This window comes from Nesoenas mayeri (genome assembly GCF_963082525.1).
Source record: "Nesoenas mayeri genome assembly, chromosome: 9".
Classification (NCBI taxonomy): Eukaryota; Metazoa; Chordata; class Aves; order Columbiformes; family Columbidae; genus Nesoenas; species Nesoenas mayeri.
The window spans coordinates 6970643-7026719 of NC_137557.1; the positions used below are offsets into that span (position 1 = coordinate 6970643).

At 45.3% G+C, this 56077-nt stretch overlaps 3 protein-coding genes across 3 annotated transcripts in view; 1 reads left to right on the plus strand and 2 right to left on the minus strand.

Moving 5' to 3' along the window:
• CLDN1 (claudin 1) overlaps positions 1 to 4811 on the minus strand; it is a gene marked incomplete at both ends in the record, with an annotated part of 9795 nt that extends 4984 nt beyond the window's left edge. Inside the window, one exon of the mRNA XM_080349702.1 lies at positions 4589 to 4811. Within this exon, the coding sequence (XP_080205828.1) occupies positions 4589 to 4811 (223 nt within the window). The remainder of the gene's footprint in view (positions 1 to 4588) is intronic.
• A 14298-nt stretch (positions 4812 to 19109) lies between these two features.
• Positions 19110 to 26088, plus strand: CLDN16 (claudin 16; the record flags this gene model as incomplete). Its single annotated transcript, XM_080349743.1, has 5 exons — positions 19110 to 19223; positions 23907 to 24009; positions 24271 to 24435; positions 25435 to 25626; positions 25949 to 26088. The coding sequence occupies 5 exons, from the start codon at positions 19110 to 19112 to the stop codon at positions 26086 to 26088; spliced, it is 714 nt and encodes a 237-aa protein (XP_080205869.1).
• A 7919-nt stretch (positions 26089 to 34007) lies between these two features.
• Positions 34008 to 38162, minus strand: TMEM207 (transmembrane protein 207; the record flags this gene model as incomplete). The annotated part of the gene is made up of 5 exons (XM_080349911.1): positions 37977 to 38162; positions 36135 to 36172; positions 35695 to 35739; positions 35106 to 35248; positions 34008 to 34156 (listed from the first exon to the last, which is right to left on the minus strand). Exons 1-5 carry the CDS (start codon positions 38049 to 38051, stop codon positions 34008 to 34010), a joined length of 450 nt encoding a protein of 149 aa, XP_080206037.1. The 5' UTR covers positions 38052 to 38162.
• Positions 38163 to 56077: the final 17915 nt, after the last annotated feature.

Genomic DNA, 56077 nt, shown 5'->3' on the forward strand with positions numbered 1-56077 from the left:
CATTATAGAAGAGCTGTTGGGAAAGTGCCACGGGATTTTTATAATGCCTGTTTGTAATGCAAAATTGCTGTAATGGCTCTGTGTGCAGATTATTTTCTGATAGGGGTGGATGCTCACTCTGATAGGGATACTCACTGACTGCCTTGTTTGTATTTTAACTATGGACTTTTCCTTCCCTTCCCATGGGCATTCATGCAGCCAAGTGGTGAAAGAATACAGGTGGAAGATGCTGTGCACCTCCCTTTAAGGTCTGCAAGGGAAGTTGCCCAGGAGTTAAAACACACCGCTGTAGTGTAAGAAGCATGTTACACCCTCTAAAGCCTTCCCGTCATGGTTTCCATGAAAGCTGAATCTACCTCCTCGAAGGAATAGGATTCGAGATGCTGCTGTTCTGCCCTGCCTGCACGTGAAAGTCACTTTTGTGCAGCAGGCAAGGTAATAAAGATGTGAGCAAGCACTAACACCACCACAGACAGTCAGCAAACTTTTCTCACACTTTGCAGTCATTCTGGCTGACCCCAAAAGCCTGCTAATGGCTTGGAGGCTTTCAGCCCCGCTACCATCCTCTGCAAGGACCCTGCACACCCATCACCATCAGATGTTTCAGTTTGGACTCCTTCAAAGCACCTCCCCACAACTCTGGAAGACTGTATAGAGGAATCCAGGCAGGACACAGACTCAAACAGTGTCACAGTTTTTGCCAGAACAGGAAGGCTGGGAAGTCTTCACTGCATGTCCAGTGCAAAAGAGACAAGTTCAGTAGGTGACAGTGGCCTTGTACTCTGCCTACCCCAAAGCAAATAAGCTTCAGTTCCCTCCTGCAGTTACTCAAGCAGCAGAGAAAGCTTGCTGGTAAGACAGGCAACACACATGACCACCATTTTCCAGATTCCTGATCAGAAGAGACCTGGGCAGCTTGTTCTCCCACAAAGCCTCGAAATTCCCTTACCAAGAGATTTAGTAACACATAGTAACACTAGCTACTAAAGCTACTTAGAAGCTGCCTGTAGAGCAATAAAGCCAGTGTGTTGCAATACACTCCCATCCCCTCTTGCAGACACAACAGGGCACCAGCACACAGGAACAGCCTCAGCGGCATTCCAAGTAACCCTCTACCTTCTGTAAGAGCAGAACAAGCAAGACTGTTTTATCACTTGATCATGATTTTTCATGAGGAAGGACCAGGGATTGAGAAACATGGGAGTAAATTAACCCTTAACCCACATGAAAGTACAGATACTAGCAGGTTCTACCTGCTTACTCCAGATCTAAAGATGAAGAGACAACAAAATATTTGGACACATTTGTCCCTCATGCCATAGCTTTGTCCTTCCCTGGGCCACCCTCCCAACTCACCCACCATCACAACAGAGCAGCAGTAACTTGAGCATGAACGTTTCCTTCTCCCCACCCATCCTCTTCCCCAGCTCCTCAAGTCAGGGTGGTAAAGTTGTAGGAGAAGATCTCACATTTCAGTGATGCTGTTTGAACCAGAGGGCATCCAAACCCTTGTTTATTTTCTAGGCTAGAGCACAAAGGCTCATTGTGCATGTACTAGGTTTGGTAATGAGGTGGTAGATGAGTCTCAGCTTGTCTCAAGCACAGAACCTCTCCCACCAAAACCAAACAAGGCATTGAGTATGTTTAGCTAACAGTCTAGACAGTACCCAGAACAACCTCTGCTCTGAACAGGAGAATGTGGTTAGATGAGGTTGAAAGCTTCCAGAGACAGGTACCAAGAACCCTTCTTCCTCCTGTCTAAGACCATCCCCCTGAGACCCTGGAGGAGCACAAAGCTCAGCTGAGCTCCATGGACGATGCTGGAGGGCTACAAGAACAATGCTGAGGCCGTGCAACAAAGCCTTGTTGCAAGGGTGGCTTTTGTTGCCTCTATGTCTGCATGTGGCCACGCACTGCTTTTCACGTAAGCTGGCAAAAGGCAGCCTTTCTGTTGCCTGAATGGGAGCACTGACATAAGCCCTCAGCTGAACACAGCTGCGGGAGAAGTGCCAGCACTCCAGCAGCGCGGCCACACGGAAAGCTGGAGGCCCCTCAGTTGGCTAACGGTGGTCATCAGCTTGTGCCAACCCCATCTCTGACATGCAGCATCAGTTCAAGCAGCCAAACACTGACACATCTAGAGGAATGGCACCAGCTACGCAAAAGCTTCCTGGCTAAGCTGTCTAGCATTCCCATGACCATGAATTACTGCAGGTGTGAGGAAGTTCAGTCCTTTCCATGGGGACAAAGCCATCCCATCAGTGCACGAGGCTCTGACGTGTGGCTCAGAGCATTCAGGTCATGTGAAACTGGCAGGAAAAGTGTAGCCAGGCAAGAGAAGTTTTTCTGCCCACAGAGCTGCACCGCCTCCATCATGACATCAATGAATGCGGTGAGGGAGCTCTTAGCGCACTAACTGCACCTGTCCCAGGGTGCGGCCATTGAATTGGGTATAAATGGTTTTTTATCACACCTCCACCCAAAACAGCACTGCTGGTCCTTGCCCAAGCCTATGTGGCTGTAAGACCTTGAAGGGAGATCAGGCAGGGAAAACAGCAGATAAGATGTATATCCCTAGGCATGATCTGCTTTCAAGTGGGAAAGGTGCAACCTAAGCAAGCCGGGGTACAAAAGAACAAGGACTCCCTTTAGCCAGCCCTCACTGACTTCCTCAACGAGGCAAAAAAAGCCCCTGCGATTTCCATATTTCATGAGCTTCCTGGGAATTTTCAGGAGAGCATGCCCTGCAGGGCCAGGGGCTCAGTAAGAGGACAAAAGGCCACTAATAGCTCAGCCTCGGTCCCTGGCACCTCACACCTCCCTCCCCCGTAGCTCTGGAAGAGAAGAGCCTTTATTGTTTGCAGGACAAAGGTGAGGGGAGCAGCTGGTTTTCAGCACTCAGCCATGAATGAGACAGGTCTGGAGGTCCTCGGGCAGGTTTTTTGGAGTCTGTTTAAGCCAGGGTCCGCATCTGATTCTGCAGATCTTATTTACAGCACAATGGGCCGCAACCACGCAGCCCCCGAGGCAAGTTTACCTTTCGCAACCCATCCAGGGGGTGGCTGGAGATTCCTCAGCCCTGCTGGCATCTTCGCCCCCCACCCCTAGTGCGAGATAAGCTCGAAGCAGAGTTTACACATAATTACTACGCAAACCACCCGGACTGTGTGCTTAACCCAGCCCCGATTATCCACAGCCCTGCACCCTCTTAGTGCTAATTGCGTGCACCGCACTCCTGAAGGGAGCTGCAGGGCCCACTGGTGTTCGGGACAAGAGAGCAGGAGTGATTGATAGAAACGAAGGTGGGGCCGCGGTGTCCGGCTTCACTGCGCGACACGCAGGAAGGGTTGGCGGCAATCGAACTTGAGGATACTCCCGATGGTCCCTAGTACCTGCCTGTTTCTTTGGGAACGAGAAGGTGACCAAGGTGGTAATTATCTTATTAATTAGAGAGGGAGAGGGATGAAGATGTTCCAGGACACTACTGGACTCTGTATGAGGAGAGGAAGGACTTTTTTTAATCTATCCCTTTGGGTGTCAGCCTAAGTTTTATGCTCCAGCACCCTAGAAACAGCCCTTACTGGGCTCCAGCTCAGCATGACCGCTCCGACTGACACCCCAGCAAGCCAGGCTGCAGTTTCTGCATGCGAGAGGTGGCTTTGCCGCCCCAAGACAACATAATAGACCTAGAGATTACCTTGATGTACTGGTCTGCCTAAAAACTACAGGCAGTGCTACTTTGGCTGGAGTCCAGCTCACCTGCCAGCCCTTTGCTGAAAACCCCCACGGGAGCTGCACCCGCTTTCCCAAAGAACAAAAGACCAAAACAGTCAAACCGAAAATGAAAAGTGCTCGAAAAGACCACTTCAGCACCGCTGATCAACTTTGCTTCCTGCTGAGCCAGACCCAAAAGCTCTTGCTCGCAATCACGGCGTTTTCCCGAACACACGTGGAGGGTCTGACTCTTCCCCTCCCGGGACGTGTTTTTGAAGACAACAGGCAGCCGGCATGCGGGCAGGGGGCTGGGGGACGGCTCTGGCTCCCTCCCCCGGGTACTGTTCCGCCGAGCACCCCCCCGCCCGGGGAGGCAGCACCGCCGCGGAATGCGCTTCAGCAGGCTCCGCAGAGACCCGGTTACCCCAAAAGACAGTCATGAATGGAGTGACCCTCAGCCGCGGCAGGGAGAGCCATGGGGGGAACCCCCGAGAGACACCCATTCGAGCCCCGACGGGATAAGGCGCCACGAAAAAGTAGGGTGACCCCGAGCCCTGCACCTTCAACCCCGAATGGACAGGCGGCGTAGCTCCAACGGGACGGAGATCTCGACACCCGACAGCACCGGCACCCCCAGCGGGACGGGGCACTGGGTGGGGGTGGGCGACAGGACTGACAGCCCTAGTTCCAGCACTTCAGCCAGAGCCCCGACACGACCGGCACAGCCGTGGGGGGTGGTAACGCTACGGAACCGGTACCCTCAGCCCCGACTGGAGAAGCACTGGGACAGAGAGGATAGCCCCGACGGGACTGACACCCCCAGCCCCAACAGGACGGAAACCCCAAAAGCCGCACTCCCCCACTCTCGACTTACTCTCCAGCTTGAGCAGCGAGTCGTACACCTTGCACTGGATCTGCCCCGTGCTCTGCATGGCGCACGACATCCACAGCCCCTCGTAGAGCGCCTGGGCCGTGACGATGTTGTCCCCCGCGTAGGATGCCATCTTCCACTGGGGCAAGGCGGTGCTGATGATGATGCCGATCCAGCCCAGGAAGGCCAGCACGAAGCCCAAGAGCTGTAGTCCCCCGCTGGCCATGTCTGCGCGGAGTCGGGGCGGGGGGAGCGCGGGGGGAAGGGCTGCTCCGCGCGGGCGGAGGGTCGCTGCGAGAAGAGCGAGCGATCTCAACCTGCTCCGCGCACCCCACTGCGGGCCGCGCGCCGCCCCGCGCAGCTTTTAAAGCCGCGCAAAGGGCGCCCCCTGGCGGCCCCGCCCCGCGGGGTTTTCCGCGGTGGGACGCGGCGCCCCCGCCCCGCCTTCCTCCGCAGTGAAACCGGGGGAGCCGGCCTGGCTGCTGCCGCTTCTCGCCCCCATCCACCCGCTCCTCACTGGGGCGCAGAGTCGTGGGGGGACGTCGATACCCCCGGGGTGAGGGAGGAAGCAAAATGCCGCCCCGCGGGGATGGCCCCCTCCTTCAGGGTTTCGCCCCGACCCAAAGCCCCTGGGGCCCACCCTCCCCCTTCTTACTGTCTCTGGAGAAACGGCTGGTGGGACTGTCCTTTCTGTACCCCCAAAGGGCGTGCCAGGGGATGCTTTGGCACCTCGGAGGTTTTGGCACCTCCAAAGCGTGCTCTATTTGTGCTTGTGGGTCTCCCCGTTTCTAGAGCTGGGGGCCCTGAGAGCATGAACCCACACTCACCTTCCTTGGATTTTGCTGCCTGTTACTGTCCTTTACCAGCCGGAGTTATAAATGTCCCTTTTCGATGGAGACAACCTCCCCGAGCCAGCGCATGGGACGGGAAAGGTGGAGATGGGGCCTTGCCGGTCCCACCTGTCCTGCTGGTGCCTGTGTGACCCACCTTCCCCAGCCCACCCTAGTGCCACCACTGCAAGGCAGGGACAGGGGGACATTTCCCACCTGGCGGAATCACTGCTGGGTTCCCCGGGCATGCAGCGCACACGGGAATAAACTGCTGCAGAGAACGCAATAGAGAAGTCATAAAAATGATCGGTATTATGATTTCAAAAGGCTTTCAAAGAGGCAGCTGAGCAAATACTTGTCATCCATGTACAAATGCTGCCAGGACCCTAAATCCAAACTTTCAAATCTACTATTTTAATAAGGATGATGTGCTGTACATTTTCGCATTGCTGGGAGAAAGGAGAAATTTCTAAAAATAAATTACTAAAAGGTAAATTTCTATTTTTGAATGCTTCAGTGATTTACTAAGGCTTATTGAACAAGGGGATTACAGACCAGGAAGGAGCGTCCTATTTCTTGGGCGTGTATTTGTTCAGTTAGTACAGTTTCCCTTTCTCCTATGTGTATATTTGAATATTAACAGATCCGGACTCAGAATAGGCGGAGTGAGGAAATACTGTCTCCTTCAGAGGGCCTGGGGAGCACAGGGCATGATCTGGGTGGTGCCACCTGCCTTCCCCATGGGCTGCATGGAGAGGGCGTTCAGCCTGGACCTGCTGTAATCCCAGGCTCTGGGATAAACAGGTGATAATTACTGATAAACGTCCTGCTGGAGGTAGGGATAGGATTGTATTGTTTTGACACTGTGGTTTGCTGCATTCTGATGATTTAGGAGATTTTGCTGGAGCTGCTTCCTGAGATTTGCAAACAGATAAACAAACAGGCTCGTGATTACCTGATCCATCCTGTGCAATGACAGGGAGGGGGGTCAAAGGGGAGAAAAGCAACTGCAATCTCGCCACACTGGGTAGAGACAAAGCAAGGCTGGTTTGCTCTGAAAACACTTGTGGCTGCTGGTCCCCAATGTCCTGGCAGCAGCACTGGTCTGACGAAATCCATCCTAGTTACCTGGCAGCAAACTTTTCCAATCGTGTCCTTTTTCACTTGCAAAGGAACTAGGGATCTGTCAATCTGAGAGATGAAGAAATGGTGTTTTTCTGGATCTCTGTGGGCCCCGGTTTTACAGATTTAGGAATGAAGAAGAGGAAAGCAGCGAAGTTTTCTTTGGCAATGCAGAGACAACGAAGTAGATGCATCTCTCTGCATGTTTATCAAGAACTCTGCTAGAGGGAATAGAGAAATAAGCGTGGTGCTGGCTATTTGAGCTGGTCCCTGGCAGGCACAATTCCTTGCCTGATAAAAGAGGCAGGACAGAAACCCACGTAAACCTGAAGAGAGCAGGGTTAGGAGTGTCTGGATTTGATCACTGATGTCTGGCTAGTCATATCAGTCTGATAATGTACATCTGCAAAGGAATGTGCAGTGTTCTCAGGTGCTTCAGTGTGCTGAACTGACTCACCCCTCTCCTGACCCTCCTGCCACCCCCAGACAAAGCAGGCAGCTCCTTGCTGACTCCTGCAGCTGAGGTCACCTCTGGACAGGGGTACAAGTTCCAAAGACACTTTAGCAGGTTTAGATCTTTTGGCTAAAGGCTCTGAGCAGCCAGGACAGGGAAAAGAGATGTTTTGTGTGGAAAGGCCTGGGCTTTCTACTGAATCTTCTAGGAAAGTACAGGGAGGAGTCCTGGGTGGCAATGATCTGACTGCACTTGCACTGGGAGGGACATCAAGTGTGGTCTTGAGGAGATGCATGTATCAGACATGTGCTGTGTGATGTAGCGCTCTGACCATGCTGCTGGCTCTTGGAAGGACTGCAATCCATGCCCAGCCTGTACTTGGGAAAAGCTGAGCTTATCGTGTGTCCTGGTGGCACCTGTGGTCCAGTTTGTGCCAAATCTGTCCATAGTGTGAATGTGACTGCAGTAGGACATACAGTTGGACATCCAGTAGGACACTCTGTGTCCTCAGTTTATCCCCCTTCCAGAAGGCCATGTAGCTTAGACTAAATACAGTCTTACTCTGTGAGGGAGCTGTGGGATCACAGTCTCCAGGTGCCTGGAGAGGGGTGCTGTGTTCCTCAGGGGCTGTACAGCCATCCCAGTGCTCCTCTGACCCTGCTGGGTGCTGTACTGGGCAGTGTTACTGGATGAATGCATGACAGAGTGGCCTTGGGTCAAACAAAGCTGATGAAAGGCAATACTGAACTACACCCATGTGCTCTTTGACCTTCCATAGTCCACGTAGGCTGCAGCACAGGATCTTCCCTGTGCCTTTCTGCACACTTTCTAGGCACAAGTTCTGTGCCTGCATCTTGCTTTGTGGAAGTGAGAGCTTGAAGATGAATTGCTCGTGTCTCCCTGACCATTGAACCACCCTCACAACCCATGTGAACACCTTGTGTGCAGAGTCCCAGCTTCATGAACACCTAATTTACATTTGGCTTTCCAGGGTCAATTTGAAGTTGATACTTATTACTCACGTTTCACGAAATATTTCAAAACCTAGCAACTCTCTCTGTGGACATCACGAGGAATTTACAGAGCAAGATAAACACTGAAACTCTGCTTTTCCCCTTCATCACTCACCAGCGTTCTCAGCCCCCTGGAATTTACTGAGAATTTTACACCATCCCTGAGAGCATCAAATCTCCTCTTCTGGACTTCCTTCCTGTTGTTGAGATGTGAAGTATCTTCTTTCTTTTCTTTAAATGATTTTCTGCACTGCTTCAATGGGCAAAATAAATCCTTTTTCTACTCAGTAATCACTGGTTTTCCTCCTCTGCCCAAGATACTTTTTTCACTGGAAGTCCCAAAGAGTTTTCACTCTATTTTCACCTTTCTTTCTATGTGACTTTTGGGGAAATACCACTCCTTCAGATCCTTAAACTCAGCTGAAAGACCTGGGTCTATCCAAGGTGTCGCAATCTCCTCTGTATTCTCCAGGCTAAAGGTACTCCAGTACTGACAGTCCTTAGTGACTCAATAAATATGTGAGTCTTCATTTTTTGCCATTTACAAAAGCAAGATCATATGAGAAGAGACATGTCTGTAGACAGTTACTGAAATCAAACTGGGATTGTTTTAGTCTGCAGGTACACAGACTCCTCTAATTGTGCATAGAGATTGTCCTCATATGCAACAGTCCTTCCTGCACTGAGCAAATGCTTAACACCTTGGTCATATCACTCCTTTGAATGTTGTTAGTCAGCAAGCAGCCTCAGCTCCATACTCAGCAGAGATTTGTGCTCTGTGGGTAGTAAACGATACGTTTCCTTTTCTGGCAAAAACAAGCTTTAATGCTTGTCAGGACTTGCAAGTGAGCAGCCTGGTTTCTTCACCTCTCAGGTGTTTCTCACAGGTCTCACTGTGCAATGCTTGCATTCGGAGTGTATGAGGTCGTGTGTGATCTTCTGTCCTGGCGTTCCCTAAAGCTGGCCCCCAGCCTGCCCTGAATTAATCCTTGACCTAAAACTGATGTATTGGGAGAAACATCTCATACCCTTAATAAGTATTGACAGGTGCACAGCTGCATGATTCTGGTTTCAGGGCAAAAACACAAGCTCCACACCTGGACCAGAAAATGAGGATGGCCAGACACCACCAGCTGAGCCCACTGGTGGCAGGCAGTTGCAGAGCCAGAGAATAAAACAAGACCATAGTGACACTACCCCAAAATGTGTTACATCCCACTCTGATCCATGTCTGAATATATCCTGAACCAGTGCCTGTACTTTTAACTTTTATTTTGTTCACTTGGTTTTTCCTCTATAAATTAGGCAGTTTGTTTTTTGAAACTTCTGGCACCTGCAGCATCCTTCAGCAATGAGTTTTGCAGGTTTACTCTGTTTTCTTTTGAACCCTATGGCTTGCTGCTTCATTTGATGTCCCCAAGGTTCTGGGAAAAAGGGAAGACCAGTGGGACCATGCATTTAGCTCTGGCTTACATTGTCTAGAAAAACCTAAGAATTATTTTGTTGTTTATCTGCAGGCCGCGTTTTCTTCTCTCTCTTCCCTCATCCATCCATGAGAAACACCCTTGCTGAACCTTAGCTCCAAGCACTGCTGTGCAGGCAGCTCCCAGATGTCTTTCCTAGATGTCAGGAGGATCTGAGATGGCTGCAAATCTTTCCTGGGATTAGTCAGAATTATGTGCAACCCAGTCTGCAGTAAGGGGTGGATGTTGTGTTTGACCATGGTAACAGCTGAAGCAGGCAAAGATCTCAGTTTGCAGGGCTGCAGAGAACAACAGCCGCACAGGAAGCTTAACCCTTCATCACCTGCTCACTGTTGCAAGACTCCCATTCACCACAAAGTTTTAAAAAAGGTTGTTGGAAAAGGCGGCCTCCAAATGCCTCTTATTGCCTAAAAGGTAACAGGATAGTGAATAGCACCAAAATCAGAGCTTTTCCCTGCATACCCAAACTGGAATTTCCATTTCCAGGAGGGAAGCTCAGATTTCCTCTTTGGAATCGGAATTTGTGATTAATAGAGGCAGCATCACTTAGAGGGACTGACTTGACTTATTTGATACTGACTACACACAGGGAATATATTGTGAAAATTCGATTTAAAATGGGCTGTATGAATCATTCATTTTCAGATGTTGGGGGTCAGAAACACCACAAACCTCTCTGTGTTTGGTCAGCAGACTTGACCTGGAATTTCTAATCTATTGGAGATAAACCAAGCTAATAATCAACCCTTTTCTTGTAGTCATTCAAACATCTATGTTTCCTCACTGGTTGTAATAAAGCTACAGTTTTGGGAGTAGTTTCACTCTACACTTCACACGTTGGATTTCATATGGCTGTAGTTAAAATGTGCTTGTATGTAGCACAGTGAAGTTGCATGAGGCTGGAGGATGGCCAAACTCCTGGCTTCTCCTCCAAACCATCCTCTGATGAGACCTCTTGAAGGGATCCTGTCTCCTCCGTGGCTTCTCGGTTTTCACCTGTTGCCTTTGTTTTTCCTCTCCTCCTGAATCAGCAACCCACAAATGACCACAAGGCCTGAAACTGTCTCACAGAATGCCCCAAAACACTGAAATAAATTTCCGTCTGTAAACAAGTGGTTTTGGCAGGTATAAAGCTGCACCGTGTGTGTCATTACCCACAGCTCTCAGATTGCAGGGCTTGCCTATGCAAGACAGCAAACTGCTGAGAAATAAAGGTTGTCCTGCATTTGGCTGCTCATGTGTTGTTTTCTAAAGTGATACTGGAAGCTCGGATAGAGATTTCATGGCACAAAACCCATCCCATGAGGGCCAAGAGTTTTGACCCATGTGATAGGATTTATTTTGTTTCTGATTTTTCTATTTTGGGATTGTTCCTTCACTGGACATTCTGTACTAGAGGCCAGATAGAAAACAGAATTCATACACAATCAAATTAATGGAAACAATGGGTTTCACAGTACTAGAGAGGTAATGATGGGAAAAGCAGGGAGTTATTACACTTGCCTCTGCGTGCTGTTGATAGAAGGTAGCTGTATGTCATATCATCAACAAATGTTTATCTCAACAGGTATGAAATGAGTTGTGGTGTCATGGGACAGGTGTGGTGGGGCATGTAGGGAAGAAGCTCAATGGTGAAGTCACAGGTAGAGAGTGTGCCTTGTTGGAAGGGTCAATCACAAAGTGTGGACACTTTCCCCATCATGTACCACTAGGGCCAGGTGGAGCACAGCAGCTTCTGCTGTTGGAGTCCCAGGGCAGGAGAGAAGCAATGACAATAAATGAGACCCAGGATTGACTGAGAGGGCCAGGAAGGCAGATCAATGTGTGTGTGTGTGGTACTCAGTGCATGAGTCATGAGGGATGTACACCAAGGTCCTGATGAGATAAAATTCATCCCTGTTACCATCCACGGAAGAGTTTCCAAAGTGCAGTTAGGAAAACATATCTCAAATCCTTTGGGAAATAGGCTCTGTGAACCCCTAATCTTTGGCATCCAGCCACCCTGTTTGCTCTCACGATGTTCCTAATGCCTTCGAGGTCTTGGTCCCCATCCTCCACTGACCAGTTATAGCAGAGATCACATTTCTACTGATGTCTTACCCAGTCTCTGCAAAGGACACAGTGACGGGTAAGGTCTGTGCTCATGTGTGAACTGGATGGCCTAGTTCTGGAATCAATTTCCTGAGACTGGTAAGAATCCAATGACCTTCGGGATCACCACAGAAAAATTTTCCTCTTTGGGAGAATGTCAGGTTGTTCTTCCTGAAATCAGATGAAGGAAGGTGGGGGCACTGCAATGATATAACCAACAGGTAGAAGGAAGAAGAAGAGAAGATGCCTCATGACTGAGGTCCTCCACAGAAACTGCTGTTAAGCCGATGCTGAAGACAGTTACCTCCAAGAAGCCAGAGTTACCACCATTTATGTTGCTCACTCATTGAGGATCTAAGCTATCAATCTCAATTACCCATGAGTGTGGTTTTAGGGCAACCTTTATGTCAAGGAAGAGCCCAAGCTGTATTCAGCATTTCAGAGATTACTCAGAGATTCCCGTCCCAGGGTATGGTGATGTCTCACATTTTTGTGCCTGGACCACAACCTCCATCAATTTCCTCAGCCCTTCTGACTTGTCAGATAATCAGTACTGGGAAGATAAAGAGACCTAGGATCCTTACTAGAAAGGCTCTGCCATAAACTGCTATAAGATATGTAGATCAGACTGTTCAGGGGCAATGCAAAGGATAGGAGGTTAAGTTTCAGGTCTTTTTGGGGGTTGCTGAACTTAGTCCTTTTTATATATTACTAGGAATTCCTCTGGGGATCCATAAGACCTAACCTATTTAGGATGTACTTGAATATTGGAACAATTCAGGATACACAGATTACTGTGCTGCAGGAAATCTTATGACAGGCCAGAACCAGTAAACAATTTCTCAGCCTCCTCACAGATATTCTGATGCCGTACAACCATCTTTCAACAAGTAGTTGTCTCTAGAAAGTCAGAGGAGCAGTAGGATGTGATTTCTAAGTATTGATAGCCAATGTGCATCAGTCCCCTTTAAGACAGTGAAATCAGAGCCAAGTATTTCTGAAGCACTCTGTAGTTGCTGCTGTGACACACATGGCTGGATTTTCCAGTGGGAAGCAGGGTCAAACATTTAAAGAAGTCTTTAAATGTGACCAGTTATTCTAGGGCCTACATGAGAATGAAGCTCTTGAAAACCCTTTCCTAAGTGCAGAGCTTGTGCATGCATGTGCAAGGCAGAGGAGGAGGGAAGGAACTTCTCCCCTGGACTTGCTAACACACCCCTTATCGTTGGGACTAGGAGAACACATTGGCAACCCAAGGTCATATTTCAATGACTACAGGGAGTTTAAACTGCAGTTATCTGGCTGGAGGCCAGAGGTTGGAGGTGTTTCTCTCACAGCCATGTCTCTGCTCATGAAAACTCTTCTTTGAGCCTGATGTACACAGAGGCTTTGCTGATGGGTGATGCGGGAGCACTTGGGTGAGCCCACACCCTGTGCTGTCGACAAAGAAAGCGTAAACAAAGCCTAAGCCAGAAGCAGGGGTTGGTCTCCTTTGGGAGATCTCAGATGAGGAACAGCACATCTCCGTAAAGAACAGTAAGGGAAACCAAGCCCTACATGAACCACAGCTGCCAGGGCAGAACAGGAATACAATATGAGAAAAAGGGAAAAGTCATGCTGTGCTGTCCTCTCCTAGTGAACAGAAAGACTCTGATGTGGGGGAAAGGACAGGGCAGGAGAGAGAAGAGGAGAGGAAGCCTCTGAAACCACGCCCTATATTTTGCCTTGGGTGAGATAAGCACTGGAGGCTGGAGTCCCCCATGGTTGTCTTCTGTCCCAGGACTGGGACTGCAACTCTGTCCATGTCTCCCTGTTCCTCAGGGAGCTGTCCTTCTCCTTCCTCCCTCCTCTTCCTCCATGATTTTGCCCTCCAACCTACAGCACAGCTTGGCTGCAAGGTGAAGGCAGAGGGTGACAGGGTGTATGTGAGCCATGAGGGGCTCTGCTCAGACTCATTTGCTCAATGGCAGGGACAGATGCATCTCTGCTCTGTCCCTATCCATGCTGGGAGGTGGATGGAGCGAGGAGGTGGCCTTGTGGGAGTCTTTGGGATGTTTGAAGTTGGCTTCTACCCTTTGCCAGAGCCTGGCTGTGCACAGAAGGTCCAGTGCCTTTGGGGGAACAGACTTGAGGGTCACTACGCATCCACTCTGGGCAGTGTTTAATGCACTGGATGCTGGGTACTAAACAGGAGATAGTGAGTGTGTGGTGATGGGCAGGTAGGCAGACAATGATTTTAAGGATCACAGCCCCAGAGCTCTGCAGGGAAACTCCTTGCAGATCCTGTACCCACACCTGACCCACACACGCCTAAGCAGGTCCCAAAACTGTCCCGTGCTCATGGGTTGTGAATCACAGCAGCAACTGTTTTCTCTGAGCCTCAAGTCTTGCCCTCTTTGCCTTTTCATATCAGATAAAACATCCTTTTACTAAACCGTGCATTTCTAATGCAGTAGTTACCTCAGTCCCCCCTTAATGATTCTCCTAGAGGGTCCTTTCATCACTCTCTTACAAGAAGGTTGGTGAAAAGGAGCAAGGGGCACAGAAGCCTGAAGCGGATGTTTCTTGTGAAGTGAGTCACAAGAGGGGCTGGATTTCAGCCAGGAGAGGCTGCAGGGTGAAGCGCACGTACAACGCTTGGGCTCAGGTGAGCTGAGTTTCTGAGAAGCAGCCACTGGAGCAGGGACACAATGCAAACCCCTTCCACCATGAGACCTTTCTTCCTTTGCTTTTCTCTGGTACTGTGGAAAGAGTTAAATATTCATCCTGCCTCCCAGCACGATGGTTGTTAGTGGCACAGATCTTGTGCTTCTCTCGCGTTTTTATCACCTTTGCATCAGGGCACAGGAAAGTCCAGGCTCACGCTGGGAAACGCACGCTTGGATGAGGATGACTCCGCCGGGACGTGGCAGGGCATCAACAGCCCTCGGGGTGCTTGGGGACGAGGACTATTCACTGGGACTAGTGACATGCCGAGAAAAGGTGTGTCTAATCCACTGCCCAGCTCCTCTGCCTGTACACGCCTGCATGAAGCTGGTATGCAGCCACGGCACTGTGTGTTCTCCATGGCTGCTTTCAGGAAACCCAAGTGGTCACACATGTTTTCGCTGATAAGAATCTTACCACACCCACGCAGAGATTGCTTTGCTACCCCCGTGCTAGAGGGGAGTGGGGCTGTGACTCCTTACTCTCGATCTAAGACATTTAGTCAGTGCCTCAATTTCCCCAGCTCTAAAATGGGGTTAGTAATACATCATTGAGATCGTGTGTTTCTCAGGTGTGGGATTTCATAGGCAGTTATAAAACAAAATTTATTGTACTAAAGAGAGGTTGCAGGGTACTTTGAGAGCCTGAAAAAGCTGTATAGAAAAGCTTATTTTATTACCTATAATGTTGGAGTGATTGTGAAAACTGTTTTAAAGGAGTGTATGCAAGCATCATACTTGTGTGTATAGTATCCATATAAACATACAGAAACACACGCACACAATTTTTACTTACCAATCCTTTAAGCTCACCCCTAATAGCAAATGCCTTTGCTTTCCTGTTTTCTTTTAATCCTGTATATTGCCTGCTGGAAAAGTCACAAGTTGTGTGGAAGGAAGTCTTACTGTTCTCCTTGGGATTTCCAAGCTAACTCCTAGGGTTTTGTGACCATATGAGCACAACTGGAGGGGTACGTTACAGCTGAAACTACTCTGAAGATAAGGACACTCAGAGGCTATGGACAGTGGTGTATAAAGCAGGAAAATTGAGGGGGTACAGCCAGGAGGAAGGAGTGGGAAAAGTTGGTCAGACAAGCCTGTGGAGTCTCCCATGGCAGCAGAAGAACTCTTAGAGAAATCTCTCCTGAAGCTCTCCATCACATCTGGCTCTTGAGCCCTGCTTGTTGGACAAGCCCCTGTCCCCGAACATGACGGTCACCTCACTGACTACTTGCCTGCTTGCTGTTGTGTCCATATGTCATGCATTAATGCGCAGCATCACCACTTCCTTCTTGCTCAAGGCTCTCTGTTACACCATATATTAGACACTGTGGAAGTAAAGGGAGGACACAACTGTTCCCTGCTCAATGGACTGTGACTTCATGGGGGCGTTGCTACAAGAATGGTTTTGTAGACATATGAAAACCAGCTATGAGTTTCTATCACTCTCTGCAATAAAATGGCTTGCCTTTAATGTAGAACACAGAGCACCTTGTGTTAATAAGTAATAAAAGCAATCGATCTGTAGTACATTCGTCTCCTAGCTGGGAGTGTATGTAGTCAAGGTGATAAGGCGAACGTTAGTGAACTTATGCTGCATTGATCTCATACAGTTTAAGAGCCCTACATGGCTGAGCTCTGACGATTAAGTATTAGGATACCCTAATGCTTTTGTTAGTGTCAAAGTACTGGAAGTGTTAAGTTAGCCAAGAGAATAAGATGCAGTTAGCATATGTAGTATGGCTTACAGATCCATTTGAAAGCTACGCTAAGTCACATCAGCCAGGTTTTAGGCTATACAAGAACACATTGGCAGATTATTTTGGGAGAACTGTTTTTTGAAGCTGAGTGGACATCTGTGGTGCTAAGCCGGGAAAGCAGAGTATGATGAGAAATGGCTACAGACTTCGCTTCACAAAGATGCTGACTTCTTTTAAGTGAAAAGTATTAAATATGTACCTCACCACTTTCCACTGAATAAGAATATTGGATTCTTTCTAATAACTCCTGCAGTTTCCATGGAACTGTTTGGACACATGGACCAAAACAAGGATCACATATTGGATTGGCCTCTCTGTCAGGTGAAAATCATGTAACATCTTCATCGTGTTGCATGCTCTGGAGCAGTCTTACACCAAGGAAAACTGGAGGATCCTGACCTGCTTTCCTGTCGAGGCCAGGATACTCCTGAGCCCTGAGTTAGATGGAAATGGCTGGTGTGAAGCCACTTCCCATCTCCCAGTGACTCACGGCCAGGGAAGTGCCGGCATCCTGCTCTAGGAAGGATCACTCACCTGCCCTGCCCTGCAGGGAGGGTGAACACAGGGACGTGGATGGAGCTGGGACAGCAACATCAACTGCTGGGCACGCTAAAATAAACAAGATTGTTCCAGGACAGCAGTGACAACTATGGAGAGATGGAGCAAAGTGCAGGCAGTACTGGGACCAGGATGTGCTGCCATCATCCGTTAGTGGAGTTTTCTCCTTGGGCTGACATGCATGAACATATGATGTGCTAAGCTGGAAGAAGAGAGTATGATATGCCCATCAGAAAAGCTTGGAAGCACCACCCTGGCTATTGCTATAGGTCTGTTGTTACTCTGGGAGCTCTTCACTTTCCACCTTGGTCATGCTTCTATTGAGCACACATTTACCATGCATCCAATGAGGAAAAATAGCCCCTTTCTCTCCAGCTGGGCTTATTGTCTCTGAAAGAGGCTTGTATTTGGGTGCAGGGCAGAATGAGAAGACAGGGAGATCCATATGGCTATAATACATTTCCTGGCTAATTTTCTGCTATTTTAAAACTCTGCTCTTGCTGTCTCTAATGACTTAATTCTGTTTGTGCAAGACGCTCTCAGATTTTCCAGGCTTTTTCTAAGCTCACCACACCACTTTTTCTGAGTTACTACTAACAACAACTAGCCAAGGTACCTTGCTTTGAAAACTGGTGCAGCCACAGGTTAATTAACATAGTGCAAGACAAGCATAGGAAGATGATGGATATTATCGGTACCTGTCTCATATCAATGCAATCTATATGTGGCTAATGAAAGTCATTACACTTTGTGAGACCTGCGTGGCTGATGCCCTGTCCCTATGGGTCAGAACTGTTGGAAACACAACTCTACGCTTTTCAAAGAATGCCATGGAGTGAGAATCATTGGGGTTTTTGTTTTATATAGACACTTGCATGCCAGAAAACTCATCAGAAAGCATCATACCTGCATAACCATATCAAGACATGAATCTGGCAGAGAAAGAAGTAGGAAAGTTCCTCACTTGTCAGCTTCTAAGGGTGAAATTAGAAAACAGACAGAAGAAAAGCTAAAGCAGCATAGAGCCCTGCAGACCCTGCCTTTTTGTCCTGGGACTTTTGTTCTCTACCCAGTGTGTCCCAAAGCGTGTGCTGAGGACACTTTCTGCAGTGTGACCACCGAGGAACAGAGTGATCAGGGGATCAGAGGGACCAGGGCAGAAGATTGTTAACTCTGACAGTAAAACTGCCTCATGAGGTTATGGTAGGAGTTATGCGGGTTATATATTGTAAGAGCAATAAACTCGTTATTGCCGTTGCACTTGGAAGGAAATCTCGGAGAAGCCAAAGCCAGCGTTGAGCAGTTCTGTAAAAATACCGACTGGCTCCATCTGGAGGTGGCAGCTGAGATGACAGGCACCATCAGTTCGGGAAAGCCGTTTGCAAGCAGAGCTGAAAGCAAAGAATCTGCTCCTCAGCCCTGTGTTGAAGACTTGCCAACTAAAGGCAGGTCTCCAGTCTTTTATGGCTTCTCTTTTCAAAAATAAAGATCATCGAGAATGTGATGCTTTCTGCGCATTTGTACTTTTGGGATGGGAGGAATTTCTAGTCCCGCTCCTCCTTGATTTTCCTGGAAGGTGCTCTGGAGCTCTGCTGGGTTTCTCAGTGCTGTGTGAGAGGAAGTGCTGAGTCCCCAGCAGCCTGTGTGACCCCTGCTCACCCCAGGAGTCCTGCAGGAAAACAGGGATGTTACAATGGTGGTCAGTGAACAGGCAAAATTCAACCAAACAAAATCCCCCAAACTGGCAGTGGCTTGAAAAGTTCAAGATTCCCACGTGAGAGCTGGACTCAGGCCATGAACACATTGAAGTCCAGGGCATGACAACTATCTAGGCTTGGCTTAAATGCAGAATACAGAGTTCCATATCTGAGCTGGGATGGTTGTTGGTGTTGGCTCTGCAGTCCTAGGACTGCTGCCTTTCACTTTCTAGTGACTCTCCTACATTGAATCAGACCAAAGACCAACGGGGTAACCAAAGAACTTGGGATCTACACCAAGACAGTTTAGCTCACTGCTAAAGCATGAACCAATGTAAAGGAATAAACTTTTGTGTGCATGAGATCTCTTCTGTGCGTCCCTTAGCAATGCTCAAAACTTTAGCCCCAAAGAACAAGTTTTGATTCTATTTTTTAAATTCCTACTTTGCCAAAACCTGCAATGATATCTGATTTCCTTGCAAGTCCAGGACTTACCTGCACACCACTTCTGCACAGCCCCATTTCTCTTCAGCCAGGCATGACAAGAACTTTAACTGTGTCGGGCGGATTGGCTGCAGCAGCTCCCGTGGGCGCTCACCCTCCCCCCGTCCCCATCACAGGTGAGCGCTGCCCCTATGACCATCATTAACGGGTGGCATCTGCAGAAGTGAGAAGGTTCCACTGTTCATGGCCACGGGAAGAGGGTGGTGGTGACCTGAGACACTGAGGCTCTGCCTCCAACTCAGCTTTAAGAACAAGGGCTGGGCACTGTTTTTCTCACCCCCCTGGATGTGCTGAGCACCTGCTGGCATGAGGTTTTTCCTCCAGTATGTGGGCTGCTTTTTCGCTTTTCTCTCTACTGGGTTTTTGATAGTATCTACCTGGACAGACTGCTGGATGGTGAACGCTGATGATTCCCTGGAGGTAAGGCTGGGGTGAGGAGAGCCTGATCACCAAAACGAATGTGTGCTAGAGAGAGTTTTGGTTCCCGATATCATTGCTCCACTCTCATGGACTTTTTCCGTGTTGTGCTGGACAAAAGTGGATGAAAATGAAATTAATTCCTCTGGCAAGTGAAGGGAAAAAGTAGTATTTTGTGCGATTCTCTGCCAGACTATTATCCAGACTTTGCTCTCATTTAGTAAGTTCAAGAAAGGTCTACAGGCTCTAGATTTAAATATGCACAAACTTGAGTACTGTTATCCTGCATCTCCATCTTTCGCAAATATTTTGCACGTGTTTCTAATTCTGTAGATCAGACTTCTTGATGGAAAAGTCCCATGTGTACACTTGTGCCTTTCAAGTATTTTTCTTAACAGCCATTGAACTATAGGGCTAGCAGAAAGTTATGGGGAGCATGGGGACTGGCCTCAGATCCAACACTCAAAAATATGTTCTTGAACTTGTGCAGACAATAGCACCCTCATGTTAGAGAAAGGTATTGGCAAAAGTAAATTGGAAACAAGGGAGACAAATGCCCCTTACATGCAGGGTGTGCCCCAGAGATGCCAAACCCCAAACCATCGCTATTTCTCCTGCAAGTTTGTATTTTTTTTTTTTCCCCAGAGCAATAAGTCCATTTAAGGGCTGCAGGTCCATAGTGTAGGAATCTGTTTCCTGGCAAACTGGATACTTTATGCAGTGAAGGTGAAACAGCTTGTAAGACAGAGTTTGTCTGAATATATCATCAGAAAACTTTGTCTGCTATCCAGCATAGGAAACCTGAAGAGCTCTTCTGTACTCAGTGATGGCAATGCAACATTTAGCGGCATCACATCAAGTGATTAATTATATGAGAAAAGAAAGATTAAACTGATTACCAGAAAAATACCTTTTTTCCCTATGCCAAAATAAATCCTGACAATCTGATTGCAAGTCCCACACTGGAAGTTGGTTGGAGATGCCAAGATGGTCATAGATCCAATGTGGTCAGGTTGCTGATGGTCAGTGTGTCTGTTCCGTGAGCCTCTTGGCAGGGAAAAGAGTATGCACCCACTGCTGCTGGCTGGGATGCCACTCTTCGTTTATCAGATTAATGTAGGAGGTATTTCAGATTCATTTCAGGAGGATGTGAATTGTCTGTAGTCAGCTGAAGATATAAATATACTAAGAAAAGCCAAATGGATCCCAGATTGTGGCATCGTTTCCAAGAAAAACAGAAGAGAGGAACCCAAATCCTGAGCAAAGTGAGTCCAGGAGAGATCCAGTTCTTTACCCTGAGGCCATGTAACCTTGTCTTCTTGGCAGAAAGGCACCTGTGCTGGGCTGTCACAGAATGCTCCATTAACACCCAGGCTGGTTATTAGTCACCACTACTCTTACATTCCTGGTCTGAGTGTGAATACTAAATAATGGAGAAAAATGCCCCCAGCCTTAATACCTGACGGACTGATCTCTTTAATGGTCCTAATGACTCACTGCCTCTCTAAATAGGGGAATGCAGGTGAACTATCCATGGCCAGAAAAGTGTGGAGTCCACAATGACTTCTGTTTTCAGCTGGAAAAAGGGTAGTTCAGGCAACTTTGACTTCAGGAGAAAGGAACTCCAATCCTTCAGCATAGAAACCACCCAGCTTTGACCCTGGCCCCCAGCAGCTGGGGAGGATGAAGCGGTCACTGTGGTCTTGATGCAAAGGAGCAGCCCAGGAGAAAGAGGTCAGGGAGTGTCGGGAGCAGCCGCCTCCGGAGGGGCTGCAGGGTCCCAGCCAGCATTCAGAAACAGCAAGGTTACAGCAACACAGAAAGTGATCTAAGCTGGTGCACTCTGTGTGAGCATCAAGATAAGCTTGGGTCAATTTTTGCGGTAGTTTGTGCTGGAAAAAAGCCCATAATCTGCTTCTCATCAAGGACTGTATTGTGTACACAGTCCCTTCCTGTTGCAGGCAGATTAAAAAATTACCACTACTGTTAAACGCTGCCTGTTTTACTCTTGTGCTGGGCTTGTAATCATTTTGTGTTGTCACCTTTATACAGTGCAATAAAACACTGTGACTAACATCTCTCACATGTTTGTCTTCTGTGCTTTCCACAGAAGAGGATGTGTATGCTTGTTCTGTCATTTTTTGTATTAGAATTATTTAAATATTAATTATACATTATGCATAGGATATAATTATGTATATTACAGTCATTACACAGTTTGCGTTTTACATGCATACTTGTGTTAGGGAAAGCAGGTCGTCGCAACGTGTTTCGTAACAAAAATGAGAGATGAGGAGTTTGCTCGTGGCTCTTTAGCTCCTGGGAGGAGTCCTTGGGCCCAGGGAAGCTGGAGCAGACTTGCTATAGGGGGAAAGAGATGATAGGGCGTTAGTGCTACCAACATGGTGCATGGGTCCTGCCATGGGATGGAGAAATCCATGCACCTTCCATGTCCACAAGATGCCTCAGCCCTGACCCCACTCCTGTTTACAGCAGAGAGTTCCTGTGTGCCTGGGGGTCTGTGCTGTCTGCACAAGGGCAGATGTCCAAGTGTAGTTTGGGAGCAGATTAACAACCAGAAGGACAAACAGTGCACAGAGCAGTGGGCAGCAAGGGATGGCCATGAAGGTTAAGAGGCAGATAACAGAATCACTCAGCAGTGGCTCAGGCCAGCCACAGGTTCCCCCTCCGACATCTATTCCCACCCTTTCAGCACCAGGCAGTGATAAATTTATTCCTGAATGAGCACATGCTGCACAGAGATGGGTTGATCCCAGCTCCTGCCTGTGTTCAGTGCTAGCACGAGTAGGTGACAATTGAAACATCCCAAGAAACACAAAACATTTATTAAGTTTTATTCTAGTCTGGGAAGGGAGTTGTTTCATGAGCTAGACTATGATCACAACTGTGGCACCTTAAGACCTCTGTTTTGCTTGTAGGCTAACAAAGCCTGGAATCCTGTTAGTCTCTTTATAAGTAATTTAGATGAAAATGCTGATTGAAAAACAATACTAATGAGAGCAAATGAGAAATTAACTGAGAGTGTTAGCTGAATACAGGGTAGTATGAATAAGCCTACAGTGGCTTGAGAGGAGCATGAAATGATATAAATACAAGAAGAATAAAATGTAATCGAATAAAAACATGCTGATTTTAAGCACAGCCTAAACAGTGGTGAGTTAAGACAGGAGTCGCAGCTGGATTAAGAGGGCCATGGTAAAAACTTTTGTCCAATATAAACATGGTAATTTGTTTCACTTGACATTGTTCTCTTGAAAAACACAGAAACAGTGAAATCAGGTTTTTCCAGCATTGCTTCTAATTTTTTGGTGATATTTTTCATTAAACCTGCCACAAAATTCTGACAAATTATAAGTAGTTTTCATTTTCACAAAACAGAAGATTGTTTTCATTTAAACATAAATAATATAGGTTTTGCCAGTCTAAAGTAGCAAGTCAATTTTACTCACTGTTAATCCACAGTACAGTATCACAGAGAAGCCGTACAGTTTGCCTTAGACATTGTATTGTGGAGGCAATATTGCGGTTGGCTACCGACTTCAATACATCCTGAATGAGACTTTATTAAGAGGCTGAGATATGTTATTATCTGCTTTGTGATTTACACAGTGCAAGAAAAATCAATTTGTTGTGTCATTCAAGCAAGCTCGGTCCCCTTCCCCTGTGTGAAACCCATTCCCCATTAGAGTTTCTCCTTCCATTAGCTGCAGCGGGTGTTGCTGGCAGCAGTGGGGCCGGCTGGAGTCCAAAGCTGCACTGACATTAACTCCACTCCTTGTATGAGCAATTCCAGGAATGTTTTAGAGGTGCTTGTTGCCATATTTGCATCAGTAATGAAAATACCTCCCATATTAAAGTGATTTATGGATGGCTGGGCTGGGAATGGTATCTACACCTTTAGGACAAGGAAGGCAATTAGCCGTGATGCTACTGCAAGGTCTGTCCGAGCCTGGATGTCTCAGCGATGACTGTGGCTCAGGCACGCGTGGTCCCATAGCTGGGAGGACACCGGGAGCCCCAGGGCCAGGATCAGCACCAGCTGCCTCTCATTTTCCAGCCAGTGTTTACAGCTGAGTAATTTGGGGGCAGCTCCCACACGCGTCTGGAGAGGGGCTCACATTCACATCTCTGCTCCGCAGCAAAGGACTCCTCTACCACACCACGGACACCTCCTATGCGGGTGCCTGGCTCCTATGTAATGCCTGCCCCATCAGTCACGCTCCGCTCTGAGCTGCTCCTTCTCAGATGGCGTAAAGGGAGCATGGACATCAAAGTTTCAGGTCATCTGGTCCATGGCCCTGCCCAGCTCAGCCTAGACAAGCATTTGGCAAGGAGTGATCAAACCTGCTCTTTGATCTTTCCCTTAGCCACACCTCAGGTCCTCCCAGAAATTTCCTCCAGAATTTTTATGCTTACCAGTAAGAAGGGATTTTTCCTAATGTCTAGTCTGAATTTCTTTGGCTCTATTTCAAAACTGTTAGAAGGGACACAGGAAACATTGTCCTTTTTCTCCATCTGGCTGCTTTTTTTCTTCTCCAAGCTAATAAGCTCCAGTTTTCCATAGACATAACTGGATCAGGATTTCTGTTGAAGGGTCTAGTTGACCATCCACTATGTTGATGGAAATATTAACTTTCAGTCTTTTTTTCTCTTCTCAACCCACAGGTGAGTACAAAATGCCGTGGACTGTGGTGGGAATGTGTCACAAACGTTTTTGATGGGATCCAAACTTGTGATGAGTACGACTCCATCTACGCCGAGCACCCTGGTATGTAACAATCAAGGATGTTTCTCCAAGTGGTGGGGACACCTGAGCATAGACAAGAAAAGCGTAATTCCTACCCCATGACAGAGAATTTGGTGCACATACATGTTAGAGCCATGTTTCTTTTCTCAGTGAGGTATTACTCCCAGGGGAAGCTGGAGAGAGCTTCATCCCAGAAATAAAATGTTCCCATGGGATCTGACCCCATTACCCACCCACATTTCCATTCCTTGTGCACTAGAGCGATCTGCTTTTGTCCTGCAGTGAAGCTGGTGCTGACCCGAGCCATGATGATCACAGCAGATATCCTGGCAGGATTTGGATTTCTCTTCCTCATCCTGGGGCTGGACTGTGTGAAATTCCTTCCTGATGAGCCGCTCATCAAGCTGCGCATCTGCCTGGTGTCTGGAGTTATGTTGCTCATTGCAGGTATTTCTCTGCTGTGTCCCCACCCTGCAGGACACCCTTCAGCAAATGAGGGAAAGCTTTAAAACTTTCTCTTATTTTGGGGAGAGGAATTGGATTTTCCAGAGGGTAAACATGGGGGAAGGATCTTTACTTGGTTTATTTGTGCAATATGGCTTTCTCTATTTACTGCCTTTCCCTAACAGCACATAGTTGAGTTTATCTGTTTTCATTTCATGTATTGACCAGGTGACTTTACTCTGAGTTGACTGACTTCAATTTACTGCTATTTTACTGTGAAGAAGTCAGTGTTATTGATAAGGCAATGAGACCTAATTGCTGAAGGACTAGAAAGTCCTGGCATTCCAGTTTGATTCCTAGCTCTGCCACAGATTATGTGACCTTAGGCAAGTCACTTAGCCTGAAATCTCTGCAGCTGATCTCTAATAAAAGGGTAATAACACAAATGTACCTCCTAGGTGATAAATAACCAGCTGATCGAGGTGCTTTGCTGTTACAGCCACCGGGAGAATTTTACATACAAGAATAAATAGACTGCTAACTAGGTACTGAGTAATTTCATTTGACTTTATGCCAATATCGAGCATCTACCTCTGCTTCAGCACAAGCAAATTTAACACCCCGGCTACTGAGAGCACATGTAACAGAATTTGAGAGGTTCTTTTAAATATCCTCCATTCGCCACCCAAAGTTTATCTGAAAAACGCTGTCAAAGTTCTGAAAGTCAAATTAAATTATTGAAGTAACTTTGCAATAAATTGATAAATGAGCTGAGAAGCGCAGAGCTTTCTGCCTTTTAATGCAGAAATCCAAGTGCCAAGCCATGGGGCACAGCCTCTGCCCAACAGTGCTCGTATTAGTGAGAGCCAGGGTGGACCCACCAAAGTGACTGGGCTGAGAATGAACAGGGGCAAACCAGCAGTTTATAACTCCAGATTTTATGTTTGTGATCTCCTCGTGACCCATCTGGGAACTCTGTGGAACCTTCCTCCTGCCCTGCAGGTCTCCCGGGCATTACCGGCTCCATGTGGTACGCCATTGACGTCTATATGGAGCGCTCCTCTCTGGTCTTCCACAACGTGTTCCTGGGCATCCAGTACAAGTTTGGCTGGTCTTGCTGGCTCGGCATGGCGGGGTCACTTGGCTGTTTCTTATCTGGGGCCCTGCTCACCTGCTGCATGCGTCTCTTCAGAGGTGAGGAACTGTGGTAGGGTTGAAACACAGTTCAGAGACAGAGCCATTGCTTGGGGTGTGCTTCGGGCACACAGGGTGGGGCAAGTCCTTCAGGGACATCCTTCAGGATGGTTGCACATCCGCAGTAGCAATATCTTTAGTGTTATTTCAGCAGCTCCAAAAAGCACATCAAGGTCTTCAGGTGGGAGCTGAGGTATAAGTGTGACATAAAATGTGTTATGTCATACCTTGGAGTGCTGCTTTCTTTGCATTTCAAGGCTATGCAGCTGTAAATCACCAAGCACTCATTAGTAGATCCTGTTTCTCTCCCTGTGTCTCACAGAGACCAGCTCTGGAAGATTCCACTCTGCCTACTCCTTGAGGAAAGGCTATTCCTCAGCTGAGACAATCGTAACAAATGTACTTTTGCCATCTTCTCAAACAGCTACTGCCAAAATGTATGCAGTGGACACAAGAGTGTGAGAAGGAAGTGAGTGCTCCAGAAATAATTCTGCTTCTATTTGTAGTGGATTGCAGAGACCCAACATCCCGTGGTTGTAGTACAGATGCAAAGTTACATTTCAAGGATGTACATTATGCTACGTTTGTACTACTAGAGGTTTTTTTTAAAAAAAAAAAGAAAAAAAAAGAAGAAAAACTTCCTTCATGAAAGTAATCTCTGAGATCTTGCTTTAGGGATTCCTGCTGTCTTGAGCACTGAGGCTGCTTGTGTAAGCACGGACTGAAATAACCAACATGAACTCTTTCAGCATTTGGTTCAACACTATCAGTATGAGTGAGATAAATCAGCCGCTCCTGGACCAGACCTCAGTGTTCTGCATCAAGATTTGCAAACTGTAAGATGGATTTGTTCTGTGTCTGGCAATGTGTTGACAGAATGTATGAAGCAGAAAATACAGGCAGAGAGAGGGACTGATCATCAGGCCAACACCTGGACCCTGCGCACTCAGCATGGGAGCCTGCTCCTCTTACAGGCTGCTGGAGAATTCAGCAGAAGATAAAGAGCTGTGTTAAATGCCTGGCCCTCTCTTTGGCCCACCAGCCTCTGCACTGAGAAAACACTGCAAATTCAGATGCATTCTTCCCTGCAAAATGCAGTCTTCTCAGTAAGTGGTAAAATGTACATTACAGATATCCTAGACTCACTGATGGCTGGAAATTGCCAGCTTTTTTCTGCTTAGTAAAAATTTTGCCTGGACAAAGTGAGTGAAGATCCAAGGTCTGATCTTTGGCATGACAACATGTCTATGTCAACTAGAAACTAGGAAAAATTATAGTAAAATCTATTGTCCCCTTTCTACCAAAAGATATTTAAATCCAGTTCAGGACTGCTGTCCCCTGCTGTAATCCAGGCTGCCATAGGCTGGATGAGGCTAAAACATCAGCCATGTCTAGAGTGGGTGAAAAAAACAACCAGTGTGGTTTAACATATTCCCTTAGGATGGATGCAAAAGCTCTTCCATGCTCTTAATGGGAAGAGAAGCTGACACACAGTTTTCTGAGGATTGGTAGGAGCTGCCCAAATCCAGTCCTTTCTACCATGAGCACCACATTACGGGCATCAGGAGCTGAGAAAAGGCCCTCAGCACAGAGATATACTTGCTCAGGGACAGTGGAGAAACAACAGTGGAGTCTTGGGAGGCTGTGCACAGCTGTGGGTACTGAGGCACACCAGAGATTGGCTTCCTCCACTGACTGCTTGGTGAGGAGACTGGATGGAGAAACTCTCTTTCTCCTTCCAGGCAACATGAAGTGAAGCCTTCTGTTACGAGGGCAAGAGGGAGGTGGGATGACTGTGAATGGAGTGGGTTGTGTCCCAAAGAGCACTTCTGATAGCCGCTATGATGGAAGACGAGGGCCTAAGTCCTCTAACGGATTATCCTGGAAGCAGCATCTTGTTCTCCAGCACAGAACTGATCAGCAGTGCTAAAACATAACCCAAATCCTGCCATGGCTCCTAATCAAATAACACTCAGGCCCTGGGACAGACGGGACAACAGCGGGTCCATATGGCTTTGCTGCGGGCTCAAGCACCTCCACAAGGCTCAGACCACAACACAACCGTCTCAGCAAGATCCTTCATGGCAGCGCTGCTGCCCAGGAGAGGGAGGTTTCGTGCCTGCAGGCTTCATGCTGCTTTGGTTGACAGGCATTTATGTTAGCCAAACTGAAATCAACTTATTGCCAGCAGATGAGCTATAATGAACAGATGTAAACACAGTAAGAGAAGTGACGGAGGCTTTTTTGCTAAGTCCTGAGAGACAAGGAGTACGAGAGTTACGAGCGATGTGATGAATTCATGGATTATTCCAAGAATGCACAAAGAGATCTGGAGGTGACAGGAATTTCTGCCTGTTACTGCAGGAAGCTGCATCCAGTGGCTTTTGTTGTTGTTTTGTTTGGTTGGTTTTTTGTTTGTTTGTTTTGTCTTCGTGTTTTTTTGTTTGTGGTTTTTTAAAACTTTTTCACAGTCCCCTCAGAAACATGTATTTGCTGTGGGGCTTTGGGGGCAGAAGAGCTGGCACTGGCATGCTGCGCTGGGGCAGAGAAGCTCTGAGGACATTTCAGTTTTGGGTCTGGTTCCTGGGCTGTGCCTCTGCTCCTTCAGGGACATGCTGGGACATGCAGGGACATGAGGGAGGATGAACCCACTGCAGAAGCAGAGCTGTGCTCAGCACCTGCTCTAATGCTCACATTCCTGCTCCTCCTCAGAGAGGCAAATGCTCTCACAACCTCCCCGAGGGAGAAAGGACCCCCAGTGCCGCAGGCTGCCCCAGCCCAATTCACCCAGTTCAGAGACGCTTCTCAGGAGGAGGTACTGAGCAAAGATGTCATCACTTGGACCAAAATCCTGAGTCAAATCCTTCCCAGACTATGCAGGCAATGCATTAACCCTCCCCACTAACACTCAGGAACACCCACCAGCCTCTTGTCGCAGTTTTCTATAGCTTTTTCAGAGCCACGAAGATTATCTTTGGCTGGGAAGATTTATTTCTTGTTTAGCTGAGGAGAAATAGTCTGGGGTTACCTGCTAATGTGGGTGCCATTGCAGATCTCAGATCATTGATTTCTCATTTTTCTGGAGTATGCTGTATTTGAGTAGGCTTCTGGGCCTTTGTCCTCACGGTCTTCAGCTTGTTTTGAGATGGTGGGAGTTGTTTTGTGACTTGCAACTTGTGGATCAAACCAAGCAGCAGCTCAGTGGAGACTTTGGGATTAAACATGTATGCCCTGGTGAGGGGTGAATATAGAGGACTGTTCTCATTAGTCCCTCCAGCCCCATGTTCCCCCTGAGGATACACAAATAAAGCACACACATACCCCAAATACTACCTTAACTCATCATCCTTAAATGTACACATATAGAAAGAATGCTGTACGAAGATTTGAGAGCCTTTCTTTTCTTCAATATCTCTGTAGGATAAGGGTTAATTCTTCAACCATGTTTCTGTTTTAGCCACACTCTACTATAGCTTTTAAGAATCTATCCATTTCCTGCACAAGAGGACTAGGAAAAGGTCACAGCCAGGTTTGCTGGGTTAATGTTTTGTAACGACCAGTCCAATGCTGCATTGCTTCATTATTCAAATCCTGCTGACAGTCTATCTGATGCTTTGATCAGTTGTTAATATTTAATTGTTAAATCACTGTTTGATTTAATTCTGACTTTCATTTCATGACTATAGTATTTACTCCTCATTAACTCATTACCATGTCTCAATGCAAATCGTAGTTTGGTTGTTTATTCATTAGCGAGAAACCTCCCAGAAAGTACACAGGACTTATTTTTTCTTCCAAAATCACCACCAGCCCCTAAGGCTAAAGACATTGTAGGTGAGCTCAGATAATAAGATACTTCCTTAATACCTAACTACATGCCATTCAGCAGCATCTTGCTGGATATGACAGTAGACTGGCTCTGCCTTCCTGATGGCCATTAATGGCTTACCAAGGCTCCTTGCTCAAATGCAATTTCCATCAGAGGCCCAACAATTAATCCTCAGTGCCAACAGCTTTTTAGCCTTCTCCAGACTTCCACCGGCTCACAAGGAATATTTTTGTATGTTTGGGCACCTGAGTCTCATTGTTTCATTTCCCAGGGTACAGGCAGAGTCGGGGACTTACCTGAGACCTTCGACTCCCAGGTTTTCTCCCTGCTGTACCTGTCCCATGGTGTCACCTTGAACTTGGTGACAGCTCGGTGCAGCCTGTCAGGGCTCTGGCTGGTTATAGGTTGTGAAAAATAACAAAGTCTTGTTGGTAAGCTCTTTGCTAAGTTGATTTCATGCCTTACAGATAGGTATTGATTTCCCATTTTGATATGCGCAAGTGAGAAAGAGAATAAAACAAGAACATCTGCAGTGGCTGTCCTTTTCTGTGTGCAATGTTTTGTCCTCTCACTACTTCAGTCAGCCTTGTTCATAAGGACTTGGTAACTTCGGCTCTAATTAGGATGCACTCTTACTGTGACCTTGTGAACTAGATTATCTCCTACTGCAGCTGCATGAATATTTTCCGAAATACGGATTTCCCTCCTTTTCACACGTTGTAATGTGATTTTTGTGTGAATTCAGTAGATCTGAACAATTCTTTTTAATAGATAAGAATGTTACTTCAGAATTCTGTTTTCCTTACATATTGTAACATTTGTGAGATATAATAAATGCAGTTGCCTTTCAGCATCATGTTTCTCTAACCCTCATCCAAGTTTTGCCTACAAAGGTGCTTTGCCAGGTGTCCTGCTCTGACTTCCCTGAAGGGAATCACTGCTCTCCTGGAAGAACACACACCAGCCCTTGCGAAAGCAGACTTTATCCCCAGTTCAGACACTTGACTTCTGGTCATTTTGTAAACTTCCAAAGAGAGAAAAACAAAACTCCACCAAGGAATTGAGCTTTTCTCTCTCAGCTGGGGCTGGACACCCACGGTTTCCTCTTCTACATCTGTTAAATATCGTGGGCAAGAGATTAATGACCAAAATATTCTGTCCAAGCACTGTTACAGGATGCAGAGGACTGTTTTCTCCCTGTAGCTATTGGGTCCCTGATGTAAGTTGTCTTTGAGTGAGAACGGAAAGAGCCAGACTTGTGCCATCTAGTGACCCGAAGAGAACGAGCATCTGTCCCTGGCCCCATCCTCGACCCTGCACAAAAGCCTTTAACCCATAATCCAGAGTCTTCAGATGGCTATTAAAAAAACCCCAACAGATTAATGAGCATTTCTGTTATTTTCACATCTTTGTGTGCAACCCTCCTGGTAGCCCTTTTATGACTCAGCTGCCTTTGGTTTTGCTCTGTTTTGCCTGAGAGCCAGTTTATGACTTTATTATTCAGCTCTTGATTTGCAGAGGTGAAAGTCCAGCCATGTGCCTCACCAGGTCCCCTTTGTTTTTCACTTCCAGATGGTCACCAAGCAATTAGCTCCTCTGCACTGCTCCCATTTCTCCCTCTCAAGGCTTACTGAAAACAAGCTCTCCCAGAAATACATCTGCCTTCTAGTGTTTTCTGTGTTTTTCTAGAGCAGTTTGTCATTTCTTCTTAAAGTCAGAAGCCAGAGGATGTGGCAGCCAGAGAGTCACAACAGAACAAGTGCTTTTCCAAAGCAGACCTAATTCCTAAAGTGATAGAACTATATAGGAATGGCTCATCTTTCCTTGTAACTCTGGGAACATCACCCAAACTGCATTAACTGCCCTCATTAAAGGCTGAGTGCTTACAAAAGCATCAGATACCAGGTAAAATCTCTGCTTTTGTAGGAATCGAACACAGGTCTGGAGAAACCTTGCCGGTTTGGCTGGAGCACCTGGGAGAAGCAGCTTTTGTGGGCAAAGGTAGGTCAGTGGAGTCATCTCAAATATATCTGTAGAAGCAACTGATTTTTTTTCTCCATTTTGATGATCAGAAAATGAAGGACCAGGGCAATGATGGCTGATCCCCCTCTCAGGATGCTGTCCTTCCCCACCCCAAACCAGCAGCAAGGTTAGTCTATGCCCACCCCAGCCCCAAGCAATCCTGGAAGTTTTTGGAAGTGCCCGTGGCTCCTGTCATGTGGCACAAGTACCACAGGACACAGGTTATCGCATGCTGGTGACTCCAGCTGGAGCCTCATTTTGTGATAGCCACTGGCTTGCTTTACTATAAACTAGTTAGTGCAATTTTGATGGAATAATTTTATTCCTTTTGTGAATTATTAAAGCATTTCAAACATGAAGCTGAATGCACACTGGTAGTGCAGCAATACAAACCTTTTTCCACAAATGTTTCTGCAGGAGCAGCAGCCTCCTGGGTGTGTTGCCAAAAGCCTCGCTTGCCCTCTGTTGGGTGGCTGGGGAAGGATTTACCACCTTGATAATGAATTCTGCTTGCTAGACCTTGTGAAATAGGGATGTAGAGTGATGGAGGCACTGAAACCAGAGCAGTCCTTGTTTGTTAGCCTCTCCAGCCATCTGATTAGAAGGTGACATTCAATGAAATTAAAGGCAGCAATTTATTCAGAGACAAGCAATTAATAAGCAGGAGATGGTAATGTTTTATGCAGCATATAATGCAGACAACCTGTGGAGTTCACTTCCACGAAGGGGTCACTAAAGCAAATGCAGTGTGTAGGTGGGAAGGAAGTGATGGCTGATTTAATGCCCACTAGCAGGCTACACAAGCTGAAGTGACAAACATAATCAAATCTCATGCTTCAGGGCATAAATTGAAGGGGTTGAGTAGTGGAAGCAGTTATGTATATAAGAGGTCTGACCCTGAGAGGTGTTGATTACCTGCAATTCTTACTAAGTTCAGCCAGTATAAGGACACTCAGGAATTGCTCTATTTCTCCACTGGCTGAGTCTGTACTTGCTAATTTTCCCTATTAATAAACCCTGTAATACTTTAGCCTGCTGTCACAAACATTCATTTTGCAACAGTAACATTTATTTCCTTTCACACAAGAGTCAAACATTAAAGCTGCTTCTAAAATAAGATTTTATGGAGATAATTTGTAGTGGTGCTGGCAGAGAATTTGTCTCTCAAAATATGCTATAATTCTTTATCTAGCAAAGGTACTTGTATAGCCTCATTATGAGAATATGTGAACACTTCATAACCTTTAGTGAATTTATCTTCCGAGTTTTCTTCCTGATCAGGGGAGCTGGTACTAACCCCGATCTGCGGGTGGGAAGCTGCTCCATGAGGCAGGCTGTGGGCTTCCATTAATCTTTTAGGGTACTTAAGATGGACTCAGCTACCCACTTTGGGAGCTGGTGGCTCCACGGGCATGTGGTGCCCAGTACTAGGTGTGACATCTTCCTTCTGCAGGCCCCAGCCCTCACCTCTGAGAGATCAGCAGTAGACAGGTCAGGCAGGCTGAATCCCACCCTCAGTGACCTGCCCATGACTGACAAAGGAAATCTTTGCTTTCACTTGGAATCCAGCTATGGGGGAAATCTGGCATCTTTCTCAGAAATTTGAGAGCTACACAGGCTAATATCTCCTAGGAACAGCCTTAGGTAGAGCTGATCCTGCTTGGGTATACAGCAGACTGGATGGTTTCTTGAAGTATCTTCCCATCTGTCTGCAGTGGTTACATCAAAGAAAATTACATCCTTTATCCTAACAAATTTCTGTAGCTAAGCACCAAATCCCTACCTCCCTAATTCATGTCATGTGGGTCCTGGGCCATTTGGAGCCCACAGGTCTGCAGGGTTAGGGCCAGCGTACTTGGGGATAGTCACTATGAAACTAAGAACAGCTCAGATAAACAAGCTCACTTTTTTGTGCTGTTAACCAGCTCCTGCTGCTACTCCCTATATAATCCTCATCTCTTGCTTCCCCTTCCCTGGTCATAAATTTGCTGCCTTTTGCACTAGACAAATCTGATATACTGTGCTAAATATTTCAAACGTGGCAAACGATCCTTCATCGCAGAGTGGCATGATTGCATTACAATGAATTAGAACAACATGACTTTGCCAGAGGGTGTTTGTTGGCACTGTGCCGAGTGAAGGAGGCAGCCTAAGTTTGAGAAGAAACTATCAAGTAATTTATCAACATTCAGTCCTAAAACACACTGGGTTGCACCATCTTGAGCAGCCTGAAGAGATAAATCTGGAGACTGAGCCAGGAACCCCAAATACAGACAAATCTTTGAGGGAGCTTCTTGAAATCCAGAGCCCTATCAAAATGTCAGGCTGAGCTCCTGTGACAGATTCAACACGTACTTTTGGCATTTATTCTGTTGGATCTGTCTTCCCTTTTAGGTTCAGATGAAATACGTTCTGCTTTTCAGTCTCTCAGCCAACCTGTGGAAAGGGTTGATTTGCCCTTACACTACTGTCGCATAACAGAAGATCTCGGATGAATCAAGTGGAATTGCAGAAAGCCAACATGTGGTGTCTAGAGCTTGTTTTCCTTCATAATATCCTCATAGGATGGAGGCAAGTCAGTTCCCCTGAGGCTGAACAGTGAGGCAGGAGAAGAGGACATTTCTGCAGTCATGCAGGGTCTTGGAGATCCAGACAACGGGCACCGAGGTGCTTCACTTGCTGGGGAAGAAGCAAAGCTGTAACCGTACAGCAAACAGGTGTGAGAAGCAAATGTGGGGGTGAGAGGGATGAGTCTGGGAGGAGCTGCCAAACCACTTGGAAACAAGAAAGGTATGGATGTAATTTTTGAAGGATGGTATGACAAAGCCTCTCACCATAAACCCCAGATACTATACAAGAACTGAGAAGAATTAGGGTTGGTTTGGGTTGGGTCCTCCCTGTGGAGACACTGTTCATGACCACCCAGAAAGCAGGTAATACCTCCTCTGGGAAGGGCTTAGTCCAATGACAAAATTAACTTCATTCTTCTCAGAGGGACTGTTGTCTGGCCCAGCCTGCTGATGCTGCAATACTCCAGGTCAGTGCTGGCTGCTACACACAGTCATATCTCAGTCCTCAAAAGCCTGGGTTCTCCTGAGGGTGTCTACCACAATGAACAGCACCCACTAAGACACCTTTTTGACAGACCTCAAGGTGTATCAGTCAGTCAAGCTGCCTGCTGGAGTGGCTAAAGCAGATCAGTGTGGTCTTGTCTGATGAGAAATTCAGGTCATGTGTTGGAACGGGCTGCCTGACCTCAGGCAGTGCCTGTGGATGAGTATGTCAGGTAGCTGAGTGCCCCAGAACCAAGGAGAAGCTCCTACACACCACCAGTGTTAGGTTGGCCAAGCCCCAGTTAGGTACCTTTGGGGCACACAGGGACAGCACTGAGTTCACCTGAAAGTACAGCTGGGGAAAAGTGGATGTGGCTTGCTTAAGCCCTCCAGCCCATGGTCTGAACATCCCCTCAGGATGTTTGATCAGGAACCCCACTGCTCACCAGAAACACATCATCCAGATGCAACCAGGCTCCCACTCAAGCCTGGCCACCTTTTACTGGGCTATGGGTGGGCCACAGGAAGGTCACCAGGGCGAGTGAGATCTTGCAGCAGGTAGGGAGAGGACTAACCACAAAAAGCATCCGAGCTGCCAAGTGCAAAGACGGCCAGGGTGCGCCGGGGAGGGAGGCAGCTCCTCCGCTTCAGCCAGCACTGCAGGCAGCAGCAGATCCCGCAGGACAGGAGCAAGGCCAGGAAAAACAACATCAGGAACCTGAGGCAGAGGCAGCGGGAGAGGAACAGTACCGTCACCATCTGCGGGCAGCACCGACAGATGGCTGCATGTCTTCAAATTAACATATTCATTAACATCTTTTGCAAATAGCCATTGAATGTTGCAGTTTCAACATCAATGTGTTGGACATGATCAAAGTCCCCAGCAAACAGTGTCTCAGTGCTGAGCACTCAGCACCAAGTCCTGGCTGGAAATTCAAGTGTTTCTCCCCAGCATCATCCATTGGTTTTACCCAGCTCAGTTGTCAATGTACAGTGAGGAGTATATGGATAAATGATTCCCATTAGTCAGCAAAGACAGAACACAGGGACAGCCCAGGAGCAATGCTCTCTAGCTATCAGTCTCTCTTAATGCCTTTCTCTCTATATATCCATCAAAGAATATTATATGCCAGGTTTTCCCTCTAAAACAGATCTGAAACTTACCACACATACCAGCTGCTAAAGTTCTCATCACTCTGCCCAATGCACCTAACAAGGGAAAAATAAAAGGAACTTTCAGTCCATCATGAGGGGACCAAAACAGCTCCAATACTCATCTACCAACAAAGAAATAAAGGATTATCAGCAAGTAGAGCATTGAGAAGTTTTCCTTCATCAAGGGAACAAGAAGTTTCTCTATGTAGGTGGGAACAGGTGATGCACAAAACAGCATGCAAGTGATTTGTCTTTGAATATTGGCATCCAGCACCAATGTTTTTGCTGAAAATTTAAAGGATTGCCAGCCTCCCATTCCTCTTTTGGAAGAAAAATGAAAAGGCTGTTTTCTGGAAGCCTTATTCACCTGCCGTACCAGTGTGCTGTGCAGGAGCACAGAATCCCCGAAAGAGCCCAGGGTGGGAGCAGAAAACAGAAAGCACACTCACCTCTCACCAAGCTCACAGTCCAGCTCTGAATCTGCTAACTGAAAACATATGTAAATCAGAGAGGACAGATATGTGTTCTGTTTTTTTATATATAATTTACCAGTATAATTACTGATCTTAGAGTGGGAAGTCAGAGAGGAAGAGCCTTACAGGTGCTGGCTCCTGCAGGGATGAAAACCAGAGCTCTCCCCAGAGAGCACAGGGCTGAGCTCTTGCCTCCGCGTGTCTCTGGTCTCAGCTAGTCCGTATCGAAACCAGTGGATAACCTCGCAGAGAGCTCAACAAATTCAATAGTTTGGAGATGAAAGGTAGGTCAAAGGAAAAGCATTTCTTTTGATGTGAAAGAGTGAAGGATGAGAGCAAGGACACACAAGCACTTGTTTACAGAACTGGGCTTTACTATTCAGAAATGTCTGCTGAAAATCTCCTGTGATCAAATTCTTCTTTGGTAGCTTATTTTACGGTAGCTAATTGTGAATGTAGCTGTAAATTTGAGCTGTTTTGTTCAGATGTGTGCCCTACCCAGCATTTTCCTTGTTTGGATAGTAGTGGTGCATCTTTTCCAGAGTCAGATTTCAGGTATTGCAAATATGTGAACCCAAAACTTGTTTTTCAGGTATATTTTCTACTCTCTGCTCAAGCAAGTTTATTTTTGTAAGCCTTGTTGATCCTAGCCTCAGTTTCAGACTATGTGGGCAAAAAGTAACTGGAGTGGTTAGTCAGTGTGATTGAATCTAATTCAATACAATTTTTGTTTAACTCGCATTAGGTGTGTTGTAACACTTGCCCGAATTTACTACAAAAAACTTCAGATCAAATATAGAATTGCAATAACACTGGGAAGCAGAATGAGCAAGGTGGAATAATTTAGATTTTTTTCTTGAAGAAAACTATTAGAACGTAATTTGTAAATAATTACTTTGGGTTTCCTTCTGCTTATATGCAAAACATGTAGAGATTTCTGACTGAGTCAAACTAGAAAGCTCTGTTCTGTATTATAAATTTGTATCAAATATGTATAATTGAGGGATTTCATCTTACATCTCTAATAGGACTTCCTTGTAAGGATTTTATTGTGCAAAGTTTGTGTCACTGTAAAGAGCAAGAAATCACCTCACAAATCTCTATAACATGTCTGATCCTGTGCACACACTGTCAAAGCCAAACACTGCTATTCAGTCCCTAGGTTTCACCAGAGGTTTTTAGATATAATAAGCCTTTCATATAAAACATTATCTATGAAATTTCATGAGCAGCTGAAACCCAAATGAGGAATAGAGAAAAATATAGAAGCTTCAACTCTTCCAGATTTACCCTTTTAAAACAAGCTAATTTGCCATGTCACACATCCACCCTGCAGCAGAATATTTTAGTTTTTTGCACTTCAACTGATTATTAGAATAACAGGTAAAAGCCAGACAGCCAATTGCTGTGATTACGTGTACCGTGAGTATTCTTTGTGGCTGAATGACAACCTCTGGATTCTCTTTTATCATCCTTCAATTTACCTCCACAGAGCTACCTTAGCACAGTTAAACTGCAGCAAAGTGTATCTGCTCTGAGGCAGTAATCTATCAATACAGACAAACACCCACCCTTGCTGCTGAAGACTCATGCTCTTCCATTTCAAAAGCCATGGAGTAAAAGAGTACAGCATTCCTTTTTTTCTCTGCATTAATTGGAATTGTTGCAAATGTTAAATCTTTCTCAAATTTATCATGTCCCTAAAAAATTATTAAAAAAAAAATAAAAAGGGGCCAAAGACTAAATTCTATAAAAGTTGAAATCTTCTCCCCACAAAATCCCTAAAATCAGCCTGGTCCCAGTGAGGGGTTTGGTTACCTGCGAGAAGGTTAAACACAGAACTCCAATTCCTGTGATCCATGAAATGAAACACAAAGCTCCAGGTCTCTGCATCACTAGCAGGAGAAATATGGGAAGAGCTTTGTTTGCAGCAGTGTTTTACCCTCCGTAATTTGAAGCTTTTAAAACTTCTCTGCACATTGCGCCTTGAGCCAGAGGACACGTTACCCAATGGCTTCCCGTGCTTCAGAAATTACTGTTAGGGAATGAATTTGGGTTTGCATGGACACACTCAAACAGCTGCTAAAAGTTAAAGAAACACTAGTTTAAGGTCAGCACCTTGCAGTTGTTTTGGTATTTTCATAGCTGTTCACAAATTCCTGTTGCTGAATCTTAGTTCCTTATTAACTCATGTCTGTATTTAACAGGACCGGCTACAAATAAAGGATCATTGAAGACCACATTCTGAGGCTATGCTTTCATTACATGTTGCCTTCAGTTGCAGTTCTGGTGTTACAGGAAAAGCAGTGCTACCTACAAACATCTTCCATGCACTGTGCCTATGATTTCAAACATGGATCAAGGATGAAGCAAACTCTTCCCAGCCTGAGACAACCACCACTGGCACCTCTGCTGCTCTTACACAGCTGCCAGGGGTTGGTTTGCTAGGAAAATACATCTGAAAAAACACACATCCCCAGTGGTTTCATTGCACAATACAAGGACCAATTTGATCCTAATGGATAAATCCACATGACGTCGTTAAAGAGGGTTGGAAGGTGGTTTGCACTGTAGCTTTGATCACCACAGAACAGATGATCTCGGTTTGTTCGGCAGTCAGTAATAGATTGTTATTGAAGCTTACAGCCTGTGGCTGAAATGCACCATTAACTTCAGTTCTCTCAGATTTAACACAAAGGGTGTTGCTGTGAATATGTTTAGCTGTCACTCCAGAAGTTAAGCATTATGTTGTCATGCCATTACTTTAGTAATTATTGACAAAACTAAGCTGTTCTTAAGGTATACCTCTGTGGCTTTGTTTCATCTAAAAGGTCAAGAAGTCTAACCAGCTATGATACACATACTCGACCCAGGTTTGTTATTTATTGATAAAGTTTGGCATAAACCCAGTCTAAACCCTAGAGTTCTCAAATGTTTACTTTCAGATCACTGCTAATTAAAGACAAGCCTCTGAGATTACGCCCTCTGAGAAAGCATCTCTAATAAAGTTGCTAAGTGCATGTGCTACACAATATAAATGGTCTGAACATGTTGGTGTCCTGGTCCAGAACAATCCTTTTATTTTGTTCAAGAGTAAATTACCAAACCAATTTCTTAGCTGTTTTCTTAAAAGAAAAAGCTCCTGCAGTATAAAAATGAGCACAGCCTTCCTGGGAACCTTGTGACTTACAATTGCAGGCTTCAAAGAGATCATCCATCAATAAACTAATTTCAGATTTCTTCCTCTCACAATTATTTTCCTCTTGCCATCACCCAGGGTACTTCCCATTTAGAGCTGCTAAATGGATCATTCCCAGTATTTTGAGGGTCAGGTGCCACAATGAGCTCCTAGTATAAAAAATTAATACATAGCACCTGTTATGGGTCTATATCTAGAGGAAAAGGGGAAGAACTGAATTCTGCCACTATTCAGTTTGCTGTCCTAAAGGCAAACTTTGATGTTTTCTACTGGCTGGTCCCATACAGAGGTTTCAAGAGCTGGTGGCAATTTGTGGAACCTGTCCCTGTATTCTCAGTAATGAAGTCAAGAGTAGAGAGAGTTGGCTAAGAGGGGTCTACAAACAGCCCTGTCTTTCGCTTGAGTGGCAATTCTGATACAGAAAAAAGCTGCTGCTTCAGCAAGAAAATTCTCCGTGTCTGCAATTTGCTGAGCAGCTTGAATACATGAATATCATAGAGCCCCAGCACCTACTTTAAGCCAGCCAGGACATGACACTGAAAGCCCAAAGGTGCTCTGCACCGAAATGTACGGTGAGCTGCAACCCCTCCTGCCTGCTCTCTATCTACCACCATACTGCTGCCCTCAGGGTTTTGCAATACCAAGACTCATCTTCTGGGTAGCCCTGTGTCTGAGGGTTATCTCTACTCAGAGGGATTTTTCTCGAGTTTTTGTCATTCCCTCTATGAAGATACACGCATACATGTATACATACAGGAAACGTAGCCCCTGCTCCCTCCTCCTCATCCACTTACTGATTAAAAGTTCGGTATCTCTTGTCTCATCAATCAATTATATCTACCTCATCAGTGGAATTTGGAGGCTGCTCTGTGATAGATGTTAACTCATGGCCATTAGATTAAAAATCTGTTATTTCCTCATCACCTTATGTCGTTGCTAGGTGACAAATGCATTTCCCAGGCAGCAACAGGGACTATTGCAACATACAGCAATTTATGATTGTCCATTATCTCTTTGCTTAAAGTGCCTGGTCTTTTTGATGGGAAGAAGATGTGCTGTTCTAGGATCATCCAAAGGGTGACTTCTAGAGTTGCCACAGAAACCACCTCCACTGGGGGCTGCCTCTTGCTGGGTTTCATGAGAGTGGGTGCAAGGCTGGGAGACAGGAGGAATTTGGGAGAAACTGATTTAACTCGTCAAGTCTGACAGGGCCAAGGTTTCAGAAATTGAGCTCATTCTTGTACATATGTATGCTAGAAGTGATGGCCTTTGCTTGCTTGATTGTCATACAATAATTTTCAGACAGGCTTTTGGTTTGAGTCAAAATTTCAGGGGAACTCTGGATTTTGGTGAGAGTGGGAAAGAATTCACTGGCAAACAGGAACCCATACAGAGACACTTACAGCTCATAAGCACAGCTAACAGTTTTAACCTGTCTAAAGCTCTTTCTTTGCTGTCTTCAGAACATTTGGCAGCTGCTGGGGGTGACTTTTGGGAAAGCAATCACCTTGTTAAGCTCTGACCAGCCTCCCAGAACAGTCCAGAATGGGACCGTGAAAGACTTTTCCAGAAAGAAATCAAGGAATGACATTGGCAGGAGGGGTGGTGAGACAGACATAGGGAAGGACATGAGACAGGGTGAAGAATGCACAGGGATATGATGTGAGAGACAAGGAAAGGCAGAGCAGCCACGCACTCCACATTAAAGTTCACTGACAAGAGTTAATTAAGTATGTGTTGGCTTTTTTATGTCACAGTATTTTCACATCACCACTACAATCCATTTTTCCTCCAGCCCAAGTCTGCTGGGATCTCTCCTCTCTCTACTCAACTTTACCTCTGTGGCTGGCTCAGGCTTTACATCCTCAGCATCTAGACCCTGGTAGGCTGTTATCATCCCTCCTCACCTGTCCTGGGAAGATTCAGGGCAGGTAAATTCAGTCTAACCCAAGAGAAGAGCAGGGTAATAGGGAGGACTGAGGACTGAGCATTGCATCTTTGCAACAAAAGAACTAAAGCAGCTTCGGTCTCATCTTCATGAAACAAGAGCTGCAAGGAGCTGCTTGCTCCCAACAAACACGCTGAGATGAATAAATCCAGTGCCAGGGAGAGCTATTTAAGCTAATAGCCAGTGCTGGCATAGGAACAAATGGTAGCAAACTGGCCATGAATAAACTGAGACTGGAAATGCAAAGAAGGTTCGCCCCATCCGGAGCAGTGAGGTTGCACAGCAGCTTGTCTGTGGGAGGAGTGTGGGCACAAAACCAAATGGCTTCCATGACGGAAGTCATTGAGCTCCTACAGAGGATGTAACCACTTCAACAGGACTTACTGACCCAGGGAGTCCTTTCCCAATCCCATGGAAACCACCTCAGTTCATCCTTAGACCCTCAAAAACCCATCCATATGTACAGGAGTCAGCCAACACAGTCCAGGGCTTGCATGAGCAAGGAAGGATGGATTCTTTAACTCGGTAGAGCTGGCACAGCCTGTTGTCTTTCAAAAGGATTATAACTAGTTGCTGATCACTGATGAATACAACCCTTTGTGAGCCTGTGAGGGGGACGTGCTGCACAGAAAGGAAAGGAAAGACTTCGGGCACTGATTTAAATGAGTGCAAACAAGGATGACTTTGTTCCGCTGCATCCTCCCCAGGAGCAAGGCTTTGCAGGTCACCCGCAGATCTGAGGCAACTGCAGCTACCTCTCTTGTTTCAGATGATCCAGAGAGCCCTTTTGTTTGTCTTGGTGTATCAGTAGGGAAAATCCAGCAGAGAATGTGGTCAGTGAAGGAAAAGGATTCTCCTTTTAGGTTAGTTATTTGTAAAAGGGATTTTTCCTATACCTGTGTGCATATCCCAGACTGAGAACTTTCTTCAACACATAGGTGGTCCTCAAATCACACACTCATAGAAAGTCAAAACTTTAAAACTATCCAAAGTATAAAGTTCACTGAACTGTTGTGGGAAACTGCTATGAAGTGTCCAAACACCCCTATTCCAACCCTACAATGAACACCTGAAATAAATACTGCAACAACTGAAATATTGAGCATACACAAAAGGATTTAAGCAGGGGCTTTCTTGTTCTGGAATTCAGAGGAAAGCAACTTCAAGAAGTGCACCTGTCCAGCAAGCATTCTGTATATGCCATCAACCCTAGAACTGACCAGGCTTTCACCATTAAAACCAGAAATCAGCGTGAAGTGTTTTACAGAGAGCTGTGTTGTGGTGAGGCAAAGGGAAACAGAAATAATTTAGAAAAGTGGTTTGGTGGTTTTTTTTCCCTCCTTTAAGTTGAGTTTTTTTTGAAAATAATTTGAATTAAAAAAAAAGTAATTGTTTGGTTTTATGGGACAATTCAGAACTCAGAATTGCATTTTAAGATCTACTTCACCTGAGGAATAAATGGTAGTTTGGCTTCTCTTATTTCTAGCATGGACACTAGAACCTGAAATAATTCCCATCTCTGTCACTGACTTCTCACATAGCCACAAACTTAGGTGTATTACGGGCCACCTGGAAAAAGAGTGTAAGAGACCTTTCATCTCACAAGCTCTCCAGACAGGCACCGTGCCCCCCACAGAGCATGTCAGAAATCAGTTCAAAGGGCTGGATAACCCTCCAGACTTCAGGAACAAAAAAGGAGAATTAGGGATGAAGCTGATAAAATTAAAAGCAGCTTGAATAAAGAGAAAAATGAAACATACCAGAAATACAGTCAAAGTAATCACCAGCAGAAATTTTCCCCTTTGGTTTTTTAATGTGAAATTGAAGCTGATTACAGCTACTTGAATCCTGAAGCCTGCTGCTGTTTCTTTGTGCTCAAACAGGTCCTCTTACTTTTAATCTGTTAAAATTGTGTTTGTATTTTAGTTATAATAAGTTATATTTGAGGTTTAATTATTTTTCTTAATTTCTCATTATTTTTGTTACTCCAATGCCAGAAGCTAAGAAATTACAGTTAAAAAACTAAATGTCTTTTGTATTTTAATCCCTGTAATTTACTTAGCTGCTGGATGTAAAAAGACAAAAGGAGAATAAATTGCTTGAAAGCAGATAGAGGCTTCATTTTCCCCTGCCTTTGAGTACTGATGTCACATTGGACACCACATGGGAGATTTTGACTGAGAAATTAGCATAAGAATATCTGGCACATCCTGAAACACATTTTTGAGTAAATTTTCCAGACAGAACCACTTAGTAATGAAGGCTGAAATACATCACACTGCTGGTCATTATCAGCTGGCACATGTGCTACTCCACCAATAAACCCCACGGTCCAGGGGCTGGTTAGCTCTGCAAGAGGAGCCACATGGGCACAGGGACACGTACATGTCTCTTGGTGCCTCCTGCGACACCCAGACCCCAAGCATCAAAGGCTCAGTGTGTTGTGTCCTTAAATGAAGACACCTGCTAGCAGTCCAGCCTAAGGTTTCCTCAGATTTTGCAAATATCTATTGACTGTTGCCATAGCTGATTGCTTACAGCCTTACCTTGCATCTTGAATTCTTGCCAGTTGCCGTTTATGCACTTGTTTTGAATTGTTGGGGGCTTTAGGTGTAGCCTGTCCCCTGCCAAGCACCCCCAGCCCACTTGGGCTCCAGGCAGGGAAGAGCAGTGATTTCAGAGCCTCATTTCTTGCACACAGAGTCAGTTCAGGACAGGCTGCAGCCGAACACCCACATGCCTAGAATTAAGGAGGGCTCATATCAACCCTTACAAATTCAAGAAACACAGCATCAGCAGGCTACTTTCCCCTTGTGACAGGTGGAAAGTCAAATGCTGTGTCTGGAAACACAGCGAGTTGATGCTTGAGGTGAGATGCTGTGTACCCACCTGTCTTGTGCTCCCCAAGGATGCTGCAGCAGTGTAGGCGGTATCAGGGCAGGGATGAGATGATGAGGCTCCTCTGGGTTTGCTGCTCCTCCTTATCAGCCTCCAGAGCCCTCTAGCATGGCCAGACTGCCCTCCAGGCACCAAGCTCACCTCACCTCCAGGCTGGTGCCAGAGCGAGAAACACTAGCTGGAGACAGAGAGCTTGCATCTTCCTGCCTGCTCTCCAGGAGTTTCCTGCATGTATAAACAGATGGAAAAATAGGTGTGGGATTCTTCCAAGGTAGGCAGGGATTGCAAATAAGACCATGAAAGAGGAATGCTTAGCATAACCCTTTCTCCCCGCCAACTTGCAAATCTCCCACTAGCTTTACTGTTTCACTTAATCTCTCAGTTTTATGTCTTCCCCTAGTAATGTGTCTGAAGAATACACTCCTGGTTTTAAATTCAACACATTTAAACAGCCATAGTCTACACACTTCCTTCTTTTAACTTATCCCCTAAAACTCACTCTTTGATTTCCCCACTGACTTCTGCTCCCTCAGTTTCCTTCTGGCCAAGCAGGATCATCCCAACAATATAAATCTTCCCAAGCTCATCTCCCCTCCCTGCATGTCTAGCTCAACTTCACCAGAAAGCCTCAGCTGTCTGTGAAGCAGGTTTTTATAATCCTCCCATCTCCCACAGGCCTTTGCAGGTCTGGAAGCAAAAGGTGCAAACAATTTGAGCTGCCCTTAAAACAGGTGAGGGTGGTTGTGTAGGACCTATTCATTAGGAGGGGAGAATGATCTCTTCCCCCTTTGCTCTGATTATAATCTTTCTCTTCTAGAGTAAGCAAATGCCAATGGGATACTTTTGTAAACTCCTCCCTTATATTTGCAGTTAAGTATTTTTGTGCTGTAATAGTATTTATACGTGCAGAGTGCTAGGAGCTGTGTAAATGTAAAACTCCTGATACACATGAGAGTCTGGATGTCAGAGAAGTGATGATCTTCTCAGTTCCACCTGGATAGCAATCAGCATTAGATATGGATCTGTTTTTTAGATCTCCTCGTTCTCACAGGGTATTTCTCCAGTTCTACCTCTCCAAAAGTCTCTCCAGTATGCTGCAGACATCAAGTAGCCCCAATCCTATAAGATAAGAAGAAAATACTTAGCTTATGTTGCCTCTTGGGATGCCTGAGCACACTGTTTGAGTGACTGAACAGAGCTTCCCAGGGACTCGATGGCAGTGCTGGGGCTGGAACCCAGGAGTGCTGAGGTTCAGCTGCATTGTGTTAAGCATCATAGCTTGCACATGTAAAATGGTGTGCCTGAGGAAGGCTTTCCAGGGGAACATTCTTGGAGAAACACTGGTATGAACTCTAAAAATCACAACTCAAACACCCACGTAATGTCCTATGCATAGACCTCACGTTCCCTGAGGTTCTCATCCATGCTCCCACATTCCCATACCCTTCTTACTCTTGCAGGTTCTGGTGTCAGGGACAGAAAGAATGGGCCTAATCCTGCTAAATGTAGAGTTGCCACTGCAGGGAGGGTGGATGGTGATGGGTGATCCTTGGAGTTAAACCTGAGCAGTTTGCTCCCACTAGGGAGGATGTTGCACCACAGGCCCAGCACTGCACTGGCCACAGCCAGTGTGAGCAGACTGGACCCTGAATGGAGAACAACCATCTGTGAATTTACTATTCCTTCTCAAATGCTAATTAGTTATTTACATAAAACTTTGGAACATTTTAATTAGTTGCATTAATTTAGAATTCACAGAAAGAGCGCTATAAAAGTCTATTATATGGGATGCTTATTCAAATGAAGCTTGAAATGGCACATGGTGATGTACTCTCAAATCTCCTGCCAACACAGTGAGGAAAAAGAAAGGATGGCCAGGATTTGAGTGAGGCAGCAGGGAGACTGGCATTTCTGCTGCACTGGCTAAAGCCAGTCCTGATTAGGGAGATGGTCCTTTCCCACTCGAGGTCTCAAGTTGATAGCCCCAGACTCCTGTTATCCCAATATCATTGTATTTGACACATCCTCCTTCTCAGGGAAGCATTAACACTTCTCTGTTTTCTACTGGTCAGCTATTTTTCCTAAACTCATAGGAGGTCACTATTGTGTTTGAGTTGATTTGAGAAGGTTTAAGTCAGACTGAACACGGCCAGCAGTTTGTGGAGCCATAGCAGTGAGATGGATGGATATCAGTCCATAAGTCATACGATCACACTGCCCTGATTCTTTAGGAAATTAGGTGATGCAAACAAATGAACTTGCAGTATGGACTTGCCAGGTGGGCTGTAAGATCACCTTGAATTGCTTCACAAGGTTTTGCCATTCAGCTCAAGCCCTGGGATGAGCATCACAAAGCATCAGACCTCCCTCCTGCTCTGTGCACGTCATGAAGGCAACCCTCTGCATGCCCAGACATCATTCCCCTGCCATCACGCCTATGGTAACCACCTGCACTGGCAATAAAGGCAAAGTGTCATCCTGCCTCAGCTGGACATTTATTCTCAAGTCAGGTGGAGAAGTATTTTTCTTTCCATTCTCCATCACTAAATTCAATTAAAGCAACGTTGTCTGTATGTGGCTAGACTGATAACTCTGTAAATCCATTTGTCTCCAGTTGTTACAGAGTCTAAATTACACCATCAGCATTAATCCCAAGATAGAGAAATGCCCAAGCAGCTATATAAAATAAGAGACACTCTGCCCTTACATTTCATCTGGCAAGGAAAATGTTTTCTTTATAAAATATAGCATATGTTACCTCTTGAGGTCAAAGACTTGGTCCAATAAATCTAGAATTACACCAAGTATACATTTACTTGGAAACTGTCATCCTTGAAGGAGGGTAAGTTCCAGCATCACACCCAGTTGCAATGGAGCTGCTATCTGCCTGAAGTGCCTGAGGGCAGCATGGAGTGAGGGAGAAGCAATACTATATGCAAAACATTGCAAACAGAATTCATGGGTGGTGAAACTAAAAGCAAGAGCGAGTCACAAACTCTTCTCTGCTCCATGAAAAAACACCTGTTCTCTTGGAGCTCACAAGAAGTCTTGGAATATTATGTCATTTTCTAAAAATCAAGAGAACATTGCATTGAAACAGATCCAATCCACTAAAATCAATAGATTACTTGGACTTCCTGTACTTCTTTGATGACCCATAGTTTGGCATTTTGCAATCTGTTGGGCAAATAATGCTTGAAAGATTGTGTTTTCAAACCATAAAGAAGGATCATCTATTACTCTGCACAAAATGTAAATGCAAATTAGAATGTAAACATAAATGTAAATGAAAGTGTAAATTTTCACTCATAGCAGGGAAAGTCACAGAGGACTGACATGAGAGGCAAGAGGTAACTATCAGAAGCAAATCAACTGTTCATCTGTCTATGGTTATGTCTGCAGGACAAGCAGCAGGGATAAGTCCTGCTATAAAACCTGTTAAAAAGAGGAGTGAAGAAGATGTGATAATGTGATAAAGTTCAGCTCTATGTTGTCTGGGAAAGCAGGTGGACCACTTAAGGATAGACTATTTCACCTGGAGATGGAATAACTGGCCTGAAGGTAGCTGCTTCCATCTTCAACATCTTTGGCTTCAGGGGAAAGGACTGGGGCGCAGCTCAAGACTGTGCAGTCCCATGGGAGCAGAGGTACTGATTTGATGCAGGCCAGCCTGGAATTGTTGTTTCAGTCTTTGTCAAAGATGAAGAGCCTGAAGATACTTTAAGAATCACTGCCACCATCAAGGCAAATGTGGAACATTCTCTGGGCATGAATTTGCTTGATAGCAACAACAGAAGGAAAAGAAGCTAGAAAAAACTGGCAGCCAACTGGCAGTTCATGGGTATCAAATCCTTTAATACAATCTTTCAAAGCCCATCAAAAGATTTTACAGCCAGTATATAAATGTCCCGTGAACATACAACGCTGCTGGAAATTATTGAGGAAAAGAGCCAAGCACAATTCAAAAAGAAATTGGACATTGGCATGGAAAAGGAGAATTTGCAGAACGATTAAGTGGTTTTTGGAAAGTCTTTCCATTTTGGATGCATAAACTAGATTCACGCTAACAGAGGTGTAGAAGAAACATAAATCATAATTACTCTTTTACTTTCCTCTGGCTGTAGTAGGAGCCAGGACACCAGAACTGTGCTCAGCAGAGCAATCCTTATGTCCAATTTTGGGCTCTGGCTGTTTGTTCAGAGCTTGCCCGTCGACCCATCTTCCTGTCACAAACTGATTAAGTGCACATGTCAGAAGGACTGCCTGCAATATGAAGCAATCAGTGAAAAGGAAAAGGGAACTGGAGGGCACAAAACAGGGAGCTTTTTACAAATGACTTCACTGTGAAGGAGCTGGAAGTCACGAAAGGGCAGTGGCACACATCAGTGTAGTCCAGACAAAAGCCATGAAAATGGTTGAGGAACTCAGCCCAGAAAAAGTACCTGGAGCCTTGTGCTGGCCTGAGCGTTGATCCTCTTCTCCAGGTTTATAAAGGCAGGCTCCCAAGGTGGGCTCGGAAATGTAGGCACAGCATCACCTCATGGTGCACAAATGAGGTCCACCCCAAACCATGTTCCTACTACCCCCAGCCCTCACTGGTCTGTCTTAGCCTTACCTGACATGAAAGCTTACACAGAAGACCAGCTCCTACGAGGCAGGGACACTCTGCCTGGTCCTCTGAGTGGAAAGAGCAGGCCCTCTCTCATCACTACAAAATTAATAGCCTTGGTCTTAACATCCTCCACGTGCCAGATTAAAACTAGTTTTAATTAAACTGAGGAGGAAAGAACAGAGGACAAATGATAAAAGGGGGTTTCAGGTGTGGAGGTTGTGGTTTTGTTTTGTTTATAAGTTCAGTATCTTGTGAATGAAGAGAAGCGGAATAGCATGGCAGAAACTGGCTCTGGAAAGTGTTGGTCTGTAGCATCAGTGCCAGGGGCATTAGGAGACAATGTCCCCGTGCCTGATATCTGTCCTGTGCCTTGAGTGACAGCTTTGCCACCTGCCAGGCTAGCCAGGGCTCCCCAGAGCTGCAGCAGGGTGAGAGGAAGAGCTTTAACAAACGGTAGATCTTTCCTCATCAGCTGCAAAGGATGAGTAAATCTAACTTTGCACTTCATCAGAAAACAGTTTCGCAAGGCTTGTGTACTCAGGTGATGAAGAATTGCACTTGGCAGATAGCAAATGCACATCACATCCCGTAAATCTTTCCTAAAAGGGCATCACAAATTAATCTCTCTACTGGAGTTCTTAATTTTTTTAAGAGCATCATTTATCAATTTAACGTAACATTACTTCTGTTGCTAAGGAGCCATGATTGGAAACCACCAAACAGGTCTGAACACTAGCGTCTGGTCATCTAATTGGAAAATATTGAAAAAATGAAGCTGAAATCTACCCTGTCCAGCCACACTGCACACAGAGACATGGCAATGTTCCCTATTATACATAATAACACTGTTTATCAGTCAAGAGTTGTAATTGTTGGAGAGAACAGCAAAATCACAAAAGGTTCAATAAAAGTGACTCGCAAATTAATCTCATTACATTTGAAATTGAACTGCTTTCCATGCTCTTGGCAGAGATTCCTCAAGGATACCAAAATTGCCTGTGCCTCTGTACTGCATTTCATATCATGATCCTTCTGCTTTACATGGCAATGCAGTAAATCTCCATCAGGCCAGTGATGGGAAGGGGGATGTTTACTTACTGATATATGAAATAATGAACAAAACTTCAGGAAATTTGGAGGGGAGAGGGCAGTGAGGGGAGAGCTTTATTACATAATTGAGTCACCATCAACTCCAGAGATCCAGAAATTTTACACACCTTTCAAATAATGACCATCAAATGGGAGAAAAAAACTCAGGTTCAATGCTGGTTTGAATTTCTGCACGTCCAAAAATATATCTTCATTTCAATTAAATCTTGACCCATTTTTAATCAAAAGACCCTGCTGTGTCTTGCTAGCTCAGAAGACTGGCATTGCCAGCAGGGTGCTGAAATCTCAGCTCCTGGCTCATCGGGGCAGCGCGGTGCTGGGGCAGCAGGCGGGAGGTTCGGCTGCATCCCACGTGTGTCCGAGTGACTCTCCTCATCACCATCGCTGCAGGGGAGAGCTAAGCAGGCACAAGGAATTAAAAGACTTATCTGGTATAATACAGTGGGTCTCAGACATACCAGCAACTGGAACCACGAGAATGAATCAGGCCCATACACAGCACAGGCTGGGGCATTGCGCTGAAGCCCACCTGGGGGTCACAAAAAGGGACCTGAGCTGTCAATGAAAGTGACACAATGGAGAGACAGGTCAGTAACTTTTCTAGATAAGTATTTTCAAAGAAAAAGATAGAGCGATGTTTTGAATAAGCTCCTGTGACATAAATGATGAATAAGCAATATAGTATCTAAATACAGATATACAGACATATACACATGCATTACAAAGAGCTCTTCTTTACTCATTAATTCTCTTGGGAGTTAGAAAATCACAGCTGAAACCAATCATTTGTATGCAGAGATAGAATTTCCTGGTTTTTAATAAGGTAATACTTTTTGGAAAAAAAAATTAATGTGGACCATAATCAATAATTTTATCTGAAAAAGAAGTAAAAGAGGTATTTTTTAAAAGTAAGGAAATAAAATGCTGATTGATTTTTCTATTTTCAATTTCATGACTTTTGATTTTATAACACTATTCTCAAGACCTGACCAATTCAACCCTCGCATAAGGCTTGTATAAAAACTGTATGTTGTGCTGGGAGCCGTTCAGCATGAAATAAGTGTCAGGGGTGCTCACCAGAAAAAAAAGCCAAAACTCCACAAGTCTGATTTTTAAGTGAGCTTAGACCAATGCTTCCGCTTTTATGAGTCATCTTCAAAGGCAAAACACTCCCAGTTCTCTCAGGCATACTTGTGTGTCTGACAACTGGCCCAGTGGCCATGAGCCAGCAGCTCTGCTTGCTCCTGCCATTCCCTGCTCTCACCTCCAGCAGTGGTGGACACGGGCACTTCCACTTCTGCCCCACCACTCCCACTTGTGTGTTGCATCTTCAAACCACAAGGCACAAATCCTTGAGCAATAATAGTTTATCTGTTATTGCATAATCTGTTGAGTATATAAAAATTGGGAAGACCAGAATCATGTCTTCCCGCAGAATGATGTGATGATACTTACTGATTATTAAAAAAAAAGAAAAGCTATTAAAAAATTAAATGCTTTCCCTGGGCATTGGGAGGATGAAGTACTCCCTAACACTTGAAGTGACTTTGAGTCAATATTTCCCGCAGTTTCCTTGGCCTTTTGCTGCATCCCCCTGACTTTATTTCTGATCTTAAACACTGAAGATTTAATCAATCATTGCTTCTCCTGCTCTTGGAATCAAAGTAGTTCAAAGCACTTGCATTTACTGGATGTCATTAGGTCACAGTGATGAAGTAGCTGTGCTTGTATCTTTAATCCACTCCTTATTACAAAGCAACACAAGATAGAGCTGTCTTTGCCCAGTAGCTCTTTACCAAGTAAAGCCTCAGACATTGTACCAAAGCACAATGATGGGAGGAGGAAAGGACTGACCTTCCACATTTCTCTGGGGTAATCTTAAAGGTTAATAGAAAGAGGACAACAGATTCCTTGTGAATTATTGCTTCGCATATTAAACCCTCTTTCTTGTGTTGAATGCAAGGCTGAGGTGTTACTTATTTTGCTACAGAAACTAGTAGTTGTTGATTTTATGCATAGTGCCACCAAATTTTATCTACTTCATGCCTAGAGAGTTGTTTCAGGAGTAGATGACAGGTGCTACTGGCAATAACAAAAGTAAATGCCTTTTGGATATGTAACTGAAATGTAAAGCGCTCATCTAGCTGCTTCCAGAAGTACAAGCACATCTGGATACAGCTGGAGAGAAACAGAGAGAGCTACTCCCTAGGGATTTGCAACAGCTCCTTTCCTCTGCAGTCAGGCACACGGGAGGCCTGTGGGATTCACCAGCTCTGTGACACTGGGTGCACTTACTGCTGCTTTAGGCAAGTCTCTAGCAATCCACCTTGCTTGGTTTTCCACGATGGAGAGCAAGCCCCAGCGAGGACTTACCTGTTCGTTGTTCCAGAAACCCTGTTCCACAGAGCCACAAAACCTCACGGCACCAAATACTCCCTTGTTAGGGCTCATCAGGAGCTAAACTAACATTAATAACTGCCATAAATACTTTCAGGGATGACAGAACTTCACCCAGCTGTTGAGTTGTTGGCTGTTCCTCTCTGTTTGTAAATACACACTGAATATTTTGAACAAATAATTTTTAAACGTCAGGTTCTTCCTTTCAGGACATTCCCTAGCGACCATTTGTACTTCACATTGAAAGAAACTGATTCTTCATCCAACAAATGAAGTGTTTGCCAGAATGGCATATTAAGAAACCAAAGTCTCTGCTCCTTTATCACCAGGCAGGACCTGGCTTTACCATCCTGTGGAAGGGACCCAGCTCAGCATCCTGCAGAAACTCCCCCGAGCCCTCCCCATATGTGCTCCTCCCCTGCATTGCAAACAAATACCTCCACAGACAATGTTTCTGAGGTAGCCATGGCTCTTGGGTACCAGACCTGAGATACACAGAGCAGAGGTGTCAGCCCAGAGTCTTTTAGAGTCCAAACTACACGAGTTCTTTCCCAAACAGATGCAACATCTCTGAGCTGTTTTGCCTCGAACACCTGGAACATTTATTTTGATTGGACAAGTAATCAAATAGTATTTAAAGTTAAAATCGTGTTTAACAACACGCAGGGTTTTTTTTTTACTTTTAATTAAGATTTATACAGGTTCCAATCTGTAGACTAAGAGATGAAGTCCTAATGAGCAGAGAGTCTAATTATGATCATTCTGTAATTGAAATAATGGTGTGCTTCAGAAGAAGACTATTATGTTGCCAGATAATGGACTAATGAGCTCCAAAAGAGGACTAACAAAGGCCTGTAAAAGACTCTTGCAGTTCTCATGAGGACATGCCTACCTGGAAACACCTCCATGAAGTATTCAAACGTATAATGTAATATATAGGGCGATGTGTCTGAAGATTTCTGTCAAGCTGTTGGTAAGGGCTGAAGGTCAAGGTCATGCCAAAGGCAATAGAATTAATTATTATTCCAAGATAGAAGAAAATAAGCCAGAGAAGGCTGCATGAAGTGATGTAGGAGACAGATTAAAAGTATAAAAAGGGAAGTCAGTGGGAGTCAACACCAGGAAAACAATCAACATCCGCCACAATATTGGTCCCATCAGTCGAAACCAGCTCCCTCCACACTCTGATTGATGAAATACACTTGAGTTTGATCTTTTTTCTCGCCTAAATGACCATCTCTAATCATGAGCTCCACACATTGCCGCTTTCTTCATCGTTCAGCTGGTCAGGAAAGAAAAGATAATTACAGAATGTTTGTTTAGTAATTGTCTGGTTCTATTTTGGAGTTTGCTTCTGGTGCTAACGAATGCGACTCCATTATGTCATTTATCATGTGAACAGTCAGGTTGAGGAACATTTTAAATCAGGAACTATTTTGGTTTGCATGAGAAATAACCCCACAGAACAACTGACAGCATGTGTGAGCAGAAAAATTCCATCCCTGAAAATGATAGGTTAGGTGATTTCACCAGATAAAAAGCTTAAGGAAATATCTTTTTCACCAGCAGATCAGAGCATTCATGGGGAAGGGAAGAGTTGCAGCCCCACATTTATCCTCACGAGAAAGTCCGGATTACAAGTTATTTAACTGGCTTTCTAGGAGACATTTTTATTTCTGTTACATTTTCTACTATTACCCATTGCAAGGGAGAACTTTTATTTAGATCTTGAATGTGCGAAAAATTATACTCTAAGCCTGACTTAAATATAGCTGACATAGGTTGTCATTATATCTCAGATGTGGCAAGAGCAGGAGCGTGGAGCTAAGGGGAGGCATCAGCCAGACACAGAACAGGTATTAGTACATCTGGAAAGTGATAGGGAGTCACAACTCCTGTGCAAACAGCTCCCTCCTCATAAAATCAGGTTTGAATCAGAAACACTAAATTTCCCATGTTATACTGTAGCATCAGGTACACAACTTTTTTCCTGACTTAATATGGCCCAAGGTGATGCACTTGTCCATCGGGTTGGGATCTCGCATCTATCCTCCGTCCTATGGACAGGTGTCATTCTTGGTGAACCTGAACAGGGCGGTGTGGGCTCAGCCAAGAGAAAGGCAGCTGGGAGCACACAACCACGTGAGAACAAACTGGAAATTTCCTCTAAGGGTGTTTTCAACCTCAAAATAATGTGCTAACTTATTGCACAATTGTGGGTTGAGAAACCTGTCTGAAGTGACTGGTCAAAGAAAAAACATCCTTTTAATAGGGTGTCCTCCCAGTAACAGTGGAACAGAAGTTGTTTGACAATACTTTGGGCAATATCTTGAAGACTGTAGGTGACTAATAATAGAAGTGCCTTTTTTTTTTCCCAGAAATATGAAAGTCATAAAAATGATGGTTTAGATGGACCAAAACTATTTATAAACTGAAGAAAAATTCAGTGAAGAGTTTTGACTAAAAAAAGAGTGGAGGGGAGAATTTTAATGTGCTTGAAATAGAAGTCAATTCTTAAAGAAAAAAAATGCAAATTTAAAGTATTTTAAATTATTTTCAAAAAAGTTGAGTGGCTCAAACATGAAAGGACACCTTTCATTTCAGGTCAGATGAAGATACTACGTTTATCAGGGTGAGCAACTTTGCTTTGGAACGTCCTCTAATTTCAGCCTTCTGAGCATGCACAGAGGGCTTCAGTTCACCCAGGATCTTTCATCCATGCTATACACAGAGAAATAACAACACAGAGAAATTTAACTGGAAAAATAATATAAGTTTCCAGGAGCATTGGCTTCCATCATACGGTTTATTGTTCCTTTGCTTTTGGCCAGTTACCCTCTTCAGAAGTTTCTCTGGCATATTATGAATCCTCAGTGTTAAACCTGGGAGGTTGTTTAACTTGCAGCCTGTTGAGCACATCTTTACATTGCTGGTTAACGACTTGTGAACTTAATTGTCAGATGCTGCTCTGTGACTTTGCATCTCGTGGTTGATGGCTCTCTGCCATGAGCCGAGCAACTGCCGGGGTTCGAGGGTGCCGCTCGCCCTTGTGAAATTCAAGTTCACTCTTTTACTGCTCCCCTCGCTTTCTCCCTGCAAATTTATGACTTGCTAACAAATGCGTTGCTCTTGATTCCCTCCTCTTCAGTGATCTTTAAGATCTCTCTATTTCATAAAGAAGAGGCAGGTGGGTGATCTGCTTAAAAAAACACAAAGTGTTTCCGTAAGCATGGCTTGTGTCTTAAGGCTGCCTATACATCTACCCAATTTTGGTTGAATTAATTCAGTCTCTTTTTTTTTGTCAAATTACAGAGAGGTAATTAGCTGCCCTAACCAAAGTGCTTTCCTCAAGGTGCCCACATTCCTGTGAGAGCTGTAGGTTGTTGCACCCACACACATAGGCAGCACCCTTTCATCATTCTTCGTACAAATTGAACACTTCCTCTGCTGATCTTTATAGCTGTTCTCCGGATATCATCCGCAATTAAGGAAATATTTCTGTGGCTTACCCATTTCTTAAAAAACCTTTGTCCAAGCTTGTTATGCTCTAGGAAGCTAACAATATTTATTGCACCTTTGCAAATTTTGGCTCAATCCCTCTTCCTGCTACAGGAAAGAAAATAGTCTTAAGGGCTTCTGATGTTCCCTTGAAGATAGACATGGAAACCCAGGACTAGAAGTTACCAGGAGCATCCCTGAGACCTGCCCTCTGCTTCCACAGAGCTCCTGAGCACATTTATAATCATACAGGTTTT